General features: G+C 38.1%; 4 protein-coding genes across 12 annotated transcripts in view; 2 read left to right on the top strand and 2 right to left on the bottom strand.

The window, feature by feature from the left end:
- LOC104453441 (dnaJ homolog subfamily C member 17) overlaps positions 1-1936 on the bottom strand; it is a 3495-nt gene extending 1559 nt beyond the window's left edge. For all 3 annotated transcript variants that reach the window (XM_010067998.3, XM_010067997.3, XM_018859629.2), the window contains exons 1-3: positions 1783-1936; positions 472-1139; positions 206-388 (exon numbers count right to left, since the gene is read on the bottom strand). In XM_010067998.3, coding sequence (XP_010066300.2) covers positions 206-388; positions 472-1131 — 843 coding nt within the window. In that variant the 5' untranslated portion in view covers positions 1132-1139; positions 1783-1936. The remainder of the gene's footprint in view (positions 1-205; positions 389-471; positions 1140-1782) is intronic.
- A 40315-nt stretch (positions 1937-42251) lies between these two features.
- Positions 42252-50422, top strand: LOC104453440 (putative disease resistance protein RGA4). 7 transcript variants are annotated; one of them, XR_005553197.1, is made up of 5 exons: positions 42252-42386; positions 46142-46279; positions 46370-49618; positions 49738-49825; positions 50139-50422. XR_005553197.1 is itself a non-coding variant. In XM_010067995.3 (4 exons), the coding sequence occupies exon 3, from the start codon at positions 46383-46385 to the stop codon at positions 49602-49604; it is 3222 nt and encodes a 1073-aa protein (XP_010066297.2). In that variant the 5' UTR covers positions 42252-42386; positions 46142-46279; positions 46363-46382; the 3' UTR covers positions 49605-49618; positions 49738-50422. The 7 variants fall into 7 exon arrangements, 1 of the variants encoding a protein (XP_010066297.2); XR_005553193.1 differs by having other exon boundaries at positions 46363-49618; XR_005553196.1 differs by having other exon boundaries at positions 42290-42386; positions 46131-46279; positions 46363-49618.
- An 8409-nt stretch (positions 50423-58831) lies between these two features.
- On the top strand, positions 58832-64052 carry LOC104453439. Its single transcript, XM_010067993.3, has 8 exons — positions 58832-59210; positions 59298-59378; positions 59534-59713; positions 60819-60908; positions 60992-61191; positions 61435-61850; positions 62478-62662; positions 63153-64052. Coding segments are annotated over exons 1-8 (1527 nt in total). The 5' UTR covers positions 58832-59209; the 3' UTR covers positions 63527-64052.
- A 1433-nt stretch (positions 64053-65485) lies between these two features.
- On the bottom strand, positions 65486-71550 carry LOC104453437 (V-type proton ATPase subunit B 2). Its single transcript, XM_010067990.3, has 15 exons — positions 71396-71550; positions 70670-70734; positions 70308-70363; positions 70114-70212; positions 69723-69782; positions 69082-69193; positions 68709-68917; positions 68015-68143; positions 67753-67890; positions 67304-67454; positions 67132-67214; positions 66535-66582; positions 66387-66440; positions 66217-66300; positions 65486-66107 (listed from the first exon to the last, which is right to left on the bottom strand). Exons 2-15 carry the CDS (start codon positions 70725-70727, stop codon positions 65922-65924), a joined length of 1467 nt encoding a protein of 488 aa, XP_010066292.1. The 5' UTR covers positions 70728-70734; positions 71396-71550; the 3' UTR covers positions 65486-65921.
- Between the last annotated feature and the right edge of the window lie 539 nt (positions 71551-72089).

The following is a 72089-nucleotide window of genomic DNA, read 5'->3' as shown; positions in this document are numbered from 1 at the left end:
CTATGCCTGTAGACACAGCTAGACATTTTCAAAAAAGACGAAGAAAAAAAAAACTTTTGATGGCTTAGACACTAGAAGTGAATATGCTTTTCCACATACTCCTGCTAAGTTGACGCTATTCAAATTCGTCATATTAAAGTCGAGTCTACTTACATAGAAGATTATAAAGAATGCATTTCTCTTCAAAGCAAGAAAAGGTCCTTACCTTCTGAAGCTTCTTCATCACAGAGTCCTCAAAATCTTGATAGCCAGCCCCTACAAGGTCATTGCAGAGATCTTTCTCCACAGGCTTGTTAACACTTGGAAAATCTGGTGCTACAACTGGCTGAAGAGGGACGACCAGCAAAGGGTTAGAAAGATCTCCACACACTGTTCTTGTGGCAGCAACCTACAAAAAGAGACATTCATTGTAAGGTTATTGCCTAAATTGGCAAGTGATATAAAAAGAAGGTAAAGGGTAAAAAGACATACGGCAGCATCCTTAGATGCCATTACAATGAGGGCAGATCTTTTCTTCCTAGTGACGACATCTTCGACCTCACCAAACACTGAAAACAACTCCTTCAACCTCTCTACGGTATAGTCAGGGCCACCAATCTCCCAGGAAACTTTGAGAACCTTCTCCTTGTCCAGACCAACCCCACCACTCCTCTTCCTATCCTTTCCCTCACTAGCAGCCTGTCCCTTTGAGGAAGCTGGAGAAGTGCCTTTATTTGCATGCATAGCCCGAATCCTTTCTATCTCTTCTCTAAGCTTCCTAAGGATCCTCTCCTCTTCATTCTTTGCTTTTGCAGCAGGATCAGGCGCAAAAGCCGCTCGCTCTCTTTCTTCCAGGTCCGAGACCATTTTCCTACGCTTCGAATCTTGCTGCGACCGGCGAAGGACCTGCTCGCGCTTGACCCTCAGGAGATCATCAAAAAGCTTCCGGGCTTTCTTGTCCTTCAGAATCTCATAGGATGACTTAAGCTTCTGGAAATTCGCGTGTGCGTCCGGATCATCAGGCCTCTTGTCCGGATGCAGCTCCAGAGCTTTAGCCCTGTAAGCCTTCGAGATCTCCTTCTCGGAGAGCTGGGCGCCTTCCTCCCCAGAAGGCAACCCAAGAACACCGTAATGATCCATGTCGACGTCCATATTTCCGCCTGCCACGGAACAAACAGCCAACTAAGGAGCCAACACGAGAAAAAAAATTGAAACTTTCCAATACACAAACCCATGATGAGAAAAGAAACTGAATGCGCGAAACGAGAATGCTGTACTGGATCACTGAAACCAGCAATATGCAGAATAGATTGCGTCAGCCATAGCAATATCGACATACTCAAGTAAAACCACTTCCTGCCCACAAATTAGAAACAAGAACCCTAAATGCACCGGGGAAGGAATGAACAACGAATTCTTGAGAATACCGCGTCGACACACGAACTGAAGATCCGAAAACTGAGAGAAACTGAAGAGAAGAAACGAATTTTAAGCTCAATAGCGTCGGCCATAGCAATATCCAGAAACTCAAGAAAAACCGCTTCCTGCCCACAAATTAGAATCAAGAAACCCTAAAGCACCCCGGGAGGAATGAACAACGAATTCTAAAGAACAACCGCCTCAACGCACGAATGGAAGATCCGAAAACTGAGAGAAAATGAAAACAAGAATCGAATTTCAACCTCAATTGCGTACTCGATATCTAACGAGCCCTCGCTTAGGCGAACCGGGAGCCTCTACCTCATGCCCACACGCAAAGCCATACAGAGAGAGAGAGAGAGAGAGAGAGGCCTGACGTCGTACCTCGATGGCGCGAGACGGTGGCAGTGGAGTCGCAGCGAAGAAGGCAGGGCGCGAGACGGCGGCGGCGGAGTCGCAGTGAAGAAGACTGAGCGCGGACGCGGCGACGCAGCCGGTCTGATGCCCGGACGACGCTGAATTTATGCGACAAAATCGATTTTCACTTTATTGGGGGTCAAAATGTAAAAAAATAAAAGGTCAAACTTATACTAAGAAATAAAATAATATTTTATATAAAAAACATGTATCAAGTGTGACTTAATATCGAAATGCGAAATTTATATATACTCATGCTTCGATTTGATATTTGACATTGCATCTTTAGGAGTATAGTGATACGAATTTTTAAAGGGCTTTTGATTCGATTTTGGGCCCGTTTGATTCGGTTTTGAGGAAATAGCCCTTAAAAGAATGCAAATACCTTTAAAGTAAATGGATTTCCCTAAATGCTACACTGTTTGATAAATTATAGCATTGAAATGTTACTTTGCATAAATACCGTTCGACAAAAATCACATTTGTAATGGGCTTTTACTTCTTTTTATTTTTAATCTGAAAGTTAAATCTGGCGGCCGGCTGAACACCGGCCAACTGTCAGAGGTCAGATTTGGCCGTTCGGCCGACTGAGGTCGCAACCTTAGGCGGCGTACGTTGTTGTCTACGATTGCAGAGGCCAGATTTGGCCGTCGGACGGCCAGATCTGGCAGCCTGAGGCCTGATTTATGCGAGTCGAAGGAGTCGAAGCGCAGAAGCAAGGAGTCGACGCGGTGTTGCTCACGCTCGTCGAAGGGGATGGATCTGCCGCAGAAGAGGAAGGCGTCGACGGTGGAGGCGGAGGCGGCGGCAGGGCCGGTGGAGAACTCGAAGTCGGGGGCGTCCCATAACGGCAGGGCAGGAGGGCCATCGGGTTGGTCGAGGGGGGTGAAGGCCGAGATCTAGCGGCTTGAGGCTTGGTTCGCGCGAGCCGAAAGAGTCAACGCGGTGCTGCTCGTGCTTGTCGAAGGGGATGGATCTATCGTAGAAGAGGAAGGTGTCAACAGCAGAGGCGAAGGCGGCATCGATGACGGAGGCAGGGCGGCGAAGAGCTCGAAGAAGTCATGGGGAAGAAGATAAATGACGCGTGAACAGTAGAGCTTGCATTAAGAGAATGCCGAATGCTCAAAGTCCACTCAAAGCAGCCCTACCCCAGCATTGGGCTTTGAGCATTTGGAATGCCACATTTCGCAAAATAGCATTTAAAAGTTTTGCCAAACACAAAATTTTACCAAATGGGGCAAAGCCTGCCAATTTATCTAAGGCGTGAGGGTAAAAATGGGGTCAACCAAAAACTTCACACCATGCTCATTAACGAAGATAAATTGAGAAAATACAAAAGAAAATGTTTAAATTGGGAAATGGCAACACGAAACGACACCTTCATTCGAAACAAAATATGGAATATGAAATCAAAATTAATTTAACTTAATTGTATATTTATGAAATCGACAACTCAAACATGATACGTAAATTAATTTTCTATATGTGTTCAATTAAAATTTCAAAAACAACATTATACATTAAATCAAAATTTAGTGTCATTTGTGTTGTTTTCTATTTATTTAAAAAGAAGTCCAAGGTCTAGCACTATCACATTGAACATCTCACATTAAATTAAATGAAACTAATAATGCAATTGTATAGAATTATATATTGTAAAAACATTCATAAAAAAATTAAACTAAAACTTAGCATAACCATGTACAAAAGTTCACACAAAATATGATTGAAAAGAATACTAGTTTTTTTTTTTTAATTTTTAAAAAGCTTTATTTGGCCCAATTGAATTATAACCAAGCAATAGATAAACTCAAGTCTGATCGTGTGGTTATAATATGGAAGATCGTTTATTAACTCAAAAATAACAATCTCGAGCTTGACTTGACAAGATGCTCGAGCTTTATTGGAAATCAAATAAGTCGACCAGTTGTAATCTCTAAGTTTAGCACAAGTTGTTGGGATGAGTCCCCAAGATCTACCCACGGGATTAGATATCGCATCTAACATACATTTAAAATCCACATGCATTCGCAAGAATTAAACATGTAGGCAGGTCCTCAGGCTTATTTTTCAAACAATCAAACAATTTTAGTGAGCCAACGGTGGATCACTTATTCAATGGGCAAGGCACCAATTACAACCACAAGCATTTCTAACAAATGAAATGGTTTCATGCATGTAGGGTTCATGTGATGCTTTAAAGATTTGGATATATTTGAAATGTCAAAAAAGGAAAATGAAGCATTTGGACAAAGGAGCATCTTAGTTATGAAACGCATTTAATTGCCAAGACTAGTTTGGGGCTCGCAAATAATGTACTCACAGATATCACGGGTATTTTAAATACGGTCCAAACTTTGATAATTCCAAAGTCAAATAAAAAATTTGAAAGATTCTAAACAATTGACATTGGAAGCATCACACGTACCAAATTCACTTTGGTTCACAAAATTGATGTTTCAAATCAATTTTTGATAAAATGTCATCAAAAGATCATTTCCTTGATTGAAATTTTTTTACAATGAACATCAGGGAATTTGTAATGGATTTCATGAAGATGAAAAACCCTAATTCCACACGGAAGACGTCCTAAAAAATTCCAATCAGAAATCATAGCAAGAATTTACAATAGAACATCACAAACAAGACAAAAAATATTAACAAAATTGAAAGGTAACCCATTGTTAAATTGTCCTAAGAAAATTACATAATGTGTATGAAATCACAAGGAACAAACTTTATCGAGGAAATTTTTTGAAATGAATTGCGTAAGCATTTTTAAAAAATTCAATGAAAGTTGATGTTGCATTAGAAAATTCAGAGCACAGTAGAGTAAAATGCCATTGCAACTGAGATTTGACCTAGCAAACAGTGTCTAAAAAATGGGAAAATTACACCATAATGAAGATCAAAGAGTAACAATCAAAAGGTATTAAGGGTTTGACTCACAAATCTCTACCCAAAAACTCACACAAAAATAACAATAGCCTAACTAAACAGGGGGTAAAACTGGGTTCCGAATTTAACCTAAATCAAATTCCTAACCTAACTTGGAAAAATCGACAAAAGGGTCAAATGGTAACCAAATCAGACAAAATTAGCAACGTTTGAAAGATCTAGACGAGATTTCCTAGAAGGGTCCGAGTTCAATCGGAATCAATTTTTGATATTCAAAAATCAATGTTTGTGAAAGTGCGCATATCAACTATTTGCAAAATAGAACATGGTTTGTGCTCAACAGTTCAAAAGACCACTTAAGCAATCCATGAATGGGATGAAACTCACATATGGCGAAGGATTGTATGCAACAATAATATGGGTAAAACATCTAACTCTAGGTCGAGATGCCAAGAAATCATACAAGTTATCAACATCACACAATGATTTAGAACTAAGATGAAGAGTTCGATGATTTTCAAATGCAACTAGTTTAATTAATGTGTGATGTTCACATATCAAATGAAGATCAATCATGATGTGCCATATATGAATGTGAACCTTGTAACATGTATTTTAAATATCGAGAAGGTATTGATGCACGATTTGGTCTTTAAAAGACCCAAACAAACTTGTTATAGTATGCTCATGATAAACCTATGATCTAACCTTAACATCACAGAACATACTCGATTTTTATTATCTAATGATGTTCAAAAAATCCAATGAAAAATTCTATATATGGAATGTGAAATGACAAATATTTTTTGTTAGGACCTCAAAATCTAGTTGAGATCACATAAATCTTGGTGAAAATAGATAAAAAAACAGATGCATGTTATGGAATGTCCTAATTGCAGCAGTACTTAAATGCATTTGAGCATGCAATCGGCATACCAAATAATGATTGATTGCATGAGTCTTACTTTTCTAGAATCCTTATGACATATATTCCAAGCCTTAGGTCACGAAGTCAAATGGGCTCATCTATAAGCTCAATTTCACACAAATGCAATTCGGATTGGGTGTAGGGCTGAACAATATATGGTCGGCTTTAAGTGACTTTAATTGATCAAAACATCTCCGAAAAATCCAGAAAAAAATATATGACATACTGAAGACAATTTGTAACAAATCTCATGAAGGAAACTTTTCCAAAATTTGATCAAAGAAATCAACACGAAAATGGAAAAATAAAAAATCGTAATAAAAACAGAACTTCAAGTCAGCCTAAACTACCGCACAATTGACTGATTTCTAAGGCCTTTTTTGAGGACCAAACGGTCTCGGTTCGGGACGTACAACCTATCAAACGAAGGTCTTGAAGTCTATTTTCAAAGCCTAGAAGGAATCGAGACAAAAAAGTTCATCTAGGACCTCATTTCAGCCCAAACAGTAAGCATATCACAAAGGTACGAAAATTGCATATAAACACTGATCACATTCAAACAACCTCAAGTTAATCTTCAATGAACTTTAATCTCACCATATTTTTCAAACAATTTCATCATTATCAAGTCTAAGCATATTATATGGATCTAAACTTGAATCCTTGCTACAATCGGATACGCCAATCTCGCCTCATTGAATTCGAGTTTGAGGATGCCTATCTTTGTGTTTTTCTTCAAAATGAAGCACAATCGGATGAAATTGCCTTTGTTGGAAAGAGATCGGAACTCCGAGGACCACAATCGGATCTCCGTGAATCGCCAAGGAACCGGTTGGACCAACCGGTTCAATCACCTAGCTAAATTGGTCCAAAATTGAATCGGCATTGGAGCGTTGATCAAACGGAGAGTTGTCGGAGCTGCTCCAGTGATCGATCTACGAAACCCTGACCACAACTAGGTCAAGGATGAGCTTAGTGACAAATCGGAAAGGGTCGGCTCCTCAGTGGATTACTGTTGGCACTGATCAAGGGCAGAAAAGGAGCCGGTCTATCACTGGCGTAAGTGCCAATGCTTGAGGCCGTGGAGATGGATTGTCGGAGGGGGAGAATCGACGATCGCTAGGACTAAGGAGAGTTGTGATCATCTTTAGGGGAGGGAGGGAGAGAGAGAGAGAGAGAGAGAGAGAGAGGTTAGCAGTGGTAGAGCAACGCGACAAACCGTCGGCGGGAAAAGAGAGATGGAAGAGAGAGAATTTGAGAGAATTCTATTTTTTAGAGCGAGAATTAATTCCACAAGTGAGCCCCCTTTGAAAATTGGAGGGAAAATGGCTTTTATTCTAGGTCCTAATAAGCGAATCTTGGCCGTCAATTTAATATGATAGTCAAAAACTTGATTTAATAGCCAAATTACATTTTTAAAAGGCTAATCACACTTAAGATGTGTCCTATGACCAATCGGATGAGTTTAATTTGTGGAAATTGAGATTTAAAATGAGAAATACTCTTAAGGGCCTAATTAGGGGCTAAATTGCAAATTTACGAAATTCAAGGGCCATTTTGCAAAATCTTGAAATTGCAGGGGCATGGAAGCAAAATACGCATTTCTGGAACTAGTTGCCAAAGGTCCAAAACCAACTGACAAGAGGCCGAACTGACCTATCTTGTTGACGGCTGATTGGACCGATTAGATCGGTTCATGCAGGCTTGACCGGTTCTTGACCAGTTTTGGTAGATTCTTGGCTGGGCAATCCTTGTGGATCCAAAATCTATGAAATTTGGATGGACCAAATTTAAGATAAAACTTGTCCAATTTGAGGATAAATTATCCAATTTTGATCTAATTAAGCCAATTAAACCTCGTAAATGCAATCCATGGGTTTTCTATTGATTTAATTGAGTGATTATTGTGAAAAATAGCAGACTTAAGCCATGGGTATACGTAATCGAGCATGAAAGGGTAAAACGAGCAATCTTCCATTCTTCGCTCAAAATTATAATTTAATTGAAATTAAAATTAATTAATATTGTGATAAACCTATTACACTAGTTACTCATGTTTAGGATAGCCTATTGCATTCAAATTGACTTTGAATTGAAGTGACAAGATTTAGGCGAAAAATGAATCGAGGTTTAATATTAAAATTGGACCTTGATCATGAAATTAAACCTTAATCTTGAATGGGTCAATTTGGATTTCTTCAATTGAAGCTCAATTGCTTGATTTTATTATATCCGAGAGAACAAAATCTTTCAAATTGGGAATTTTTCAAATGAATTTCTTAAAATGGACCTTGAATTTAGATTTATCTCGAGAAAACGAGTGTAATACATTCATTCATTTGCAAGTTATGAATTATGGCTTAAAATGGCAATTCGCCTTTCAACACGAATTCCCAAAATTGAATGAATGAGTGGATTAAAAATAATTCATATACCAAATGTCATAATAGGAACTACATTTAATTATGACTAAAATAAAAGGAATTTTATTTTTGGTCTATTTTGAACCTAAAATCAAAAAAATTGGAAAACAAGGTTCTTAATTGAATTTTGTGAAATTTTTGACACAAAAGTGAAATTGACACTAAACCAAAATGTTTTGAGGATTTTTTTATTTTTTTGTCAAAGGTTCGACCATAATTGACTTTTCCTAAAATGTTAATTTTTGAATTAAAACTTTTAAATTTTTTGGAAATTGACTTGGCTAAAGTAAGATTAAGGTTATTTAACATCTTTTTTTGGTGAAAAGCTAATTTTTGACACGAGGTTGACTTTTGGTTAAATGGTTGACAAAAAAATCAACCTAAAAGTCAGTCGTTTGACTTCTTGGATTTTTCTTGGAAATGAATAGGAAATTGCTTAAAAGTGATAGTGGAAAAGAAAGAACCAAAAAATGAAACATTGTGGTCTAGAAATGAGATTCGTTGCGATCGAAAGCTTTTATTCTTGAGTTTTATCTTTTATAACGAGTTGACTAAAAATCAAGTGTTAACAACATCAATGGCAAGAGCTACCGACGCCTTGCAGCCCCTACATTAAGGGATTACTTTCCTGGACCGCCAAAGTTGCTTCAAGAAGAGGAAATCGTCGTCCATCACGTCACCAACCTCTTTGAAGATGGCCTTATTGGTGCCATTGGGGAAGATGAAGAACCTGCTAATCTCGATATGTAAGGGATGTTTCTGTTTTTACTTTCTTTTTAGTTGTATTCCATTCAATTCTCCCTTGCAAAAGAATTTCATTTGTTCATTTTGTTCATACGTTGTAATAATTTGGATTACGAATTTTAATGGTCCAAGACAATGTACTCTGTAATGCAATCTTTGTATATTGATAAAACTTTCAATTTTTTTTTTTTTTTTGTTAATAGATGTGTAAGGTATCTTAAATCGGTCATAGGATGATGTTTTGAGGCTTGGGCCTCCACACAATCTATGGTTTCAAAACAATTTAGTGGAATTGGATGTCCGATGACATGAGGATGAGTTCATGATCAATTTTTTGAAAACTTGGAATTCAAAAACAAATTTTTCATGACATATGCATGCATTACATTTATTATTCTTATGTACTAACCATTTTTTATTGCATCTCAAGCATGGCATTATCATCATCATGATAGTCATATACATTGCTCAGATTTGTATTCAAGAGATTCTTCAGAACTCGATTATTCTGATTTAGAGTATGAAGATGACCTTGGCGTCGTTGAAAGGGAATGGATCAGAAATGAGGAATCCAAACCTCCCACCATCTAACAACCGATCACTGTCAATTTATGAGATTCAAAAAACCCTAAAGAAATCAAAATTGGGGTAGGTCTTTCTCAAATAGACGTCAATAAACTGAACAAACCCCCTAAGGAGTATCAAGACGTCTTCGCTTGGTCTTGTGCTGATATGACGAGTTTACATCCTGAAATTGTAGAACACGCACTACCCCTCAATCCTGACATTCTATCCAAGAAGCAAAAGCTCAGGAGGACGAAGCCTAAGCTACCTAAAAAGATTGAGGAGGAAGTCATGAAATTACTAAAAGTGGATTTCATCAAAGTCACTCATTATGCTGATTGGATTGCCAATATTGTCCTAGTCATAAAAAAACAATAGACGAGTCTGGGTATGTGTCAACTACCACGACTTGAACAAAGTAAGTCATAAGGATGATTTTCCTTTGCCTCACATTGACGTCCTAGTTGATAGTATGGCTAGATTCAAGTTGTTATCGTTGATGGATAGATTCTTTAGTTATAACCAAATTCAGATGAAGGAAGAAGATAAGATTAAAACATCATTTATCACCCGATGATGGACATTTTGCTATAAAGTCATACCCTTTGGCTTGAAGAACAACTTATCAAAGAGTTATGGTGGCATTATTCCACGACATGATGCATAAGGAAATTAAGGTTTATGTTGATGACATGATTGCTAAATCAAGACAAGGTGAATATCGCGTCGAATTCTTGAAGAAGTTATTTGACCGATTGAGAAAGTTTAAATTAAGGCTTAAGCCCGCAAGATGCATATTTTGGGTAAAGTTTGGGAAGCTTCTTGGATTCATGGTTAGTAATAGGGTCATCGAGATTGATCTCCCCAAAGTGAAAGCCATTTGTTACTTAAAACTTCCTTCCACTGTCAAGGAAGTTTGAAACCTAGAGGGAAGATTGAACTATGTGGCAATGTTTATTTTGCAGTTGTAAGAAAAGACAATCCATTCTTCAAATTGTTGAAGAAAAATGCCAAAAGCAATTAGGATGAGGAATGCCAAAGGTCTTTTGAAGAGCTTAAGTGATATCTTTTGCAACCACCTATCTTGATGCCACCTACTCAAGGTGTACCTTTGATTTTGTATCTCACAATTCGTGACAAGTCGTTAGGAGCTATGTTGGCGCAAAAAAAGACCAAAGGATGGAATAAAGCATGCCATATATTACCTCAATAAGAAGTTCATTGCCTTTGAGGTTCAATATCTTGAAGTGGAAAAGACATGTGTAGCCCTGATTTGCGTATTGTGAGGCAATATACTTTTCACCATTGCATCTTGCTACTGATTGAGAATGACCCAATCAAGCATTTTTTGGAGAAGCCTGCACTAGTTGAAAGGCTTGCCAAATGGTAATTATTACTTTCTAAGTTCGATATTCAAAGTATGGCACAAAAAATCATCAAAGGTCGAGCCATAGCTGACATGTTAATTGAAAATCCCGAGAAGTTCGATGATTAGGATGAGGTCGATGAAAGAATCCATTTGTTTTCACACGACAAGTGGACCATGTATTTTAATAATGTCATTATCCTTTTCGATTCTAGCACTGGGGCAATTTAAATATCCCCAGCTAGTCAATATTATTCAGTAGCCACGAAGTTGGTGTTTCTTTGCACCCACAATATCTCTGAATATGAAACTTGCATCATTGGTTTATAGTTAGCCATCGATATGAAAGTCGGAAGACTTCAAGTCTATGGCGATTCTGCATTAATCATCCTTCAAACAAAAGACAAATGTTTCCAAATTGATTCCTTACCATGAATACCTTGAAAACCTGGTTAAGGAATTTGATGAAATCTCTTTTGATTACTTGTCAAGATCTCAAAATTAGTTCGATGATGCCTTGGCCACATTATCATCGATGTTACAAGTAGTTGATGGCTTGAGTATTAATCTTCTACGAATTGATGTTCTGAAGATTCCTGCTTACTGCATGGTGATTGAAGAAGAACCTGATGGTCAACCATGATATTATGATATTATGAATTACCTCTGAGATGATAAATTTCCCTAGGGAAGTCAAGCCAATGATTGAAAGTACCTAACGAAATTGGCTTCCAAATTCTTCCTCAGTGGAGGTGCCCTCTACAAAGGTCTTTTGAATTAGTCCTACTGAAGTGCATTGATGCATAAGAAGCCAACTTATTAATGAGAGAAATATGAAAGAGAGTGTGGTCTTCATAGGAATGGACATCTCCTAGTAAGGAAAATCATGAGGGTAGGTTACTACTGGTTAACCATGAAAACTAATTGTATTCAACATGTGAGATGCATCAATGTCAAAGGCATGATCTTTCTCAATGTGGGGCATCGACATCATCAGACTAATTAATCCCAAAGCGTTAAATGGACATTGCTTTATCCTGGTGGCCATCAATTACTTCACCAAGTGGATAGAAGCCATATTACCCGTGGAAGTGGAAATTCATTCACTGAGAATACTTTCTCAAGTCAAGCTTTCTGAAACTGAATGGATTCAACAGAGATTTGAGCAATTGAATATGATTGATCAAAAAAGGATGAAAACCCTATACCATGGACAAAGCTATGAAAGACGAATAGCCAAGCCATTCAACTGCAAGGTCTGATCAAGACACTTTGAGATTAATGATCTTGTCCTGAGGAAGGTCTTGGCCATCATTCCAGATTCTCGTGGGAAGTTCTTCCTAAATTATGAAGGTCCATAAGTTGTAAAGAAGGTGCCACTTGGTGGAGCACCAATTCTTATAGAGATGGATGACTGAGAGTTGCCAAAGCCTGTAAATACTGATGTTACTATCCATAAATAAAGTGAAAGGCCCTTGAGCCACTTTTAGATTGCATTTGAGCCACTTTGGGACACATGCATCATGCATTTCATGCATACATAGCATAGCATAGCATATTCACATGTTTGTTTATCTTGCACGTATAGAATGATTCCCAAAGAATACTTCACTTATCCTTGAGAGATCAACATCAAGAAAGCAACTCCCAAAGTTCAACCACCTACTTTAGAATTTAAGAAAGGCCCAATCAATCAGAACACTCAAGTAGTGAATCTTTTTGCAAACAAAATTAGTTTTGTTCAAAAAGCTTTTCAATTTTTGTTTCCAAAATCTTCCCCAAAGGAGTTAAGAGAACATATCTTTTGAAAAACATTCTTCATATTGTAATTTCCCGAGGAGAGGAATTTAACCGATTGATATCTTGAAAATCCATAAAAGCATTGTTTAATATGCCAAATGATAATATTTAAGATGACAAGAGGCAAGCCTTTGATTAAACACATCCATATACACACTTTAAGACAATTGAATGAAGAGAACCTTGTCCTAGGGTATAGGATTCATTCATAGTGGATACATGAATTTAAATGACAAAGGCATTTCCTTCTCAATCCCAAACATTACTGATATCCCTTGCAAGCCATTTTAAGCCAAATATGGAGCATTTTCAAAATAACCCTAGCAAGAATAACCCCACATTGGATCTTGATTGAAATCTATGGAGCAAACTATCAAGAAAGATTTTATTACCTTCACTTGCATCAATCTTCTTGTGATAGCTCCAGATGAATTCTTATGAAAGCTCGAAGTATCCCGAAGTGATGAAGAGCATTTAGATCGCTACCCAAAAAAAATTATCTATTGCTTAGCCAATTTGAGCCCTATACAATCCTTTTCGAAACCTAAGTGGTGATTATCATCCCACACTAGGGCAAAACACCTAATTTACTAACAAAAATTGGGAACGTTGGTCATATTTGTGAAACCACTCGAGAGTCCTAGATACTCAAAAATAAAAATTAGGAGGTATGAAAAAGCAGTTTGCTTGGTAACTATAAGGCCAATGCTCATGAAAAATTCATTGAAAACAATAAAGTCAATGGTCATGCAAAAGACCATTCATCAGAAAAACAAAAGAAATGTTTTGTAAAATCTGTTTTGCAAGCAATGTCATTTGAAAAGAGAGCTTAAAAAAAGAAAGCAAAGTTCTCATATTTCAAAACAAAACATTCGAAAAGACTCTTGAGATAGATTAGATTTCAAGAGTCATGACCTTCTAAAAGTTGTATGATGGTAATAATGCCAAGATAATCACTCACCCTTTATATTCGAAAATTTCTAGAGCCTTTCAAGCCTCACTTGAACTAACCCTTATCCGAAGTCTCTTTCGATTGGGATGCTTCGAATTAAAGTAGGAATTTTACATATGAGCTATCTCTAGAAGGAGTAGAAGTAATTATATCTCATCTTATCTTATTTTCAAGGTTCTTGACTTGTAAACCCAATGAGGATATCAATTGAATATTCTTTTTTTAGCCTCAAAGTGAGTACCCTTTGTGTAAGCTCATGACCAAATACCCTTTGTGTAAGCCCATGACCAAGCTTACATTACAGTCATTCTCAAAGACCTTTCGATTAATGAATTTGTATTGACTGTGGACTTTTTGAAAATCTTTGACATAGGTTATGTGATACCTCTCTAGTAAGAATTGAATAGCTTTCCCACATCAAAGGATGGGGATTAAAAATCTTTTTTGAGAGCTAGTGTGAAAGACCTCTTTAATTAGGCTATTTCTAGTTTGGCATATTTGATCTAACCCTTAGATGGTTGATCAAACTTCATTTAGTTAAAATCCTTTCCTAAAGAACACATGTTTGAATGATTTCGCAAGATTAGCTTGAAATTGTTTTTCAAAATATATGTTCCCTAGTGGATTGGTTTTTTGTCATCCTAAACCATAATACTTATTTTAAATTTTTGGTCATCCTAAACTATAACCTTATTTTCGGTTTTTTGTCATCTTAAATCATACCCTTATTTTAGGTTTTTAACACCCTAAACCATACCTCTTTCCTTTAGGTTCTCGGTAAACCTCAAACCTCGTCCCTTAGGTTTCTAGTAAACCCTAAACCTTGTCCATTAAGTTCTTGATAAACCTTAAACCTTGTCTCTCAGGTTCCTAGTAAACTTTAAACCTTGTCTTTAGTTTCTAGGTTATTTTTAAAAACCTTGTTTTTAGGTTATAGGTTATCCTCAAAAACCTTATCTTTAGGTTCTAGGTTATCCAAAAATTTTCCCTTTAGATTAGTGATCATCATTAAACCATTCTTTTTTTTGTAATGAATTTATTTCCTTCATCCCATTTGGCAAGAGAGATGAAGAGAAAGATCTCAAGCATGAGCCAAACACCTTAATGAACAATGGTAAGTATCCAAGTTTGTCCCTGATCAAATGTTAATTTTTCATTTTATTTTCTTCGAATGGAGTCAACTAAAAATTGTAGGTATCAATTTGTCTTAGAGTGGAACCTCCTCGAACTCCCACTCAAAGAGAGGTAGCTATTGACCCATGAATTTTAGTCGACGCATTATAAAAAAAAGTAAAACTTAAGATTAGGGTTTCTAATCGCGACGGAGCCCGTTTCTCGCCCAAAAAGTGTCATTTTTAATTTCTTTCTTTTGCATTGTCACTTTTAAGCGATTTCCTATGCATTTTCAATGAAAACTTGAACAATTCAAATGATTGACTTTTCGGTTAACTTTTTGGTTAACTCTTTGACCAAAAATAAACCCCGAATCAAAAGTTAGCTTTTGCCCAAAAAGATGTTAAATATTTTTAATTTTACTTTAGCCAAGTTAATTTTTAAAAATTTCAAAGATTTGACTCAAAAATCAACATTTTAAGAAAAATCAATTAAATGGTTGACTATTGGTCAAACTTTTGATCAAAAATTTTAAAAAACTAAAAATCCTCAAAACATTTTGCTTTAGTGTCAATTTGACTTTTGTGTAAAAAAATTTATAAAATTCGTTAAGAACACTGTTTTCCGAATTTTTCCGTTTTAGGTTTGAAATCAACCAAAAATTAAATTACTTTCATTTTAGTTACAATTAGATTTAATTCCTTTTACGTCATTTGGTCTAGGGATTATTTTTAATCTACTTGTTCATTCACTTTCAGGAGTTGTCATGTCAAGGGGCAAATTATGATTTTAAGCCCTAATTAGGGCCGAATCGATCCTTCATGAGTTGTAAATAAGCATTTGTATTCCACTTGTTTTCTTGAGATAAGTTCAAATCTGAGGTTTGTTTCAAGAAATTCACTTGAGAACTTTCCAATTTGAGAAAATTTGCTCTCTTGAATATAAGAAAGTCGAGCTATTAAGCTTCAATTGAAGAAATTCAAGTTGACCCATTCAAGATCAATTTGGATGTAACAGCTTGTCTTAAGCATGAGCAATTAGTTGAATAGGTATTTTGCAATATTAATTGAATTCCATTTTAATTAATTTGCGATTTCGAGCGAGGAATTGCAAAATTGCCCATTTTAGCCTTTAATGCTCAATTACATGTAGCCTTGGCTTAGGTCCCACTATTTTTCACAATAATCATTCAATTAAGTCAATTGAAAGCCTAAAAATTAAATTTACAGGGTTTAATTGGCTTAATTTGATTAAAATCGGTCAATTTCTCCTCAAATTGGATAAGTTTTTCTCTCCCAAGAACCAAATTGCACAAATTGTAAGCCCATAAGGACTGCCTACTCAGGAACCAATCAAAATTGGTGAAGAATCGGTTAAACCGATGTGAATGGATTCGACCGATTCGACTAACCGCTGGTGAAATAGGTTGGTTCGGCCCCTTGCCGACAATTGGTTCTTAGTCCCTTGTCGTGCATATTTTGCCTCCATATCTTTACATTTTCCAGATTTTGCAAAACAACCCTTGAATTCTGTGAATTTATGATTTTACCCCTAAATAGGCCCTAATCATGATTCTCGTTCTTGACCCCTATTTTTTTAGAATTGAAGCCATCAGATCGATCATAAGACAAATTCTAAGTGTGATTAGCCTTTAATGGACTTCATTTGGCCATTAAATCAAAATTTTGATTGTCGAATTTAACCAACGGTCAAGATTTGATGATTCAACCATAGTATAATAGCATTTTTCGTCCAAAATGTCTAGAGGGCTCATTTGCAGATCTACTTTCTCTAACAAAAAAAGAAATCTCTCAATCTCTCTCTCTCTCTCTCTTCCCCCCTCTTCTCGTACTTTTTTTCTCTCCCAAACTAGCCCCTCGTTGTCTGTCAATCATTGGTCAACCGGCCTTACGTCGGCAGCTTGCTGACTGCAACCTAGCCCTTCGACGTTCCTCTCCTTCTTCTCGATCCCTTGGTGATCGGCGCCTCCTTCGGCAACCTCTTGATCAACTTGAATCGGCTGCCTCTCCTGTCACGCCTCGATCCTCGAGCGCGTGCGCATCCCTCAGTGGTTGATAATAAAAATGCAACTTCCTAGAATGAGTCACCGACCCCTTTCATTTTATTGCACATGTGGAAGCGAATAATAAATCCCCTGACAGTAACCATTTGGGGATAGAAAAGTAAGATAACAGATTTACAAACAAAACATGCTTTTATAAGCACACCGAGTCATGTACAAAAGTCTACAACCAAAATACTTCAAAAGACTGACTCTAAAAAAGAAGCTTATTTGACCTACACCTCAAGTCCCCTCAGCTCGACTCTAGATCCACCACTCTACGGCCCTAAAAAGAAATGAGCCAATGCCAGGGTGAGATATAAATCTCAGTGAGTTCATGCTCTAAATCCCAATTAAGAGGGTAATACACCTAGAGGCGTCCTAACCACATATCCACAAAGACTTACCTAGTCTCAAATCCACTCTGCAAGTCATTATAGTTCATATCACAGACAGCACGAAAGCATGAGCAGTAATCAAGCTCAATTAATTGGAACACCATAGTCAAAATTCACACAAGCATAGAGATCTTGATTATAGGGCCAAATCGTTATGACACGTCCCATATCCTGCCACACAATTTTGTCCCATAATTCGACACATTCAACTTAATTAATCATGCGTTCCTAGTTTTTGATCTCACATATAACACAACCTACTCTCTGTTCGACAGTCTTTTGGCATTGCTAGGCATCGTCTGACCCCATTGAGCACGGCTATGTCTCTATCAAATGGCTTTCCCAAAGGAGCAAGGGTCCATAATCTATTGTGACCAGCTTCTCGTTGACTAAAGGCATCCCATGTAAGGGTAACGTCCAGCTTAACAGCCTCGGACGGTTTCTCTTAACCAACACACGACCATTCAATCTTGGCCCATAACACCGTGCATTGTGCTCAAATGTTTCAATTAAAATGGTGAGCCTGGCCTATTTTTTTCGTATTAGAAATACACGATAAAATAGTCGTGTGTGGGTACACGGTCAACTCGACCCAAAAAAATGATATCTTTCAATTTAAAATCCCATTGTTTTATATAGTATATAAAACCATTTTCGGTGTTAAAATTCGATACTCGGGATTTTTTGAATAAATATTGGAAATTTACAAATTTTGGAATAAATGACGAAAAATCCAATCAACACTCAATTTACACAATTTAACACTCAATTGTAGAAATTAACCACATCATTGCAATCGGCATGAAATTCCGGTCACCGGCTATCCCGGTCTAATTTCTGGAAAATATTTAATAATTAAATAATTACCAAAATTAATTAAATAATTCAATTTAAATACCAAAAATGCTAACTTAGACCGGAAATGCCTAATTAAATACCGAAATGGGCCCGAAAAATTCCCGAACATGTCTAGATAAATAATACAATCTATCTAGTCTCTAATTTAGCCATTCTAACCACCTAACATGCAATAATGAATAATTAAATCACTAATCTAATCTAACTACCCGCCTAATCCCTAATTAACCTAAACTAAACACATCTTAAACGTCATTAGCATACTAAGTAGAGTTTAGTGCATAAACTCACCGGTTTAGTGCGAAAACCGGTTCACCATGACGGCGGCGCGACAGTGGCCGAAACTCGAGCCTACGGCAGCATCAACGGAGCTCGAACGGAGCCAGAAAACAGCCTAACAAATCTCTTAAGTTGAGATGAACCGAAGTTGGACTGAGTTCAGAGGAGGTTACAGGCTGAAATGCACGACTACGGACTTCATGGATTGAAACGTGTGGGCCGCAAGCGTGGTTGCTAGAACATTGGAGCAGAGATGGACCGAATGAGCTTGCGACTGAGCAGGGTCGTGGACGTCGTGGTCTTCTATTGGTGAGCTGCTTTGGTGGACGCTGCAGCATGAAAATTGGTGGAGATGGGCTTCGATTCGGTGGGTTGAAGTCAACATGGGGAGATTCGCTGGTTGACTCGGACGTGGCAGTTGCAAGGGTGAAGACCGAAGGAGATGGCAGCAAGAGAGAGAGGGAGAAGTTATTGGGGTGATGCAATGGATGGTGGGTCGGTGTGCTGATAGTTGATCGAGCAGGATGAAGACTTCGCTGGAGGAATGAATGAGTGGCAGATGGATTGAAGATCAGTGAAAGGTGATGGCAGAAACGGATGAAGGAGGAAGCTGCAAATTCGGAGGGGGAGAGCTGCTTCGATCCAAGTGGAAGAAATGAAAGCAAAATTGTAGAGAGGAGAAGATGCAGCTGAGGTGTGCGAAGAAGAGACCGAAGGAGAGGGGCGGCGGCCTTGGCGTGCTGGAGAAGCTGCTGAAGGGGGGAAAAGTCAACAAACTTATCCCTTTAATTAACAACTTGTCCCCAACCTATTACTTTCTTGAAATTAAATCCACAAATAACTCAATTTGGTGCCAAAATTCCAGCCCTAAGCCTAGCTCCGAATTTACTCAATTTGGAAAAATCTTCGAAAGATGAGTCGATGTTCCTAAAATAAATCATGACATGACATAATTTTCAATTTCTGAAATCAGATTCAAATTCGCGGTTAATTTTAATCTGGCGCGATTTTAGCATGACCCAACCTATTTGGTAGCTTTTAATAAATTTTAGTGCAATTGACCCGTGGTTGATTATTTTGAAGCCACAATGTGCATCTTCAACACATTGGCGACTTAGTTGTCGTGAAAATCTCAAGGTTTCAAATATAGGCACAAGGTACAGAAATGATAGAAAAATCGGTTTAGTGCCGTTCGACAGAAATTTTGTAATTAGATGGAATCACCCACATACTAATCACATATCTCAGTTGAATCGACCTATCTCTGATCTCTAATCGATTTTGACAGTGCTGTAAAGATTCTTACAGATGAGCATGGTCAAGTAGTCAATTCTTGGTCGAATTCTCAAGTCTATTGCGTTAAAATCCATTAATGGCTTTTCCAGATAGTCTAGTTATCTCATGAGTGATCAGCTCAGAGAATAGCACTATAAGCGTGTCAATGAAAGACCCCATTTATTTAATTGAAAACAGAACTAAAATTTCAAGATGTCACAACTCTTTCTCTTTTAAAAAATTTCACCCTCAAAATTTAAACCATACAATCTTTGAACAAACAGGTGGAGGTACAGTCGTATCATCAAATCTTCATTTTCCCAAGTTGCTATTTCTATGCCGTAGTGTTACCAAACCACCTTGACCAACGGAATGGTCTTGGTGCACAGAATTTGTTCCTTGCGATCCACAATTTGAACCGGGCTTTTTACGTAAAACACTCTGTCGTCCATGTCCAATTCTTCCAAATTAAGCACGTGGGTCGGGTCAGGTTCATACTTCCTCAACATCAACACGTGAAAGACGTCATGCACTTACGCCAACCTCGACGGCAATGCAAGATGATATGCTAGAGTCTCGATTCTTTCGAAAATCTCAAAGGGACCTACGTACCTTGGACTCAGTTTTCCCTTCTTGCCAAAACGCAAAGTACCCTTCATTGGTAACACCTTTAGAAAAACATGATCACCAACTTGGAATTCCAATGGTCTCCAACGCTTATCTGCGTAGCTTTTCTGGCGGCTCTGAGCAGTTTTTAATTTGTCTTTGATGACGGCAACTGCATCCACTAATTGATGGACCAACTTTAGGCCTGTGATCTTTCTTTCCCCGACTTCATCCCAACACACTTGCGTTCTTCACTCTCTGCCATACAACGCTTCAAAATGAGCCATCTAAATGCTCTGCTAATAGTTGTTGTTGTAGGCAAACTCGACAAGGTGAAGTTGTTCCTCCCAGCTTCCCTTGAAATCCAATACGCAAGCTCGCAGCATGTCTTCAAGGGTTTGAATCGTCCTCTCAAACTAGCCATCCGTTTGAGGATGATATGCCGTATTGTACTGCAGTTTCGTTCCTAAAGCGGTCTGCAAACTTTTCCAGAAGGCGACAGTGAACCTCGGGTCTCTATTTGAAGTAATCATCATCGGCACTCCATGCAAATGAACAATCTGATGTACATACAACTCTGCGTGCCTGTCCAAATGAAGGTCTTTTCGTACTGCAATGAAGTGAGTCGACTTCATCAGTTTGTCAACCACTCCCCAAATGGAATCATTACCTCTCTGACTCCTCAGTAAGCCTGTAACAAAATCCATTGTGATATGTTCCCTCTTCCATTCGAGAATCTTGAGAGGTTGCAGAAGTTCTCCCGGCTTACAGTGCTGTGCCTTCACTTGCTGACACACCAGACACTTGGCAACATGCTTGGCGATGTCCGCCTTCATACCGAACCGCCAATAGTGTTGACGTAGGTTCTGATACATCTTCGTACTACCATGATGAATGTTGTAACTGCTACGATGAGCTTCTAACAAGATCTCTTCCTTAAGCTCTGCGTCATCAGGTACACACAATCATTCTCGAAACCTCAATGTTCCATCTTTGGAAATCTGAAAGTTAGTCTTCCTCTTCTCGGTATCCTCTTGTAGGATTTTCTGAATATATAAATCTGTCGGCTGAAGCGTCTTGATCCTAATCTATATTTCCGAGTCAATTTTGAGGGTGGCCATACGATTTGAAAGGTGGCCTACCTCAAACTTGAAAATCAAATCTCGAGCTTTCTCGAGTAAATTCCACTCCTTAACCAGCATATGCGCAATTGAAGACTTCCGACTCAGCGCATCTACGACTTTATTTGCCTTTCCAATGTGATACAGAGTATCACAATCATAGTCCTTCAAAAGTTCCATCTAGTGACGTTGTCTCATATTCAACTCTTTCTGAGAGAATAGATACTTGAGACTTTGATGGTCAGTGAAGATCTGGAATCTTTCTCCGCACAAATAATGTCTCAAAATCTTCAGAGCAAAAATAATCGTGGCGAGTTCTAAATCATGCGTTGGGTAATTCTGCTCATGAGGTCTCAACTGACGAGACGCATATGCAACAACCCTACCATGTTGCATTAGCATGCAACCCAGTCCTCTAAACGACGCATCACTGTAGATCTCGTATCCTCCAAGACCGGATGAAATGGTCAGCACTGGTGCGGTAGTCAGCTTTTGCTTAAGCTCTTAAAAACTATGCTTGCACTTGTCTGTCCACACGAATTTCTCTTCCTTCTCCAATAATCGAGTCAAAGGCGACGCTAAAACTGAAAACCTTTCTACGAACCTTTTGTAATAACTTGTTAAACCCAGAAAACTTCTGATCTCTGTCACAGTAGTCGGTCTTGGCCAATTGGTCACTGCTTCAATTTTGAACGGGTTCACGGAGATTCCTTCACCTGAAAGCAACACGAGTTAACCAAAACTCTCACTTACTAAACTTGGCATACAGCTCATGAATCCTTAAAGTTTGGAGTACCATCCTCAAATGTGTTTCATGCTCCTCAGCACTTCTCGAGTACACCAGAATATCATTGATGAACACGATCATAAATTGATCAATGTATTCTTTGAACACTCAGTTCATCAAATCCATAAAAACAGTTGTGGCGTTCGTTAAACCAAACTGCATTACAGTGAACTCATAATGGCCGTATCAAGTACGAAACGTTGACTTTGGAATGTCCTTCTTCCTGATCCTCAGCTGATGATTTCTTGTCCTCAAGTTGATTTTAGAGAATATCGACGCTCCTTGTAACTGCTCAAACAAGTCATCGATCCTCGGCGGTTGATACTTGTTCTTGATTGTCACCTAATTGAGTTGGCGATAGTCAATGCACAAGCGTAACAAACCATCTTTCTTTTTTACGAATAGATTGGTGCTCCCCAAGGTGATGCACTAGGACGTATGAATCCCTTATCCAACAATTCCTACATCTACACCTTCAGTTCTTTCAACTCAGACAACACCATCCAGTAAGGAGCCTTAGAGATTCGCTCTGTCCCGGGGGCTAACTCAATCACGAACTTTATCTCTCTTTCTAGCGTCCGACCTGGCAATTCTTTCGGGAATACGTTTGGAAATTCTTGAATCACTGCAATATCTTCCATCTTCAGCTCCTCAACTGTCATATACACGACAGTTGCCAAGTAACCTTGACAACCCCCGTCTAACAACCGGGTTACCTTTAGAAACGAGATTACGGTAATCGAGGGTCCTCCTTCAGTCCCAATAAACTCAAAACTTTCACCCTCTAACGGGTTAAACTGAATCGCTTTACGATAGTAATCCACTTAGCTCGTTGCTTAATGAGCCAGTCCATGCCAATTATCACATCAAAATCATATATGGCTAAGACTATCAAGTCTATCTTCCCCTCTCACTCATCAATCATTAACGTGCAACCAGGACAACCCATTGTAGCTAACACCAGCTTAACATACTGCTTAGCTATAAACGAATTAGTAGCTCTAGGATCAAATAAAGCATAAGTAGTGTGGTCATTTAGCGAAACAGTACCTGTAATCACATCAGGCACATCCTCAGCCTGTCCTCTGGAGATGGCGTATGTCCATCCTTAAGTTGGAAGCCTGATCAATCCACCCTGATGTGCATTTGGTGGGGCATATCCTCGATTCTGACCCATTGGTGGCGGTGGCGGCAACTACGGCGGTCCCATTTGTCTCCTGGGATAATTCTTGGCCATGTGACCCTGCTGGCCACACTGAAAATAAGCACCTGGCCTTGAATGACACGGGGCTGATCTATGTTATCTTCCACAGAAACGACACGCACCATTCTGTCTTTGCGTTGATTTTCCTATCCCACCTTTCCTGTAAGGCATAATAAGGTACCTTCCTCCAATTATAGGTCTTTTTCCAAACCTATTTCAATCTCTGTTCGAACTAAATTGCGACTCAGATGCGGCGGCTTGTTTGTTCTGGTCTCTCTTTATCATCTGGACCCATTCATACAGGTCATTGTAATTCCTCAAGTTGAGTAGTATTAGCAGACTCCTCAGTTCCGATCTGAGTCCATCTTTGAATATCCTAGCTCGGTCTACTGAATCCTTGACCAATCTAGGGACATACTGTGACAGTTCAGCGAACTTCGCTTCATACTAATCCACTGTCATCGTACCTTGGCGAAGGTGCTAGAATTCTGCCATCTTCAGTTCTTTGGCAGTCTCAAAAAAGTATTTGCTGTTGAAGACCTCGATAAAGGCGTTCCACTCCAGAACCACACTTTCAGGGAATACCATTCCTCTAGTGGTCATCCACCAAGTGTTTGCAATTCCCTACAGCTGATAGGCTGCAAGGACAACCTTCTCTATCTCGGTGCACATCAATAGTGTAAAGGTCTTCTTCAACCCTAAATCCATAGGGCTGTAGCTTCAGGATCTCCTGCACCAGTGAACCTTGGTGGGTTCAACTTCAGAAACTACTCCACTAGTTTATGCATAGTCTCACGGCGACCACGTTCCTAGGTGGAACTTCAGTAGGTACGGCAGCAAGTGCGGCAGTGGCTGCAACATCAATGGCGGTAGCAACAGCAGCATTGGTGGCGACAGTGGCGACGCCAGTGGCAGCAACTGTAGTGATGGCGGTAATGGTGATGACTTGATTTTGGGCCTGTTGCCCCATCAGATCTCTCATCGCCTCTAGTGCCTACATGATCCCGACAGTTCCTGGATCACCAGGGGCTGCTACACCAGCATCAACTGGAGGCGGTGCTACTCTACTCGCGCTAGCCTAAGCCGACGCTCTACCTCAGGCACCGACCCTAGTCGGCGTCTTATCCCGAGTCACAGAGGCTATTGACCTCTTCTTAGGAGTCCTCTGCTCCTGGTCACTCATCCTACAGGCTCTTTATAGATACCTGTTTTCCAATTCTAATACCATATTAGAATTTGAATGACCACCAAATAAACTACCAATCATCTATCAACCACATACATCGGCATATTAAAATGGCATTTCCTACTAACTGTCATATGATTTATCGCATCTTATCACTCAAACTATTAACCCGCTTTGATACCACTTAAACGGTGATGTCACGCCTTGATCCTCGAGTGCGTGCCCATCCCTCGGTGGTCGATAATAAAAATGCGACTTCCCAAGATGAGTCGCCGACCCCTTTCATTTTATTGCACATGTGAAAGCGAATAATAAATCCCCTGATAATAACCATCTCGGGATAGAAAAGCAAGATAACAGATTCACAAACAAAACATGCTTTTATAAACATATTGAGTCATGTACAAAAGTTTACAACCAAAAGACTTCAAAAGACTGACTCTAAAAAAGAAGCTGTCTTATTTGACTTACACCTCAAGTCCCCTTAGCTTGGCTTCAAATCCACCACTCTACGGCCTTGGAAAGAAATGAGCCCACGACGGGGTGAGATATAAATCTCAGCGAGTTCATGCTTTAAACCCCAATTAGGAGGGTAATACGCCTAGAGGCGTCCTAACCACACATCCATAGAGACTTACCTCATCTTAGATCCACCCTACAGGTTGGTACAGTTCATATCACAGACAGCACGAAAGCATGAGCAATAATCAAGCTCAATTAACTGGAACGACACACTCGAAATTCAAACAAGCACAGAGGTCGTGATTATAGGGCCAAATCATTATGACACGTCCCATACCGTGCCACACAATTTTATCCCATAATTCGACACATTCAACTCAATTAATCATGTGTTCCTAGTTTTTGATCTTGATATATAGCACGGCTTACTCTCTGTTCGGTGGTCTTCTGGCATTGCCATGCGTCGTCTCACTCCATTGAGCACGGCTACGTCTCTATCAGATGGCTTTCTAGAAGGAGCAAGAGTCCAAAATCTATTACGACCGGTTTCCCATTATCTAGGAGTGTCCCATGTAGGGGTAACATCCAGCTTAATAGCCTGGGACGGTTTCTCTTAACGAACACACGAACATTCAATCTTGGCCCAGGATACCGTACATTGCACTCTAATGTCTCGATTAAAATGGTGAGCCTGACATATTTTCTTCGTATTAGAAATACACGGTAAAATAGTTGTGTGTGGATACACGGTCAACTCGACTTAGAAAAAGTGATATCTTCCAATTTAAAATCTCACTGTTTTATATAGTGTATAAAATCATTTTCGGTGTTAAAATCCGACACCCTGGATTTTCTGAATAAATATTGGTAATTCACAAATTTTGGAATAATAACCAAAAATCCAATCAACACTCAATTGCAGAAATTAATCACACCATTGCAATTAGCACGAAATTCAGGTCACCGGCTATCCCGGTCTAATTTTCGGAAAATATTTAATAATTAAAAATTACCAAAATAAATTAAATAATTCAATTTAAATACCAAAAATGCTAACTTAGGCCGAAAAATGCCTAATTAAATACCAAAACGGGTCTGGAAAATTCTCGAACCTATCTAGATAAATAATACGATATATCTAACCTCTAATTTAGCCATTCTAACCACCTAACATGCAATAAAAAATAATTAAATCACTAATATAATCTAACTACCCCGCTAATTAACCTAAACTAAAGATCTCTTAAACATCATTAGCCTACTAAGTAGAGTTTAGTGCATAAACTCACCGATTTAGTGTGAAAACTGGTTCACTGCGATGGCAGCCAAAGCTCGAGCCTATGGCTGCATCAATGGAGCTTGGCTCGGGCCAGAAAATAGCCTAAAGCTGAGATTTGCTTTTGAGTTGAGCTAAACCAAAGTTGGATTGAGTTCGGAGGAGGTTACAGGCTGAAATGCATGGCTGAGGACTTCGTGGACTGAAACGTGCAGGTTGTGAGCATGGTTGTTGGAACGCTGGAGCAGAGATGGGCCGAATGAGTGTGCGGCTGAGTAGAGTCACGGACGTCGTGGCCTTTTGTCGATGAGCTACTTCGGTGGATGCTTCAACATGAAAATCGGTGGAGATGGGCTTCGATTCGGTGGGTTGAAGTCAGCGTGGGGAGCTTCGCTGGTTGACTCGAACGTGGCAGCTGCAAGGGTGAAGACCAAAGGAGATGGCAGCAAGAGAGAGGGAGAAGTTAGTGGGGTGATGCGGTGGATGGTGGGTCGGTGTGCTGGTGGTTGACCGATCAGGATGAAGACTTCGCTGGAGGAATGAACGAGTGGCAACTGGATTGAAGATTGGTGAAAGGCACTGGCAGAAATAGATGAATGAAGGAGCTGTAGATTCGGAGGGGGAGAGCTGCTTCGATCCAAGTGGAAGAAATGAAAGCAGAATCGTGGAGGGGAAGAAAACGTGGCTAAGGCGTGCAAAGGAGAGACTAAAGGAGAGGAGCGGCGACCTTGGCGTGCTCGAGAAGCTACTGAAGGGGGGAAAAGTCAACAAACATATCCCCTTAATTAACTGCTTGTCTCCTCCCTATTACTTTCTTGAAATTAAATCCACAAATAGCTCAATTTGGTGCCAAAAATTCCAGCCCCACGCCTAGCTCCGAATTTACTCAATTTGGACGTCAATTTCTTCTCTAAATTCCCCAATTTGAGGTCCGATTTTGTCAAAGAAAAAGTCCACACAATTTCCAAACTTTCCTTTCACCAAGTAGCTCGGTTTGGAAGTAAAAAATCCATTCGATTTGGCCCATTCGAATTTCTGTTATTTTCCAAATCGTCCGAATCTATTTTTCGAAAAAAAATTCCGAACTCGCGGAAAAATCTTTGAGGGATGAGTTGACGTTTTTAAATTAAATTGTAATATGACAAAATTTTCAATTTCTGAAATCATGTTCAAATTCGCAGTTAATTTCAATCTTGCGCGATTTTAGCGTCACCTAACATATTAGGTAGTTTTTAGAAAATTTTAGTGCAATTGACCCGTGGTTGATTATTTTCAAGCCACAATGTGCATTTTCGACACATTGGCAACTCTCAGTTGTCGTGAAAATCTCAAGATTTCAAATACGGGCACAGGGTACAGAAATGACAGAAAAAACGGTCTAGTGCTATTCGATAGAAATTTTGTAATTAGGTGGAATCACCCACATACTAATCACATATCTCAATTGAATCGACCTATTTATGATTTTTAATCGACTTTGATGGTGCCAGAATGACCCTTGCAGATTAGCACGGTCGAGCAATCGATTCTTGGTCAAATTCTTAAGTCTATTGCGTTAAAATCTCTTAATGGCTTCCCCAGATAATCTAGTTATCTCATGAGTTATCAGCTCAAAGGATAACACTATAGGCGCGTCGACGAAATGCTCGATTTATTTAATTGAAAACAGAACTGAAATTTCAGGATGTCACATCTCTCGTGGGTTAAAGAAACTAGCGACTGAGTTGGTTTTTGCATCAATTGGCTTGATTGTCGGTTTGGCGACCTAAATCGGCGGTGTAACTCCCGTTGATCTCTCCTAGCTCATCCTTGACCTTGCTATGGTTGGGGATTGACGGATTAGCCGTCAGACTAGCTCCTGTGGCCTAATTTACTCCGGCGGTTTAAGGCTGGTCTTAATCAAACTGGCTCAGCTTGGTGATTAAATCAGTGGTCATTCGTCCCCAATCCGAACCCTTGGTGATCCACAGAGGTACAATTGCCATCCTTTAGAGTTTCGATTGTGTTTCGATGAAGTTCATTTCATCTAATCGTGTCTAAACTCGAAGAAAACGCAAGAGATAAACATTTTAACCTCGAATCTGATGAGGCGAGATCGGCTTAACCGATCGAGGCTAGGATTCAAGTTTAGATTTACATAATAAGCTCAAATCTGAGATTGATGATATTATTGAGTGGCTTGCTATGGTTTGATGTTCACTGATCATGAACTTGAGGTTGATTGAACTTAATCTTCATTGATCTGCAATTTCATGTCTCTGTGACTTTCCGTTTTGGCTTGAACGAGGTAGTAAATGAGCTTTTCTGACCACGAGTCCTCCGAAATATAGAAAATAGACTTCAATAGCTTTGATTTGATAGATGCATGCCTTGAGTGGAAGTCATATGATCATCGAGAAGCACCTCCGAAATCGGTCGATTCTGCGGTTGCGGAGGTGCTTCTCGATGACCGTATGACTTCCACTCAAGGCATGCATCTATCAAATCAAAGCTATTGAAGTCTATCCTGCGGAGGACTCGTGGTCAGAAAATCGGTCGATTCTGCGGTTGTTTTTATGTTGATTGTAATATTGACTTGTTCCGAATTTCTATTTTGCCATTTTCGTACTGATTTTTGTACATAAATTTTAGAAAAACTTTCTTCACAAGGTTTATAGGAAATTTTCTCATTTAAGACATATCGTTTTTCCGGATGTTTTTGAAGATATTTTGTTTAGGTAAAATCATCAAAAGCCAACCCTTGGTTTGTCTATCCTGCACTTGGTTCGAATTACATTTGTGTGAAATTGAGGTTGTAGATGAGTTCATTTGACCCCACACCCTTCATGAGTATTGTAATACATGTCATGTGTGTCTTAAAGAGGTATGATTCGCATGATTTGATCATCGTACGAATGCATTTAGATACTATTGCAATTAGTGCATTTCATAATATACCTCTATTTTACCATTTTCATATAGGATTGTGTGATTCAAATTAAGTTTCGAAAAATGTTCGTCATGTTGCATTTTGCATATAGATTTATCATAAGATTTTTACATGTCATTAGATCATCTAGATTAAGCACGTTCAATGATGGTTATCTTGGATTAGGGTCTTATCATGAGCCTACATAAACACATATGTTTGGATCTCTTAAAGACCAAATCATGCATCAATGTCTTCTCAACATTTGAAGTACGTATTATAAGCTTTGCATTCATATATGGCATGTCATACTTAAACCTCATTTGGTATGCAAAATTCATGCATCAATTAGGGCAATTGCAATTGAAATTCGCTGAACATGTCATCCTTAGCCCTAAGTCATTTTGCAATGTTAATGACTTGTATGACTTCTTTGCATTTCAATTTAAGGCTAAATGTTTTTCCCAAATCATTGTTGCATCCAACGTTACGTTGTGTACAAGTTTCATGCTTTTCATGCATTGTTCTAGTGGTCTTATAGGTTACTAATCACGCATTATGTTCTGTTTCACAAATGGCTGACATGCGCGACTTCATGAACATCAATTTGACCTCGTTTAATTCGAGCCCTCTTAGGAAGTCTTAGGACTCGTCTAGATCTTTCATATGCCACCTATTTTATGATTTGCTTACCATTTGACCCCTTTTTAATTTTTACCAAATTAGGTTAGAAATTCGACTTAGGTAAAATTCTGAACTGCGTTTAGTCAGACTTTTGTTATTTTTGTGTGATTCTTTTCGTTAGAGATTCTTAAGTCAAACCCTCAATGAACTTTGTTTATCACTCTTTTGTCTACGTGAAATTTCACATTTTTTAGAACTTGTTTACTAGGTTAAATCTCTTTTATTCATCATGTTACCTTGTTGTTTTGCTAATTTCCTGATGTAATGTTGCAAGTTGTTGAATTTTTATAAATTCTTACATCGCTCTTTTTAGGAAACTTTCTTTACGAAAGTTTTTCCTTGTGGTGTTCTCTATGCTATGTAATTTTCTTGGGACAATTTGTCCATGGATTCCTCTCCAATTTTGTTGGTTATTTTTTTTTTATTTGCCCCGTTCTGTGATGTTGTGTTACAACTTTCTGCTGTGCTTTTCTTCTAGAATTTTTTAGGTCAATTTTCATGCTGAATTTGTTTCATGTGTCTTCATGAACTTTGTTCCTCACTTTTTGACCTATTCAAAAGAAAATTTTCATAAAATAAAAAGCACTTTTGTATGCTTTTCAGTCTTTTCAAATACCATGAATTTGTTCGAATTTTCCTATTTTGTTGAATTGAACTTGATGCTAATGCACACACTTTTAACGTCATCCTCGAATTCCAAAATTTCAAATTATGCTCTTAGTTTAGTATTGATGTTGTCCGAAGTTTGGACTATATTTAGGGCGCCTGCGAAACTTGATCAGAGTGCCCATCGTTGCACATGAGTTAGCCTTGGTGGCTAAATGCCTTCCATTGCTGTGACACATTATTGCTATGCCATTAGCATGTTGTCTCACAATTCACTAATAATTGCTTTTCATATGACTTTTGAGTATCATTTGAATTTCAATAATCCTTCACTTGTTTACTTTCTCGAATGGCTATGATTGTGATTGGCGCTTGTTGAATGAATAAGTGATCCAATGTTTGCTCACTAAGATTGATTGTTTGAGAAATAAGGCTTAAGGGCCTGCCTTCATGTTTAATTCTAGCAATGCATGTGGATTTTAGATGTATGCCTAGGTTCGATGCATGATTCTATGGATAAACCTCGGGATTCACTTAGAAGATGTCTTTGGGACTTATAAGTGTTAGTGGCCATACAAGAACACAAATGGTCACTAATGGCTGTAAGTCATGAAAATGAGTTGGGATAGGTGTCTAAAGGGATTGAAGCATGAATTGCAAAGGCCAAACTCAAGGCCCAAATTGGCTAATTTTGGATCTTGTTTCAAGTGCTTGTTTCTTTTTGTTTGTTTCATGATTGTGTTTGTTTTTTTGCCGTGAATGATTTTTTCTTTCCTATTGTATATACCTAGTCTTAGTTTTAGATTAGGATTAGATATAGGTCCTTCAAGACTGGAAGACGATGGAAGGTTAATGTCCCATCCAACCATATTGTTATACCATTCATCCTTGATATATGTTTCGGGTTTTCTTGTGCTGTATAAACACTTGACAAGGTGTGGGTTTTGTTTCTTTTGCTTTATTTTTGTTCATCAATTAGGATTGCATGTTAGATTTATTGATTTCCTTAAACTACTTACTTGATTGTTTACTTTCCTTCTAGTCTTTAAATTGTGTGCTTTCTTTTCTTTTTCTTAGAAATAGAATTGCATGCAATCAACTATCCATGCGCGATCGCTTAATTAGAATAATCCACCTTAAAAAGTTAAAAGAAATGCATGAACACCTTAGGAAACATGACGAACCATGAGGTACCGAAGAACGCTAATAAAAATATTAGCGTAACCCAAGTCCCAAAATCTAGAATCTCTAGTTGCGTAGAAATGACATCGGGACACTTGGAGTGCCAAAAGTTGGCACAAAATGACACTTAAGTGCCAAAAGTTACAAAAGTGACACTTAAGTACCAAAATCGGAGCAAAATTGATCACTTAAGTGCCACTGGCGAGAAAATTCGGCTAAAATGCTGACGTGTCAATTTTCCAGCGAGCTGTGTGTAAAACGACGTCGTTTTGCATACCGATGTGGCTAAACAGTGTCAAAACGATGTCGTTTTGGTACTTGACGTGGTAAAGAATTAATACAATAATTAATTAAATTAAATTTTAAAAAATAATTAATTAATTTTTTTTTTTAAATGGGAGGAGGAGGAGGGAGGTAGCCGTGGCCGAGGGCTCGGCCTTTGCCGCCGCCGCCTCCTTCTTTGTCGCCGAAAAGGTGGGGGAGGGTCAGCCGGGGCTGCCGAGCCCTAATCGAGGGCCGGCAACCCCAGTCTACCAGCAACGAGGGCATGCGTGCCCTCGCCCGGATCTAAGGCGAGGGTCACAGCCCTCCTCTTGATTCGGTGAGGGTCGTCGGCCCTTGCCCGGCCCGAGCCAAGAGCCGCCATCTACCGGGGATTGCCCCGACACTCCCCTACCTTTCCGACGATGGAGGGGAGGCGGCAATGGCGAGGGCTAAGCCCTTAAATGCCGGTTATCTCCCTCCTCCTCCTCCCCCTAATTTTTTTAATTAATTAATTATTTATTTTTTAAATTTTAATTTTATTTAATTTTATATTAAAATTCGAATTATACTAAAACGACGTCATTTTTATACTAAGTCAGCCTTCCGGCGAGCCACGTAAACGAGAAAATTAATAAAAAATTGCTACATAGGATTTCCAGCGGGGTTCATCGGATGTGGCACTCAAGAGTGTCATTTTTAATAAAAAGTGGCACTTAAGTCTTCCTTTCGTAAGTTTTGGCACTTAAGTATCCCTTTGTGCCAAATTTTGGTATTTTGGATGTTCTTTTGCCCATAGAAATCGAGAAATTACTTCCAACCCTCCGTTGGGTTTTCTAGCTGATCCCCAAAAATAAGACTAGTGGCGACTTTTGTCCTCATTAGGTTATTCTAAACAATTAGATAATAGAATAAACCCGTTGTGAGGGGGTATGGTCTCAATGAGACTTACTAAGGTTTAGCATACCCACTGATAATTGACTATTAACCAAATAGAATCGTGGCATCTTTGACTCCTAAGAACCCATGATGAAATCCATTGTGATGTGTTCCCATTTCCATCTTGGTATTTCTAATGATTGAAGTAATCCATTAGGCTTGCAATGTTGTGCCTTTACTTGCTGACATATCAAACATTTGGTGATGTGTTTGACGATATCAACTTTCACGACATTCCACCAATAATATTTTCGGAGATTCTAGTACATCTTCATACTACCTGGATGTATGCTATAGTTACTTTGATGAGCTTCTGACAAGATTTTCTCCTTTAGTTTTGCATCATTGGTTATGCACAATTGTCCACAGAATTTCAATATTCTGTCTTCGGTTACTTGAAAATCTAGCTTTTTCCTTTCTAAAACTCCTCCTAGAATTTTCTAGAGTTCGAGGTCGTCTTGTTGCAATGCTTTAATATTTGACCACACCTCTGGTTCATTTCTAAGGATAGCCAAAAGACCATAAAGCTGATTTACCTCAATACATCAAATCTTGAATTTCTTCAAGAAGACTTCATTCTCGAACCATCACTTGTGCAATAGTTGATTTTTGACTAAGAGCGTTTGCTACTTTGTTGGCTTTCTTGAGGTGGTAAATAATATTGCAATCATAGTTCTTGAGAAATTCCATCCAACGTCATTGCCTCATATTTAATTCATTCTGAAAGAACAAATACTTCAGGTTTTGGTGGTTCATGTAAATCGTTAACTTTTCTTTATACAAATAATGTCTCCAAATCTTTAGAGCAAAGATGATTGCATCCAATTCTAAATCATGGGTTGGATAATTCAACTTGTATGGCATTAGTTGCCTAGAAGCATAGGCCACCACTCTTTCGTGTTGCATCAGTACACAGCCAAGTCCTTTATGAGATGCATCACTGTAGATTTTATAACCTCCTAAGCCAGACGGTATTGTTAGAATTGGGGTTGTAGTCAACTTTCGCTTAAGTTCTTGGAAGCTTCTCTCACACTTGTCTGTCCACTCGAACTTTAAATCTTTCTTCAGTAGTCTTGTCAAAAGAGTGGCTATGCTAGAAAATCTTTCCACGGATCGTCAATAATATCTAGCCAAACCTAGGAAACTTCAAAATTCTATCATTGTCGTCTGTCTTGGCCAGCTCATAACTGTCTCGATTTTTGTTGGGTCCACTGCTATTCCTTCTTCTAATATTACATGTCTAAGAAAGACTACTTGGTTGAGCCATAACTCACACTTGCTGAATTTAGTGTATACTACATGTTCTCGGAGAGTCTGCAATACCATACTCAAGTGTTGTTCATGCTCACTCAGATCCTTTGAGTATACCGATATGTCATAAATGAATACTATAATGAAACTATCCAAGTTCGTCCTAAACACTCGGTTTATCATATCCATAAAAGCAGTTGGGGCATTGGTCAGTCTAAACGGCATCATTGTAAACTCATAGTGAGCGTATCAAGTTTGGAACGCTATCTTTGGAATATCTTCCTTCTTGATCCTTAATTGGTGATAACTTGATCTCAATTCTATCTTGGAAAACATTGAAGCTCCTTAAAGTTGTCAAACAAATCATCGATCATTGGCAATGGGTACTTATTCTTGATAATAGCTTGGTTAAATTGCCCGTAATCAATGCAAACATGCAACGATTCGTCCTTCTTCCTAAACAAGACTATTACACCCCATAGGGATGCACTAGGGCGGATGAACCCTTTATCAAGCAATTCTTGCAATTGCACCTTCAGTTCCTTTAATTTTGATAACACCATTCAGTAAGGGGTCTTAGAAATCGCTCTGTTCCAAGAGCTAACTTGATAACAAACTCTATCTCTCGTTCTGGGGGCAACCCAAGTAATTCCTTTGGAAAGATATCGGGAAAATCCTGTACCACGATGATGTCTTCTATCATTAATTCCTCAACGGACATATTCATCATTGTCGTTAAATAACCTTGGCAACCTTCCTTCAGAAGTAGAGCTACTTCAAGTGCTGAGACTAGGGGTATGGAGGGTCCTCCTCCGTTTCCTATGAACTTGTAATTAGGATGGTCGGGTGGGCAAAATTGAATCACTTTACAAGGGCAATCTACAACAAGTCATTGCCTAGCGAGCCAATCCATCCCTATGATGACGTCAAAGTCATACATGGCCAAAATAGCTAAGTCTATGATTTCCTCATGAGCACTTATATTGATTTTAAGCCTTTGACATCCTATGGTGAACAACAACTCACCTCTCAATGGGGTAGAAATATTAAGAATCATTTCTAACAGTTTAGGTTCTAATTTAGCTCATTTTGCAAACAATTCAGCCATAAATGAATGTGTGGCCCTCATATCGAATAATGTGAAAGCAGCATATTCTTGTAAGGAGATCATATTTGTGATCACGGTCTGGGAGTTCTAAGCTTCTTCCTAGGTAAGGGCATAAACTCTTCCTTGGCTGGGGGTCCGATGGGGTTGTTTTGCAGTGTAGCTCCAAATTGTAGCCTCACTTGCTGTTGCTATATCTACATCCCTAGCCGACGCTTGGGACAGTTTCTTATATGATAGCCTTTCTAGCCATACCTATAGCAGGCTCTTGTCTAGGCTGGACATGACACATTCCTGTGCCATCTTCCACAAATGTGGCATATATCACTTGGGACAAGCGAACGGGCAAGCGACGGGCAAGTTGAGGGAGAGAAGAGGAAGAGAAAAAGAGAGGGGAGAGGAGAGGGCGGTTGACCAAGCGAGAAGGAGAGGGATAGAAAAGAAAGAAAGAAAGGAAGCCTAAGGAAGAAGGAGAAATGAGAGAAGAGATGGGTGTCCATTACATTTAATATAAGGTGCATTATTGTCTCTTATTCATGATGACCCCAAACTTGATTGGCAAGAAGAAATCTCAACCCTTCATCATGCCAAGCTTGTCATTCAATATCAATGGCCAATAATGCTCTTAGTTCATGAGTGACTAGCCTAGTTGCTCAAACTAAATTGGTCTTCCTATTTGTTCCTCTCAAAGTGGCGCCTATTCATTAAATTTCAAAAAGCTAAATTGGTCTCATCTCTAGGTCTACGAAAATCTATTTCCTTGAATTAGCGTATTTCTCAATTAATGTACTAACGGGCTCGCTAATATCATTTCAATTAGATAGAAATGTCTTGATAATATCTACGATCGACACCCATAATCAAACTAGGGTTCGTGGCTAAGTTTCGATTTGAAATAGCTTTAACATGACCTATACGAATTTGGGTGGCATTGGCAAAGCTTGCACAGCTAGACTTGAATTGAGTTCGACGCTTGTCCAAGGCTTCAAGTGTGACTTTTATTGGAGCTTGGTCGATCCATGAATAGTCCTCAATGGTAATGTAATCAAGTAGGATCGATCAACTTGCCCTGAACTAATGGTCGTTCGGAATCGGATTAGGGTTGTTCAAGAATGGTACATTGACCGTGCGACGTCACCCGCGACTAGTATATACTCAAGATGAATTGATCTATACATGTCCATTGAATGACTCATGACAGCACGTGATCGCCCATAACGATCCTTTCATGGTCAAACACTCAGGTCTATTTCAACTTTGATCACGAGTCGCCTTACCCCTTATTAGCTAGTTAACTCGTGAACAATCCCTAGGATTGAGTCATAGCCTATCCTTGTTATTGGCGGCTGGTCCTTAGTCCATTCCTCGCGATCTAGATAAGGGTATGAATTGAGGATGTCATAGTTCGCCCCCAAGCCACACACTTCTAATTGGGCTATTGGCTTTGGTACCATAATATTAAGCCGTAGCCTGCTCGTGATGATATTGTCCACTTTGGACTGAAGCCCGTGTGGCTTTGTTCTTCTGGGCTCCAACTAGAAAAGACCTCGTTACAAGTTTAGACAAGTTTCATCCCATATATGGCAATTGACCTCACCACACCTAGGTGATGTGAGATTCGGTTCATTCTTGTCCCCTTCGCGATCCTCGAGTCAAAGCCACACTTTATCTGAGCTCCAAAGCCTTGACAATCACTCCCACTCTCAATGGACTAGGTCGTTACATTATCTATTAAAGGACCAAAGTATTTGGTCTTTTGAACCTAAGAGTGACTCCACTTACATTTGGTGGAAGATTTTGAATGTGAGTAGCATACTAAAACCACGTGTCAAACATATCGCTGACAACTGCAAATCTACTTCTTTTGGTTTGACAATGGGCACTTTGGACTGCTTGGAGTTCATTCTTCAAGAGTTGTGTAACAATGCTGCCTTGAAATGAATGTTAAAGTTTCATACGTTATTTATGGTGATAAATGGCAACAGCCTCTTGCTAGATCTGATTTTCTTGTTGAAATCTAAGCAAGTTTATGTGATCCAATCTTGCCATGCTCTAATGCCATTTGCTGATGCTTGGAGTCATGTTGACACCTAAATTTTGGCGACCCATTTAGACATTTAAAAATTAGGGGTTAATTTTATCCCTGAAAAAATAAAATCACACGGCATATAGTTTAGGAACATTTTTGTTTATTTTATTGGACCGACGGCGAGTGCAAAATTTTTCACATATTCCGTTCAGATTCTTCACACATTTATGCATTTTCGAACAAAAAGGAAAATTTTGGATAGAATATGTGAAAAATACAAAAGGGGAATATTGCACAAGGTGGATATATTTCAATGATATATTTAGGGGTATCATGCGCGAACAAAAAAAGGAAAAAATATATACCGTAGAGATACATTTTTTAGACCTATATAATACCTCGCGTGCAATTTGTTTGGGGAGGCACACATATCAATCCACACGGCTACATTGAGGGGGAGCAATTCTGAATAACACAGACACACACGTGAGATAAGAGAGGGATAGAGTGCTCCACCAAGCTTGGTCGAGATTCCCTTGCCATGTGAGTCCCGCCGGCCACATCGCCGCGCTCTCATGCTCGCAACGCTGCCCCACACTGCGAGACCACCACCGGGACGAGCTGCTGCACTAGCATCCTCAGCTGCATCGTGATCCCCTCTGATGAAGCATCCGCGAGCCACGAGTCCCAGCAGTTCAATCCTACAATTTGCTCCACCTTGACGCTCATCCAAGCAACATGTGGCGGTGGGTACATTAAAAAAATTTATAAAGATGTGTGCTGATCAAAGAAGCAGAGAACACATCTACACGTCTGAAGAAAGGATTCCACCGCACATGAATTGACTCCGCTCTCGATGATCCCGAGTGTGATTTGCAAGCCACGGTGACCATCCCCACTCTTGCCGTCCGACAAGTCCAAATTTGGAAACACGTGACATCGAAAGCTAGCTAAGAATTTTGGTTAATTTGGTTCTCATATATTCTGTTGCCATTCTTTGAAATATTCTAATGTTGGTTGAATTCCTTGATATAAAAAAAAATGATGGCCACAATTGGTAGGGGATGCAAAAAAGAACAAAATTCTTTCTTCTTTTTCTCTTTGTAGGTCAACAGAAGATCAATACAAAGAGAACTGGATACCCTGAGAGACGAAGCAGAGCGGTGATTTTTGGCTTGGTTTGTCAGTCCTTGCAGTGAAACCGAAATCTCCAGCAATTCCAGGCCGGTGAGCAGCTTCCAGCAAAGTCCGCACTGCTCAGCGAGACCCAGATTTCCCATTGAATTGCATCCGAATCCAGCGAGCGAAGCCAGTCAAAATTTCTCCACCGTCTGGACCTTGAGGAGGGTACACATAGCAAGGGAATCTCCACTTAGTCATCATCCTCCACCATAGATCTTGGTGCATATATATAAAAAGAAAACAAAGAAAGGTTTACACTTGCTCCTAATTGTCTTTGCAAGTTCCTAGTGTTGCAGGCATTCCGAGAAGTCTCTACTGGGAGTTAGCCGTGCACCTCCCCACCGCCTCGTGAGCCATCACTTGTCACAAATCATCGAGGCATCACCGTGAGTCCACCATCTTGGCTGCTGTCCAAGCCGAACCACCGTCTGCAGTACGATCGCCACCACGATCCACTACCAGTTGTCATCCACTACCTTGTTGCCCGCCGATTGCGATCCCGGTCCGATTATACTTGGTCCAAACTTGGGAAGAATATCATCAAATTAGGTAAGATGCACATCTCTAGTATATTTGGATATTTTATTGCCTAACATATGTCCATTTATATCTAGTTTCATATCCATAAGTGATAGACATAACTTTCAATTAGGATATATTTCCTGATTCGCAACCGCGCCAGGATTTTTTATTTCATCCATAAGGCTTTAGATGAAATAATTAATCAAGTGGGAATAAAATTGATATTTTGATCTTTAAGGCTTAAGATCAATTTATCGATTTTACTAGCGAAATATTATCCTTTGATCTGAACGATGTGTGATTTTCTTTGGTCTTGATTGCTTTATTTATCTTGAAATATGTTTGAGTTAGAATATTGCATGTTTTAGGGTTATTTGAATATTTAGGTTAAGCATTCTATTTATCATGAATTTTTTTAAAAAAATCAAAATAAAAAAAATAAAATCAATCCATTTAGTTTGCTAGATTTTAATTTGAATTGCATGTTTAATTATTTGGCAATTAATTAAAAAAAAATCATCATGCACTTGTCATATAGAATCAGGTTCATACAATGCACGTCATTTAGTGATTTTTGTTAGGTTCATTTAATTTGAAATTGCATGTCATTAGAATTAGATCATTTAGTTAATACTGCATTGCATATTGCATGATTTTCATTAATTAAGTGAAAAAAAGAAGAAGAGAAATTGCATGTTAATTAGAAATCATATTTAGGGTTGTTGATGTGAATTCTGATCTAACAACGCAGATGCTTTCGTTGCTATGAGGTAAGTCCTGCAATTTATTCATTTGCTTTCTTGAGTGTTAAATTGGTGGTTGCAACTTTTTCAAAATAAAAGATAAAGGTACCGAAAGGGCATTAGAGAAATCTAGTGTAACCAAGTCCCCGTACCCATAATCTCTGGTTCGTAGGAGTAAAGTAAATCTCCCATTACTTTACTTGGGTTTCTAATCGACCCACCAAAAATAGATTAGTGGCGACTCCTAATTGAAAATCATTTGCATGTTAAGAACTTGAATCTAAGTCGCGAATTGGTATGGGCTTGGGAGAGCCCGAGTTAAGTTTAGGCTTAACAATCCATTAGCCAAACCCTAGGTGGTTCAAACCCGAAAAAATTGGTCGCGACAAGTCACAATTAGGAGGTCCATGTTGCTATGCCATAGACTTATTTGGTTTAATCCTAATGTTCCTAAGTTTGGGTTAATACCCTGAACAAGCTGCTTAGTATTGATAGACGGCCAATGTTGTCGTACAAGCTATGTGTGATGCTTAATTTTTAATATTGATGCCATATTTCCTTTGAGCGCTCTTTCTACAAGACGACAATTTCGGGTCACAATCTTTCATTGCAATGCTGACAGCTATTGGATGTGGGAACATTGAATTTCAGTGGGCTTTTTTTTTTTTTTTTTTTCGAAAACTCCGCTAGTTCTTTGCTTGAAATAGGGCTATCTACTGTATTTAGACCAAAAGGAACTCTCTGCTTTATGATGGTCCTTCCTCTTCCGCTAATCGAGTCATTAGTTATTTGATGTTTGCTGTTGGAACCCAAATGTAACATTTTATGATTGAGCATAAGCTGATACTGTCCACTAAACACTAGAGATTGTGCAGCCGTTGGGGGCATTCCCTTTGCTATTGCTGTCGTCTAAGCTGCAACGAGATGGTTGGGGGGCTAGAGCGATTGTGCTGGATGGAGTGTAGCCTTTGTAAGTGGACGATGAGTCTAATCTGTCTGTTAACTAGATTGAAAAGTTGCGGCTCTGCTTCACCAATATATTATCTCACAGTTTTTCTGGTAGTCTTTTGGAAAAGGGAAAGTAAGATAAAAAAGAAAAGGAAAAAAGATGACACATCAAATCGAAGAGCAATGGTATGATCCACCTGTGGTGGATTTCAAGCTAGGCTTTCGCAGACATCTACAAAACCTTATTTGTTTAATTAGATTAATCTTATTTCAAAATCACTTTTACAATATATCAGCCTGAAACATGTAAAATTTTCACAAACATTATCTATATATTATTTTTGCAAAATTTTTAAATTTAAATAATATTTTAAATTTTAACAAAAAAGTAAACAATTTTGTTTTTGCATTTTCAAAAAACACAAAAAACAAATGAGTGCTAAGAAAATTCAGCTATTATGTGTCATTCATGAAACCAAAACTATATCAATGATGGGGAAGTTAAGTAGAGTGCAGTTTAATGGTTAAGTGGCATTATCACAAAAATTTCTTGCCTTTCAATTAATTTATGAAAAAGCCACAAAAAAACTTCAAACTTGTTGTGACAACAAAAATCCTAAACTCATATATATGTGACACATCTACCCTCCATTAAAGTTTTGTCAGTGAGCATCATAAAAAGATCTACCTACATGGATGATGGAAATAAAAAAATGGCGTTGACATGGCCTCAACATGGAACAACGTCATTTTGGTTAGAAAATCATCTAATGAAGCCTAAACGGAGGGTAAATATGTCGCAGAGGTACAAATTCAGAATTTTTTATGTTGGGTAAACCATACAAAATGAAAGATCTAGTTGTTTTTAATCCTTCTAAAATGAACTTAAACATTGCGAGATTCCTTAGAAGATCAAACTATTGCCGATATTTTGGCTTGTAAATTTGAATATTTCACTATAGGAGGGGTAGATAGATAGATTCAAGATTCACATTCTGTCCTAGGGCTAATTTAGGTCCAATCCCAATTCATTAACTGAAGTTTCCTTAAAAATTCTGCAAATTTTGGTTTAATCTTACGTTTGTCCTGAACTTTTTTTCATCTGAAAATAATCTCAGTAGTCACTCTAGTCCTAGATCTGCCCATATCAAAAATCACCACTTATTTCTTCAAGATTATACAATTGTTCCATACAAAGACGAAGGGGTTGAAAACGGAAATCTGACAATGAAGCTTAGATTGGCCCTGAGGTTGATAGTTTTGGAGGAACCAGTGGCAATTTTTGGACTTGTGGACAAATTTGGGATTCAAACAAAAGTTTGAAATTCATTTTAAACAAAAAAATTTGGGCCACAATTGAGATTGGATCTAAGGTTTGGAATTTTTTAAAGGACCTTCTATCCTGTGAGTGAAAAATGTTGTCGGGAAAATTGTTCTAAAATCAACGAATCTTGTAAGCCAGTCGCAAGATTGATGGGAAGCAGCCATTTTACAGGTGGCACGAATCTTATTCTATGCAAAATAACGCTCAGTAGCATCTAATTCCCACTCACCTGCCTAGGGTTATACATGTGGCCTATATGGCGAGATCCAAAGATGGATGGGAACAAGCTGTTTTACAAATGTCATGAAACTTGTTCTTGACAAATTAACGCTAAGTAGCATCTAATTCCCACTCACCTGCCTAGTGGGGGATCATATTCCACGTTTCCTTGTTGTGTCCACGTAAGAAAGGAATGTTCATCTGTTCTTTCTCCATTTGATGTGCAACAAGGATAAATACAGGCATTGAGAATAAATGCAAGCAGCACTCAAGAAACACTTCTTCGTCGTTTCTTATCTTGGTGTCTGCATTTCATTCAGGCTCGCTGCTGTCAAATTCGGTCCTTCAGCATCACCAGTACTTCTGGTAATTTCGCTCTCAAGTTATTTTAACCATTCATCGATTTATTGTTTTATGAGCCATAAGATCAGTGATTTATTTTCACCGGCATTTTCATTGCCTTTGCAAGCATGTTAGACGAGATACTAGAAGCACGAAAAATCTTAGACAAACCAATTACGGACGTCGGACCCAACCTCGGTGGGGTCCCATATGCATATTGATCTAGGCCTCATCTTATAATATTGATGAGAATTCCTATCCTCAGCAATTCAAGTTTGTCTACCTCCTGTGGTGGATTTCAAGTTCTATGTTTTCACAAGCATCGGCAAAACAGCTAAAGGCTTGCTTTTTTATTTTTAATCCGATCTCATTTCAAACGCATGTTAACATGTTTTTTTTGTTCGGAAAAATATGAAATTTTCACATAAATAACATATAATCTTTTCATAACCTTTTTAATACTCAAATAATAATTTAAATATTAACGGAAAGAAAAACATACCTTTTCTTTTAAGAAACACGAACAAACAAATCCTAAGAAACCTCATATAACTCCCATGAGCGTTTTCTTTCATTCTATTTTATTATGTGTCATTTGTGAAATCAGACAAGTATATATATATGTATACCTCTATCAATATTAAAAACTTCGGTAAAATGGAGTTAAATGGTTGACCTACATCATCACAAAGCTCCATCCCTTCCCACCGTCCTTAACATCAATTAGACATATTATCATACAATAAAGTAGAGAATCATCTAATTTAATCTAAATATAACTTTTCTAGAACAATATATCAACTTGAACTTGCCTTACTTATTTAATTGGATTATATAAGAATACCATAGTTATAGATCTTTGAAAATATTTAAATGACAAACATTGATTGCAAAACTCCAATGTATACATACATACTTTACTATAAAGTGGGAAAGAACTTAATCATCCAATTTAATCTTTTACATGCAAGAACAACAACATCGACTTGCCTTACTTATTAGACCGGGTGTGATCTTTTACATATCCAGTGAATTGGCGTCACTTTCCTGCCAATTTAATTGTGGTTGAAACTCCAACCTCAGCTCTCACAATCCACCGGATATGTAAAAGATTACATCCTAACTTAATGAGTGAATTGACGGGGGCATTTATAGTGAGAGGATCAAAATGATTGCTTGATAGGATTATGTCATAAGTATAGGCTGTTACGTGCCAAGGGGGACTCAAGCCAATTATTTATAACCACATTTCAAGAGGAAATAGGCCGGGCATCTCTAATGAGTCTTGCTCTGTGCTCACTACGTTAAAACTCTCCAAAACATACTAAACAAATAAGAATAACCTAGGATCGTGCCATCTGTCTCAGGCAAATAACCTAGGATCGTGCCATCTGTCTCAAGTAATTCTTGCATGGAGCAATGCTCGTGTGAAATAACCTATAATAAATCCCTAATAAAGGCATTTGTTAGTAAATTTAGGTTATAGTACAAGGAAAGAACATATTTATTAAATATGAAACAAACCCTACATGAAAGTTCATTGACGTATGCGAAAAGAATGTTCATGAATAGATAAAATGCATAAAAAAGAATGACGGAGAAAGATACTAGAAGTATCAAAAGTTGTGTATGGCACTCATTTAGAGCTATTCGAATCACTTAAGTGTCACTCAAGTGTCAACTCTTATTTGGGTCACCAGAAATCAGATCCGACGTGGCCATATTTTATTAATTTCTTAGTCTTTCATGGCTCGCCGGCGTGCCCGGTTAGCATATAACCCCTAATCGACCTCATATAGAGAAGTTGACGGTGATTATTTGAGTGCCAAAAATCGTAAATATGGATCCTTTGAGTGCTAATTATTGTTGCCACTTGTTAGAAAAATAATCACTTTAGTGTCGGTCATTGTAATAAAGTGATAACTTAAGTGCCAATCTCAATTAAAAAGTAATCATTGTGCAATGTCATTTTTTTTTCCATGGACTGTATCTTTTTTTTAAAAAAAATGTGTCAAGTCATATTAAAATTTTAATCATAAATGCCACGTAATTAATTTGGCCAGAATTTCTCGTTGGATGTACTTAAGTGATCGTTTTTTTCTTCGATTTGTCACTTAAGTAAGCCGGCAAAAACTTTTGACATTAAATTGAGCATCATACATGATTTTTGACACTTCTAACGTTCTTCTCCCAAAGAATGATTAAGATTATACTATTATTGGTGGGACGATAAGAGCGTTGCAATTTAACAAAAGTAGATGTGCGACATGCACAACACATTTTTATGAGGAAGACTAGTCATACTTCGTATAGAAAAAAACAACTATTATCATATAATAATATAACAATCGTTGCATTTTTCTTATTTGTGTAAAGAATATAAGAGTCGTTACGGCGTCTCAAAATTCAAATAAAGTAAAGCATTAATACTATGAAAAAACCAAAATTGGTACACCTTAGACAAATATATTCCAAACTAATTTTTGGGTCACCGAAAACCTCAACTATTATACCTGTGACGTATGTACCCTCATTTAGCTTCTATTGAATTTTACTGTGAAACTGTTGAGCTGAATGACACATGACAATAACTCAATTGACATTAGTAAGTCCATGTGAAAAAACATATTAGTTTCGGATAAAGTTATTACAGGTGTACCATGCCATTGACCTTAACTTTCATAGTTTCAGTGAAGCCTTAATTTTGGTAAATTTATTATAGACATTTGGAGATTTTTGATGATTCAAAAATTAGTTTAGAATAGCACTGGTGTACCAATTGGAGTTTTTTGTAGTATTAAACATATCGTGAATAAGAAAAGCTTGTCTATTAGTCATTAATAGAAAACGCAATAATTTAGAGTAAAAGATAGAGGCAAGCTGATAATATGATCAAATAGGAAATTCAGCGAAGATTTGATCGTGTATATTGAATAGAGATAAATTAGAAGAAGAATATGTTGGGGGATAGAAATAAGAGCTAGACTTGAGGACGAGAGATGACTTGTCTTTTAGTAGCTGTTAAAGAAAAGCTCCAAATTTCTTTTTCTTTTTTTTCTTTTTTTTAAACGATTCCAAACTAATCGATATGATTACAGTAGAAAACTAAAATAGTAAAAGATTGTGTACAGATATGGGATTTCACTTTACATAAATGTTCTAGCTTTGGAATTGTCTAGTATGGGAAGAGCCTTAAGGAATTTTTTAAATTTATTTGGATAATAGGAAAACATAAAGTAGGAAAAAAAATGTAGAAGCGTTGACCATGGGAAGCAAATATCTTTTGAGAGGTTAGCAAGGAGAGTGAACTTCCTTAATCAAACTGTAACATTTTAGTAAAATAATAGCAATAATATCACATGACGATATGAAGGAGAGTTTTGAATTGAGAGGTGCAGTGTTGGCATCAGAATGTTAACAAATCCATTATGTTACTTACGCATATAGAGCTTTCTGTATTCCCAAAAAGAATCCGCATCCTAATGTGTATTGCATATGTACCTATATATTACCATATGTATTAGTCACCAACTTTGTCATCCATTAAATCCATCCCAAGAATATAAAAAATGATTGGTCATCTTTTGACAAGAAAGTAAAAAATGAAGCCTTTGAAAAAGCGAGAGTGCTCTTTCGGGCGTCGGATGCGACCTGAGTGTGTCCGCATTACCAACTTTGTCATCCATTTAATCCATCCCAATAATATAAAAAATGATTGGTCATCTTTTGACAAGAAAGTAAAAAATGAAGCCTTTGAAAAAACAAAAGTGTTTTTGCAGGCATCAGATGCGACCTGAGTGTGTCCACATTTTTGGTTGAGGCTTGCGAGAATGATCAGAATTCCTATCTATATCAGCTCAAGTCGGTCATAGAAGTCGATAATTAAATTTGTCAGGCTTTTGATTTGCCAGTCTCAGGTGAGCATCAGCATTAACTTGTTTATTATACATGTTGTGAGAAGTCTCTATCCTTGGACCGACTGGACTAATATCTTCTTCAGTTAACAGAGAGAGAACAAAAATGGCAGACGCTTTCATCGTCGGTATCGCTGGAAAAATTGTTGCTAATCTAGTTTCTCAAGCGCTAGAAAATGTTGGAAAGTTATGGGGCGTCAAGCATGAACTCGAGGTGCTCAGGGATACTGTCTCCACAATTCAGGCTGTACTGGAACATGCAGAAGAGCAATACTATCAAAGTCACCAAATCCAAGTTTGGCTTGAGAAACTAAAAGACGCTTTCTATGACGCGCAAGACGTGCTTGAAGAATTCAAAATAGAAGCTTTGCGACGAGATCTGAGAGGCCACAATGAAATAAGTAAGGGGGTAAGGACATTTTTCTCAAGTTCAAACCAACTTGCTTTTAAACTGAGGATGAGTTACAAAGTAAGAACAGTGAGGGAGAAAATAGAAGCCATTAAGGATGATAGGAAATTTCACTTGGATGAGCGCCCTGTGGATTTGCCAGTAAAGAGAAAATTGAGGAAGAGAGAGGAGACACATTCATTTATACGTGAGGGAGATATTACGGGCAGAGATGATGACAAGAAGAACGTTATGAAATTTTTACTGGATTCAGACATGAAAGAGCATGTTTCCATCCTTCCAATAGTTGGAATTGGTGGGCTTGGAAAAACAGCTCTTGCTCAATGTGTGTATAATGATGAGATGGTCAGTAAACAATTTAATTTGAAAATGTGGGTTTGTGTCTCTAATGACTTTGATATGAAACGAGTAGTGAAAAATATCATAACTTGTGCAAAGAAGAAAAAACCAACAGAGGATGCAATGGAACGATTGCAAAGTGAGCTGAGGGCAGCAATTGATGGGAAGAGATATCTCTTAGTTTTAGATGACTTGTGGAATGCAGAACGAGAAACGTGGTTGAGCTTGAAAAATTTATTGATGGGAGGTGCTAGAGGAAGCAAGATCCTTGTAACTACACGCCTTCCTTTAGTTGCGGAGATCACCCACACTGTTCCACCTCATGTTCTTAAGGGCTTATCTGAGAGTGCATCTATTGATTTATTAATGAAAATGGCTTTTCGAAAAGAAGAGGAGATACAAGATCCTGACATGCTAACAATCGGCAAAGAGATGGTTAGAAAGTGCTCTGGGGTTCCATTAGTCGTTCGAGCTGTTGGGAGTTTATTATTCTTTAAGAAAACTAAACCCGAATGGTTACATTTCAAAGATCATGAGCTCCCAGATGTGTCTCAAAGCGAAGACAACATAAAATCAGTGCTTAGGCTAAGTTATGACCGTCTCCCTTCACATTTAAAACAATGTTTCACATTGTGCTCATTGTTTCCCAAAGATTATGAGATAAAGAAGCAGACTTTGGTCAATCTTTGGGTGGCAGAAGGTTTTATCCAGCCATCAAATAAAACTCCACATCTAGAAGACATTGCTCATGGATATTTCATGGAGCTACTTAGGAGTAACTTCTTCCAAGATTTTCAAAAACATCCTTTCACGAGGGAGGAGACCTGCAAAATGCATGATTTGATGCATGATCTAGCCTGCTTAGTTGCAAGGACCGAGTATGGGGTGGCACAGGATGACACAAAAACCATATATGAGAGTACTCGTCATTTATCATATGGTTCAATTTTCAATTTGATGGGTGGACTTCCAATCTCATGCTTAAAAGCAAGGGCAGTGAGAACAATTCTTTCTACTTGTTGGGGAGTGGGACAGCAAGAACCAACAAGTGAAGCAGATCTACGCCAACTTATTCAAAATTTCAAGAGCTTGCGCATCTTGGATCTACATGCCACAAATGTCAAAAAGATGCCGAGGTCCATTTGTAAGTTGAAGTATCTCACATATCTCGACCTCTCTTATAATGATGCACTCAAAAGGCTTCCTAACTCTATCACGAGATTACAGAATTTGCAAACACTTAATCTCTCAGGTTGTATTTCCCTTGAAGAATTGCCAAGGGGTGTAAAGAAGTTAGTTAGCCTTCGAAATCTAGACTTGGATTTTTGTCATAAACTTAGTTTTGTGCCTTGTGGACTAGGGCAATTGAGTTCTCTACATAGGCTAACACGCTTCATTTTGCCCGAGAAAAAATCTCTTACTAAGAATTATTGCAGACTTAGGGAGCTAAATGAGATTAATAATATCCGAGGTAGCCTTTGCATTGAAAACTTGGGAAGCGTGACAGATGCAGCAGCAGAATCCAAGGCTGCGAACTTGATAGCAAAACATTCTCTAGAATCTTTGGCATTTAAATGGGGCAATTTCGATACTAATGATGCAATAATTGTGGATAGAGATGAGGCGCTATTAGATGGACTGAGGCCACACCCAAATCTTCAAGAGTTGACAATCAATGGATATAAAGGTGAGAGCCTTCCAAATTGGATGATGGATAATCTCGTCTCTTCCTTGCCAAATTTAGTTATGGTATGCTTTTATAAATGTGGAAGATGTAAACATCTCCCTCCACTGGGCCAACTACCTCACCTTAAGACTTTAGAGATTCGAGAGCTAACTGAATTGGAATACATAGAGTCAGACCATTCATCCACTTTAATAGCATCATTTCCCAGTCTATTGAAGTTGGTGGTCTTTTATTGTGGGAACTTGAAAGCCATGCCACGAACTCCACATCTTGAGGAGTTAATGCTGATTAAGGCCAACCAAGCATTGATAAATCATTTATTTGGCCTTAATAAGTTGAAGAGTTTAGATATCTCGGATATGGAATATTTGCCTAAGGAGGGTTTGAAAAGTCTCACCTCACTTGAATATCTTAGCATATGGGAATGTCCTTGGTTAACTTCTCTCTCACTTGGTATGCGACATCTATCGAGTCTCGTGGATCTCTCGATTCGGTTTTGTGTGGAGCTTGACTTATCCAAAGATGAAAGCGGCAACATCTTGGATTTCCAAGGACTTCAAAGTCTCCACTCCATAAATATCACTCTCCTTCCCAAATTAGCGTCACTCCCACTGTGGCTTTGGCAGGTTAGCAATCTCGAGTGTCTCAGAATATGTGATTGCTCAAATTTGAAGGCTATACCAGAGCAGATTGAGGCTCTTCAATCACTTCAACGGTTTGAAATCATCGATTGCCCCTCACTGATGTCATTCCCTGAAGGAATGCGAAGGCTTACATCCCTTACTCACCTAAGAATCGTAGGTTGCCCAGAATTGGAGAATAGGTGCAAAAAAGATGCAGGCAATGACTGGTACAAGATCTCTCATGTCCTGCACTTAACCATCGAGCCTTAATCATCTTTTTGAAGGTAGGTGAACCTTTTTCCCAGATTTTACATGAATAATTTTCTAAATTGTGTTTCAATACTTGATTCAATTGGGGCACATGGACAGATTGCTAAAAGGTTTGGACATATCCTTGTTGTAGGAATTTACAGCGTGTGGGAACATGGCTTCATTCCCAAACGTGCATGAAAATTGAAGAAAATTCATACTCCTCATCATCCAACTCCGAGGTCATTGAATCCCCGACTCATTCTATAGATTTAGAGTGCAATCTGCTTATTTGATTTCACTAGTAAATACCTACATAGTCCAATGATTCTGGGAACCTCTCATTGATGAAGTAATGAAATGTTTCTTTTTGGAGAATGGCTTTTTGTTTGCTTCCCTTAGAAATTAACTTTTATCTCAATGCGTTCTTATAGAATTAGAGATCCTGGCATAGATCTGCACAGCAAATCAAGGGTTTGAATGGCAACAATAAAATATGTAGCGTTTTTCTTTTCACATGCTACATGCTAATGATCTATTAATTCCTGAAATTAGGCGATCCTTAGACCTGTTGAGCACCCATCTGAGCTTCCAAAGTGGAATTACTATGGATCAAGTACTGGTCAAGCTGCAAGGGAGGATAGAGAAGTGATATTATTTGTTAGCATTTGCCAGCAACATTTTGTAAATTGTTTTGTATTATAGTAGAGTTTTTAAAGTCTCTCTGTGAACAGTTTGAAGGAAAATGTAATGGCGGGGAGAGAGAGAGAAGGGAAATGCACATTCTTCATTTGCTGTTCACCCACTCTGCAAAGGTTCTCAAGTAAATTCTTTTCCAATTTTGAGCACCATCTTAAGCAATTGAGTGAATGTTTGACATTAAAAGAGGTCTTATGACAGTCGGATTGGGAGTATAATCCATGACTTCTCCATTTTGATCACTGCAAGGTTGTCCTGCTCATTTTGTGTGGATGATAATTGACACGTTCTTCATATCTTTGTGACAATAATTTCTGCAAAAAAAAAAAAAAATGCGTTTGTGTGAGCCAGCATTAATGAATGAATTAGTAGTCTTTGTTCTCCTTTCTTTTGATAATTAAATCACTCATTACTAATTTTTAGGTCTACGTTGTGGACCTCGTGTAGACTCGATTTCTCTTAACCCCACTCTTGCCTCAGATTTTTCTTTTCTATGACTTCAATTGGCCTTGTTGATTATTGCTATGTTCGGTAGTCTTGCTCTGCCATGGCAATATTTGATGGATATATTCACCAAAGCTTTTGGCAAGAGTAATTCGCAATTATGCCAAGTTTGTAAAAGAAGAAAGTACTTCAATGTGATTACCTTTTGATTTCGAGAGGAAAAATTAGGTGCACTGTCAAGATCATTTATTATATCTAATAAAATATCAAAATAACAAGTTTGTCAATTAATCCTTGGTAAGGTGGTTAATCTCTTAAACTATTGGACACTACAGTCTGCTTCCTTGAACTACGTAACTACCCTCTTTTTACTTGTTCACAAGCTCTCCTTTGGATTGAAGCCTGAGAATAACCTTGAAATCGTTCTAAAAGGAGAAGTATAGTAATGACATTATTTTTAGTTTATTCTTCAAGGAGAATGTGGTAGCATCCTTAGGGCACTCGATAAGTCTAGCTATATATGATTCAAAAGTGTCAGTTTTTCCTACTTGAAAATAGCCTGGAAAAGCAGTCTGGCACTTGCTAAAGAGATCCTTTCTTCGAAGTACCCGATCCATTCTTTTATCTTTTAAAAAACTAAATCTCATGCATTCAAGAAGGCCAAGTCATACAAATAGAGCTCGTCATTTGAACTATCTTCCATGCTATTAAGCTCCCACATTTTTTGTTTCAGTAGAAATGTCTATTACTCACATTGCTTTATTTTTCAGACTAGGCAGAAATAGCATAGATTTTGGCACGACGTTCCCAGTTCTGATTCCCATGAAAAATCTTTCACCAAACACTGCGTTTTGATTTTATTATAGGCGATCAAGTTCTATATTGAGCTTGGACAGAAAATGTCAAATGCAAGGGTAGATTTGATTCTCAACTTGTATATACAACCTTGATAATTGATACTGGGATGACCCAAAGACTAATAGCTCTTGAGCACAAATTACACCAAAATCTAATCAATGATGCAACCTGGATGCAGGTAGCTAGATATCCTATACTTTGAAATCAATCTATGTCATAATTTAATCTATGATGCAGCTTATTTTAGGTGTATTGTTGGAATTTAATCAATATCAATACTCCTGGATAGAAAACACAATGCTAGAATTTAATCAATGACGCTAAGCTTGTGGAACAACATCGGAATTTAATCAACGATACTGAACCGGATAAAGATGCACGCTAGAATTTAATTTACGACGAGAATTTTGAAGACTATAGCTAAAATGAGATAAACTAAAGATAAAACAAAGATAGTTTTTGTGTTGTGGAGGGGTTGCTCCTCAATGGATAAGCTATGGTATTTATAGGGCGAACCAGTAGTCATCAATCGGTTATTTCTCCTTGGGCGCTACTCTTCGTATTCTCCACGTTTTTTCATTTTTTTTCTTGGCAAACTTATCCATAAACAATTGTTTTGACTTGTTGACAATGCATGTGCAGCTTGTCCATCAAGCAAATAACGACTTCCTATTTTTATGTGCATTTCACGCAGCAATTATTCTCACTTTAGCTGTAATGCTGACTTCGCTTAAAATCCAAATATGATGCACTATTTCCATAGCCTGACACATGGCAATTAATTACTTAACCGTCGACTCTGAATTTTTTCCATCGACACTCAGCTTAAGTATCCTTTCCGAATGCTAATTGTCCTTTTCTTTGGCAAACAAAATGGGGTGTTTCGCTCTTATTATCCTCTCATGGGCAACACGTGATATCAGAGATAATTTTGGGTGTCAACATATTGACAACATAATGCCCAATGAGGATCACAAAGAACTCATTGACCGCCAATCCCATGACAACAAACATATGGATTTCTCTCTTGCTAAATTAGAAGATCAGTGGAAACACGAAGAGCTATTCAGGGTGAATGCTTTGAAGTCTGAGAACAATACTGTTATAGGCTCTCAAGTCTTCTCAACTTGGATGTCACGCCCTACACTAATACGATAATTGCATAATACAATTAGATGCCTAAAACCTTTAATTGCACAATACTGTTATAGGCATGTTTCAATGCCTAAAACCTTTAAGTGCAATGCACAAATAGATGAACAATACTACTCAGTACAAAATAGTTCTAATGCCTAAAGTCTTTTAGTACGGTGCACAAATAGATGAGCTGAGATTGTAAGTTTGCATTTCTTTTGTCAATCTACCATCAGAATAAATATGTCATATGCATTATGCACATTCAACAAGTAACATCTTTTTCTGTTTTTCTTTTTTTAAATTACTACATTAGCAAATCTTGTTTAACTTTTGATGTTAGTCTAACTATGAGACGGGATCGGAGGTTCTGGCATAGGTCTGGGCAGCAAATCAAGGGTATGAATGGTGACAATAACATTTTCCTTTTTACATGCTACATGCTACATATCTAGTGATTCCTAAATAATCAGACGATCTTTAGACATGTTGAGCACCCAATTGAATTCCCCTAGTGGAACTAGGATGGATTAAGTATTCTACAGTGAAGGATAGTGAAGTGATCTTTCAATAAACTGACATAAACCCAAATCTATCATGATGTATTTCCCTTCACGTCATTCCATCAAGTTCTTGATTTTTTAACAGCCCTCAAGCAATTTTCAAGGATCATTTCGAAGGTGGCAACAATATCTTGACAATCATCCATGAAACAAGTATTATGTTATCAAATGTTGTTCATTTATCAGTTCATCTGAACAGATTGATCAAGCGAGAAAGGACATTTCAATTAGTTTACAGAAAATGCTTGTTCACCTGCAGGTAATTTGCGATTCATACGCACCAGCTAGCGAGCCAACCTTAATGGCCAAATGTGCCAGCATTGCTGAAATTTTCAAAAACCCAAGGAATATCAATGAAGTTTCAAGGTAGAAGATCCAAAACATGAGTTTTTTTTATATAGTGAATTATAAATTTTTGATAAGGACAAGCTCATGACTTTTGGCTAAATGTTCCATTAGGTATGGCAAACAAATGTTCAATGGCCATTGGGTTGGCCTATTGGAGGATATCCAGGTTTCCAGGTGAGAAATTGTTTCACAATGAATATCCCTATATATTGATGGATTATAGGCTAAGTTGTTTTAATTGTGGTGTGAGGTTTTATGTTCATTTGGGAGCCTTATTATTGTGAAATTGGGGCGGATAAGTCATTCAGCTGAGACATATACAATGCTCACTACAAGGCTTGCTTATGTGCCGGTATCAACATTAGTGGCACCAATGGAGAGTTGATGTCAGGCCAGGTAATATCTTATGGTGACCAATCCAATCATATATGCAATATAAATATTAGGAGTGAGCAAAGAATTGGGAACTACTCGGAGCTAGACCCAACCGGATTGGAACTGGCGGTTCCCAAGGAAACTAATCTGATTCTCAATTCAAATTTATTAGAATTAATGATGGTTCCCATTTTTAGATGTGGAACTGCTCACCCATCCATCCAGACTGATCTGGTAATATATAAATATATATTTAATTTCTAAAAAAAAGTTCCAACCAAAAAAAAAATCTTATGAAAATTCTTAAATCCCTAATCTAAAGCTTAATACTCATTAATTGAGTGATCATCTTATCTTACTCTCACTTCATCTGAATTGTCTCTCTATCTTTCATCCGTGACCTCAACTTTCAAGCTTAATGCTCATCGACTTACGACCTCAACTCTCAACATTTAATTCGAGTCAAATCTTTTCACCGATCTTGCAATTAAGAACAAAGAGAGCGTCAATTTTGATTAGACCAACGATTTGATTTCTAGGTGGATTCATGGAACTAGTAGACGATCTCCAATTCCAATTTATTGAAACTGATTTTTAGTTGGCAGTTCTTGGTTATGCTCACCCCTGCTAAATATTTGGGACTTTGGGCGCAATTTTTTGTAAAATTCTTTTCCCAAATAGTACAACTAATAGGACAAAGTAATGAAGAAATTCGAGCTTTTATTTAACGAAAAATTTCAGAAGCCTAACATCCCTGTCGATCAAGATGATGGTCATTACGCGGACTCTCATGCAGTCACTGAAGATTAGAGCCTTTTTAGGCGATGATGAGGATGACTTCTTTGTTCTTTTTCGAAGCTGTTATCAAGATGGACAGCGAAAAGAATCGAAATAATGATGCTGATGGAGGAGACTAATGGTGTCCATTCATAGACGAGAGCATCAAGATGACTACTGTAATAGTAAAATCGTATCTTTCTTAATTTTTTATTATAAGATCATGAGTTTGATTCATATCAATAACTATATTCCTAAAATGGATTTTGTTGTCGGTGGGTATAATACTCAAACCGGCCCAAATATGTTTGGTACTTGGCGTTTGTAATCCAAACCGTATAGTAACCAACCCGAAGACACTATTCGGTTCAGTTCGGTTTGGGTCTAGATGCAAAAGACAATGATGAAGGAGACCATTTTGGAGGGTGTTCTCTGGGAGGAAGACAATATATGATTTATAGTGTTTTGATTCAGTCCAACGGAATAGTTTACGTGCTCGCTTTTTTACTCTATTACTCAAATCGGAATGAACCCGACCGACAATTTTGATTTAGTTTAGATTGGGTATTTTTTGCACCCTACTTGCCCTGTCACCTATAAACTAATGAAGTCAAAACTTCAAATGATCGGGTGAATAAGGACTCATGTATATAAAGATCATCATAATCATATATTTAAGCGAAGTAAGATATACACTTTATAATAGTTGCATAGCTCATGTGGAGAGGTTTTCCAATTGCTAATATTGTGGTGAGGTGATAGTCACATGCTTGTCATGCTCGCCAATCTTTGACTTTGGTGTCACGGACAATGCGGAGTAGTTATGCTCGATTTGGACCCTCCATAGAGACGACGAGATCCTCAAAATAAAAATCAGGGAGAGTTGCCAATGTTGATCGGGTCCTCTCTTCGTCCTTTTTACAAATAAAATAAAAAAACTACTCATGGATGTGAGCGACAGACTGTAAGAAGCATGAGGTATTTAAATTTTAAAATGATCATGTTAACGAATTTCGGGTATGTCCAACTTTTTTTTTTTTTTTTTTAAAGTTGATTTACTTGTCCATTGAACTGGTTCTGTTTCTGTATTGCTGGCTTTCGATCGTGTTGCACGTGAACTTTCCAGGACAAAAGAAAGCGAAATTTTTCCTGAGAAAAAGTGGTGGGAAAGGTGCTGTTGGGTAAATTGGGCTCCTCTTTGATGGGATAATTTGAAAGTGAAACACTCAAACACAAATAATAATAATAATAATAATAATAATAATAATAATAATAATAATAATAATAATAATAATAAATAAATAAATAAATAAATAAATAAAATGGAGATGGATTGGTTTTTTGTTTATTTCACCTTAATGGAAAATATTACAAGACTTTACTATTTATAGACTTGTTACATGACTTTTACTCTTCTTAATAAATGATGCACTAGTGTTTCGAGAAGATAAAATCCAAGGAACAGACACGCCATAGAAATACAAACATACTTCTCAAAAGTAATGCTATAATGATAACTCTTCTTTAATGGGTGCACCCATCTTGGGAGTTGAACGGACATATTAATGAATCGATAACTTCTTTGATTGATCGACACCTTACATTGAATTTGGTTTAATTACTACAACTTTCCCTTAAACCAAATTCTCTTCCATCGATCATTCCAAGCAAACTCTTGAACTTCCAAAAAACATTGACCTTAAGAGGTTTAGTAAAAATGTTTGCCACTTGATCTACTGTCTTCACATGCAACACTTTAATTTCATTCTCTCTCACCTATTCTCGAATGAAGGAATATCGAACATCAGCATGTTTGCTTCATTCATGAAAGATGGGGTTTTTTGCCAAAGCAATAGCAGAAGCATTATCAACAAAAATCTTTGTTGCTTTCTTTTGCTCCATATGAATGTGTTTGAGTAGTCTTCTTGACCATATTGTATGACAAACATGTGGAGATGCAACTAAATATTCAGCTTCACATGTCAACGAAGTAATGCTGTGTTTTTTCTTTGATGACCACGTAAAAGCAATGTCACACAAGAAAAGTACAAAGCCTATAGTGCTTTTTTGATCATCGACTTCTCCACCATGATCACTATCTGAATAAACTCTAAGCTGAAAAGATTTAGACTGATAATAGTGCAACCTATGAGCAACAATATCTTTGACATAGCAAAGTATCATCTTTGCATCTTTAAGATGAGATGACTTCAATTTCTTTATGTCTATATTAGTTGCTGATTTCAAATTTTATCAACAATATATCAATGAGAGGCTATTCTGGGCAACTTTTCTCGAATATTTGATGATATCTTGAGATGGTTATTTTTTGGTCAAGCTTGGTGGTCGAATTTTGAAGATAAGGCACCAGGTTGAAGAGTCAAGAATACTAGTTCCCATGTTGTTAATTGCATCTCTAAGAACCTAGTAGTCTTTATTATTCTGTAAGTTTCAAGAGTTAAAAGTCTAAGTTTCTAGGTCTTTATTATACTTCTAATTTTTTTTTTGTCCTATCATATTCCTATTCTAACTCTCACACTCAGACTTTTACCCTATTATACTTCTAGTTCTCGAGTCCTTTAATGTTTCGGTAATTCCCTAGATGTCATATCTCCTATAAATAGAGGAAGACTTTCCATTGTAACGAAGACTAGATGATTTTGATAAATGAAAATACATGAGAATTTTCTCTGTGCAAGCAAATATCTTTGGAGATTGGATAACACTCTTATTTCGGTCCATTTATCCTTGGAGTGTGGATTACTCCTTAGTGGTAAGTCAAGAAAAGCTTTATTCTCCTTACCAAAAAAAAAAAAAAAAAAAAAGCTTTATTCTCAACTAGTGGTTTTCCTTTAAGCCTTGGCTATGAGCTTCTCTATCTCGAAGTGCTTTATCTTTCGCCGGCGGTTCATTCTTTGAGCCTTGGTGGTGAATTTTGTTTATCTTGATCTTTGCCCTTGATTAGTGGTGCATCCTTTATATTTTGGTGGCAATTGTATTCTATCCTATACTTATATTTATCCATCAAAACCCATCCATCTCCTTACACACCATTCTCATACACTTAACCCCCAAATTTCTTTATTCCAAAATCACTCGTCCACGCACGCATCATTAATATAAAAATATCCGTTGATTAAAGCATGGATTAAAAATAAAACCAATAGGCAGAAAAAGCTAAAAAAAAAACTAAAAAATACACAATAAAATTAATCATTCTTAGCTAGTTAATTGATTTTAAAGAATCCAATCGAATTTTAGCATTTTTCTTCTTCCCCTAATCTTTTTAGAAATGTACCTTAATAAGTCCTTAGATGGGTATATTTGAACTCTAAGACGTAAAACTTCAGGGGTATTCCCTCGAATGAGAGACAAAAAACTATCTCCTAATTTAGCGATAGAGTGTACAAGTACCGACTTATTAAAATAAGGAACGCATCTAAGCAGCCAGCCACCAACGTGTTGGCAAATAGGCAATAGAAGCCCCCATCGAAAGCGTTGGGTACCCTCAATTACCACCACCAATGATCCAAGGTAGACCCCTAATTATCGAGGTAGTCTGATCGAATTTCAGCATTTCTCTTCTTCCCCTAATTCATCTAGAATCGAGTCTAAATTAAATTTAGTTGTGGAATTGCCTAATAAACTTGACAGCCAGTTTGATTATTTCAACTCATGAGTAGAACTGATTGTTTTTTCAGTGCCAAATGATAAACTAAACCGAACAAAAAAACCCATCTTGATCGGTTATGACTTCCAAGTTCATTGCCTAATAAACTTGACAGCCAGTTTTGATTATTTCAACTCATGAGTAGAACCGATTGTTTTTTCAGTGCCAAATGATAAACTAAACCGAACAAAAAAAACCCATCTCGATCAGTTATGACTTCCAAGTTCTCATTTGCTCGACTTGAAACCGGACCGAACCGAACAAGCCGGTTTCTCTCCCTAACCCGGACCATTGCTCACCCGAGCCGAGCACCGCTTCGGGTCCCCAAAATCTCCTTACATCACGCCACCCATCCTTTTCCAACAGGAAACGATGCCGCTTAAGGAAAGTTCTCTCCCTTCTTCTCCCCCCAACTGAGTTCGGACTCGCCATAGCCGAGTTACCGAGTGGGGAGCGAGCGAGTCGATTCGTTCTCGATTTCATTCGCAAGTTCGCTTCTCCTCCTCCGAATTCCACATTGAACTTCTCTCTCTTCTCTCTCTCTTCGCCTTCTTCAGCAGATCCGGAACCTCACCGGACCGCCCGCCGCCGCCTCGCCTCGCCTCGCCGCGCCGCCGCGCCGCGCCCGCCGATCGATCCGCGCGTCCGCAGCTGCAGATCGGAGCTCGGGCGCGGACCGGGAGGTTCGGAGCCGTCCCCGGTTGCCTCTCGCTCGTGAAATGGCGGCGATCTCTCGGAACGTCTGAGTTCGCAAAACGAGTAAGCGTGGTTCCTCGTGATTCCGTTCCGTTTTTTTATTTTCGTGCGACGTTCGGGCTAATGAGGAGTTCGGGTTTGTGGAATCAGTGGAGGCGGAGGGCCTGCGATCCGTCTCCTTGCGAGCGAATCGGCGCGGCGACCGCGGGAATCAGAGCTCCTCGGCGAAAGGTGAGAGCGCGAATTGCCTCGGCCACGGTTTATGTCGGTTTCGAAGTGGGGGAAGTTTCCGGCAGTTTGGAGTGATTTCGTGCTTGTGGCTTGATAATGGGGGCGTGTTTGGTGGGGAGAATTTCGAGCAAGTTGTGATTTTGCTTGAATTGCAGATGCCGAAGGAGGGTTTTTTTCTCCGGGGAGATTGGCGCACGAGTATCCGATGAAGGTCATGTTCAGGATGGGCTTTGTTCGGCTGGTTCTGGTCGCGGGCATCGTCTGGATGTTGCTCATTCTCAGTGTGTTGCTGTTTCACGTATGGTCTTGTCAATCTTCGGTTGCTTTCGTATCAGGTGCTTCTGCAACACCTATCGTTTCTGTTCTTGGATGCTTTTAGTATTCTTTTGTATGCTATATACTTGAATATATGACAGCGTATGCAGTGCATGGAATTTGGAGATATCTGTCTCCTTCTTTCGTTATCCAAAATTGCATATTGAAAATACACATAGCTTGTGGAAATTATTGGATTTCAGAACTGAAGCTTTTTTATAGTTCTCCCATATTGGTTTTGGAGCAATTGAACTAGCAGTTCGATGTTTCCTTTGGTCTCTAATTAGCTGTTGTGCTATGGAGACCACTCATGCACTGACGCGAATAAACCATAAATGTTTATGCGTCACACCCAAAGCTTTGTAATCATCACACCAAGGGTTTTTAAAGCATTGTCTAAGAGAAGGATTGCATCACACAAACCTGAAGCAAAAGAACTGCCAAATTTAAATAATCATCAACTCTATTGAAAAGAAAGAATGATAATGACATTTATAGACTCTCTGCATTATAATCCTAGCTGAAATAGGAATCCTCTAAATGGGAAAAATAATTAGAATCATCCTACTTAACCTTAAAGGTGAACTTAATAAATCCTAGTAAGAATCAAATTATAAAGACATAAGACTACTAATTTATCTATGAGAGGAATCCTAATCCCCTAGGGCTCTTATTTGATTTGTGAAGTCCATCTTCACCAAAACTTGGTAGAAATATCAATATATGAACAAATATCATCTGCAAGATTTTGTTGGCTGCATGACATCACCACTAAGATTTTGGGCTGTTTCCTCATAAGTTGTTGTCACTTGATCACAAATTGATTTTTCAAGCACCTGTTACTTCTTTTTTGGTTTTAAGAAATAGGTAGATCATTGATTTATCTGATTTGGATAGTTAGACATATTTAAAGTTAAAGTGAATAGGTTTGGCTGTCTGATTGGTATTGGTGATGGCAACATCAGGCTGCCCGGTGTAATTTGCATGAGTTCTGGTTGGATAAACTTGACATTTTAGAGTTGTAATCAGATAACCACGCAGTTGGTGTATATACATTGCTGTTCACCAGCTAAACACTTTCTTCATTTGAGATATCTAATGACAAGTGAGCTATTTGACTTGCAGCTATTTGCAATCGAGAGAGCAGGGTAATTAAAATACTAGACACGATGGGAATAGTACCGCAACCACAGCAACCACAGCAAACACAGCATCGTAAGATAGCAGAAATACTTTCAAATTGAAGTGTTTGTCTCTACTTAGGCTCCAAATTTAAAATCATTATGCTTATTAATCAGGATGTCCAATACCCCTTGCCAACAATCCCGATGGAGTTGCTATACCAAGTGGAAGAACGCCAGACAAAATCGTTGCAAATTTGCACTATGTTATGGATGATGAAGAAATTAACAATTCATCGAAGTCACCTCCACTTTTTGGAGGACGTGAAACTTGGTCACAGAGAGAAGAAAGCTTTAAGCTCAATTCAACAATGAAGGTAAAATTTCTAAATCTGCTAATTGATTTTAAATGGCGGGAAGTGTTTATTCTTTGCATGTTAGTGTTGAGAATGACAAATTTGGTTGGGTCATAATTTTTTATGGTGTAGTCTCTTTTATTTGCATATTTCTTTATAAATTAGATGCTGTTTGGCCCTTCTCCTCTTTCCACAGACTGTTGTTGCCTTTTATGCAGTTTACACCATGACCTTATTGTGGTCTCAACATTGTGTTCCCTCTAGGTGCATTGTGGATTTATCCGTAATGGTGGTGCTGAGATGGATCCTATTGACATCAAATATGTAAAGAAGTGCAGATTTGTGGTTGCATCTGGCATTTTTGATGGATATGATACACCACACCAGCCATCAAACATTAGTCAGCAGTCAAAGAAGCTCTTTTGTTTTCTAATGGTGGTGGATGAGAAATCTCTTGCTTTCATCAAGAGCAATGTTACTGTAAGGAAGGATGATGATGGGGGACAATGGGTGGGAATTTGGCGTCTTGTGCTTTTGAAAAATTCACCATATGATGAACCCAGAAGAAATGGAAAGGTTCCGAAGATTTTGACCCACAGGTTGTTCCCTCAAACACAGTATAGCATCTGGATTGATGGTAAAATGGAGCTGATAGTTGATCCGTTTCTAATGCTTGAAAGGTATTATTCTTATCTATTTGACTTGATTTAAGTTGAGGAGCAAAAGATGACTGGATATACATTGGGATCATGTTAATGAGGAAATCATGTTGTCGAATGCCCTGTTAAGCATACTTGATATGGAATAGTTCAATTTCTGAAGCATTGATTACAAAGTCAATGCATTAAATATTGTAAAGTTTCCTGTCTAACAAGTGCTTCTGGAGTACTCATTGACAAAATCTTTTACATGTTTACGTGTAAGTTCTCATTCCATGGCTTTAATCAAGTACTCACAAACCCTCAGTTTATTTCCTTTCCATTTTGTCTTTGGCAAGTGTATATTCTTCCTATTTTTCCATCTTCAAATCTACCTTATTAAAGTACTGATAGTACGCCTCTAATGAATTGTTTGATCGAGAGAAAGAATTAAAAAACGTGCTTCTCTAATGGGAAGTCTGTGACTCCATTTTTTTAGTTTAGGAAGACCAGGAGCACATTTAGGAGCATCAGCGTGATGGACCTTATTAGCCATTACCCGAGTTAGAAAAATGCCTTCCTGTATTAGTTTTTGGAAACAGATGGACTTTTTTGGCCAATCTATGGGATGCTGTTCTTGATCGTGTTGCATCTTTGTTTTATTGGCAGATATTTATGGAGGGGGAAGCATACCTTTGCAATTGCCCAGCATAAGCATCATCGCAGCATATATGAGGAGGCTGATGCAAATAAGCGCAGGAAGCGATATGCTCGGCCTCTTATTGATCTTCATATGAGAATCTACAAATATGAGGGGATGCAACCGTGGACTCCTGAAAAGGGAAACCCAAGTGGTAAGAAGTAAACTAGAGTTGTTATTTTACTACATGATTGTCTCTCTTGTTTCTGCAGTTAATTTAACATCCTAGATTTTGTGTTTCTGCAATAAAATGATTCCTGAAATAAAACTGATTTAGACTCAATCTTTGGGCAAGCTAAGATTGATGAACAGCAGTAGTGGCAAAGTCTTTATTTTTATTTGACAGATTATCATGTGTCAATACATAAACTTGGCTTTTACTTTGCTGCAAAAAGGAGATGTATATGGTAATCCCTTTATTTTGAAAGAGTTTAGGAAGTGAAGAAGTTTCTGTTGAAATGGTAATACATTTGCCTTTGAAGAGGCTCCTAAAATGGGTACAGGTTATTGAGGAAACTGCCAAGAGTCAAAGGACAGATAGTACTTAATGTCACTTTGTAGAAGTCTTTGTTCTTTTAATGGACAACGCTCCACTTTGTTCTCTCTTCTGCAATTTCATCTTCATACTTGGCATTTTAATGCAGATGTTCCGGAGGGAGCCATTATTGTCCGCGAGCATACTGCAATCAACAACTTGTTTTCCTGCTTGTGGTTCAATGAAGTCGATCTATTCACACCTAGAGACCAACTCAGTTTTGGGTATGTCGTCTACAGATTGGGAGGTGCTTTCAAGTTCTTCATGTTTCCAAATTGTGAATACAACTCGATATTTGTGCTACATCCACACACTCGGGAACATTCTTCTAAGATTGAATGGGTGAAAAACATGAGCGAGTTTGAGGGAAAAGGTAGCATTTTGAAAGAAAGTCGGGGAGGCTTAGGCCTGTGGACTCCTTATCCAGGGAACTTGAATGAAGTTGTACTGCCACCTGTTGCAAGAACTTCAAAAGCAGGCTGATACTCTAGCGCATCCATTTGGCTTGTTTGCGTATCTTTGTTCCAAGTGAACCCTCTACGAATTATGCTTTGGGTACACCACATCCTGATTTGGAGAAGACTTAGGGCCACGGAAAGGAACTGTAAATCCATTGAAGGAGATACAGGAGAATTGCTAGGCATGCTGAGAGCAGAGCATTTTAAGGATGACTGGATACTGGTATATATTCTTTGCCCAACTAAATTGCGGAGATTAACAAATTAACCTTGCTGCTAGTTTGCATGCGGGAATCGGTTTTAGTCGAAGAGGCTATATGAACATCTTATTTGAAATGCTCCTTTTTGGCTGGTGTTGCTGATATTTTTATTAGCCAAGGCTGAAATCAATGGTATAGTTTTGCTATTGCAAATGCGACGATGTCCAAAGTGTTACTGATGCTTAGATTTGTTGATGTAACCTTTCCATACATTGGAGAGGAATTGGGACATTTTACACCCATTATGCTTCTAAATGCATCTCCTTTCACGGACACTTTACTTCTTGGGAATTATCTTGCACTGTTCTGCAACTTCATTTTGAGCTTCTGTTACTTTGTCAAGGTGGTATCCTCGACTTCACCGAGCCCAAAGCTCCCTTAAGTAACCAAAACCAGACAACAAAAGACGCCTCATGAATCCGAAGCTGTGGATAGTCCTGGGATAATGAAAATCTCCACATTTATATAATTGCAATAAATTTATCATGAATTTATTTTTTTACCATGAAAAATTTTAAATTAGTATATTCATGATAAATCTACCTCAAACTAATTTTTTAACTATCAAAAATTTCAAATTGGTATATTTGTAATATATTTACTCCAAATTTGTTTCTATTAAATTAGATTAATATAATGAAAAATCACATATTGGTACACATAATAAATGGATGGTAAAATTCTAAGTGATACAATCATCAATTGTTACGTGTCATCTAACTTAATAATTTAATGATAAAATTTATGAAAACTAATAAATGATAAATTTATTGCAAATATATCAAATTGTGAATTTTTGTGATAAAAAAATTAGCTTGAGATAATTTTGTTATAAACATATCAATTTAGATATTTTTAAATCAATAAATTCATTGGGACAAATATATCATAAATATCGATTTGGAGTTTTTTGTGATATTAACCTGATATTTTTGTGTCATACTCATTCCACTCCATTTGGTTTCCTGTCGGCCTAAAGATACTACGTTTTGCTACTACTAGTAAAGATTTGAAGGCCTCTGGGAACGTGGAAAAGCAAGGTGATGCAGCGTGCATCACTGTACAGGATCATGATAAGGAGAGGACTACTGCATCTCCAGTATTTCCTCTCCGTTTTCTTGGATGCTATTTTAATTCATTCTCGAGGTTGAAGTTGATATACGAAAACGAGAGAAAAATTGTAGTACCCTCTACTTTTGAAAACGCAAGTTTCCTTCCCGTTGAAATGCTTAAAATACCTTCCCCATGAAAAAGCTCCAAAAAACGTAACCTTGAATCATCCACACACTTCGACCCAAAAAGAGAAGACATCCACACGCGACTCACCTAAAACCAGTGCATCCTATTCAATAGGTTATCAATGTCAACCTGACTCCTGATCCAATTCGATCAGGGGTGGAGGGAGAAAACGGATAGGGATACTTTTGGAACGAATTGACTATGAACGCTTAAGCTGAAGCGAAGGTGGTGCAAACTTGTAAATTTGAAAGTATAGATTAGATATATCCAAGTGACCATGAACTGCAAACTCGCATATGTTACTTGGTGCCCTGAGTGTTCTGCGACAATATCACAAACACACTCACGACAACATCATGACACCGTCACTCAGGTATTGAAGTTGAAGAAACACGCACTTCAAATCTTGCAAACCCATTTGATGCCCTCAATAATACTCATCATGAAAACACCGATCTGGTGATACCCGTACGGCTCTACTCAAATACATAACAAGAGCTTTTCCATAAATGTAGACAAGGGACTTCCCAGTTGGATAATCAACTTAAATAGACCAAAAGAACACTCCAAAAAAGTTCTGAATACAAAAGATAAATGGCATGAGAAAAAGAACGTTACATGCAGAAAGCAATCCGATGTTCCAGAAGCCCTCATTGTTCCTATGAATTCTTGGTTCGAACCAGGAGCCGAACCCAAACCCCGGGAGTGACATAAATTACCAGAAGCATTACGTCATCTATGCAGCTATTGCGGAAAATTACAGGTCTGATTTACTGATAAACTATTTTGAATAGAAAAAGCTTTTATTCTATCATAAAACACAGAAGCAACCTGGGAAGTAAGGCTCATTAATAAACAAATTGCCAAGCTCCAATACATATAATAATACTGGATATCTTCAACATGAGCTGCTTTCCATTATCAGTGGGCCGCATCTCGGCTATAGTACTGATCAAGAGTCTTTGCTGGTATGCGGTGAAGTAGTTCACGAGGAAATATGCGAAGCAGCGTCCACGCCAGATCTAAGGACTGGAAGATTGTACGGGTGTCATATGCTCCTTGAGCAACAAATTTCCTCTCAAATTTGTCTAGAAACTCCAAATATAACTGTTTCATTCAAAATAAAACCCAGTTAATCTTTCCAGCTACTAAAGCCTGTAATAATGAATTCATCAAAGAATCTAGTATAATCGGAATAGATGAGTGAAATAGAGACCAAGTCCTCCGAAGAAAGTGCTTCCTCTCCCACAACAGCTTTCATTGCCTGGACATCTTTTCCAATAGCATAATTTGCATATAGCTGAAAAGGTCAAAGTCAAGAGGCTAAGACAGCCTTATATTGAATAAAGGAACAGGATGAACCAATTATAACCACGTAACCGGTACCTGGTTGGACACATCAGAATGATCCCTCCGTGTCATCCCTTCACCTATGGCACTCTACAGCATCATCAAGCAGCAATGAGCAACCTTCTGGGGATCTATCAAGAAATATATGTAATGGACATTTCTGCAAATTAGATCTATATTTTACCTTCATCAATCGTGATAGAGATGGAAGGACATTGATTGGTGGGTAAATCTGTTAATTGAAACAAAATGAGACAATTTAGTCTCAGAAAAAAATAGAAAATTTCTGCAAAGCAGAGTTGCAAGAAAGATCACATAGTTGACCAAAAGTATCTCTATCATGGGTGAAACCCTCATGCTGCATGACAATCTACCTTGGAGATTATTACCAAGAGATGATGCATCTTTACATTCATTGTGGCAACACAATCAAAATTCACTAAGGGTGGAACTAACTCAATTACCAAAATGCTTTGAAGATGATGCTAAACCAGATATTTAACCTCAAAAACACTAAAATACTCCATGATATTGAAGTATCATTGGGTCAATCATTTTGGTGCAGAAGTATTCATCAATAAGAAGCATAGTGATCCTTCAGGGAAATCGGTCCTCTTTCTTTTGAATCCCTAGTATCAAACATAGCATGGCTTCACCCTCTAGAGATCAACTATCAGATGTTAATTTAAATGGGTTGCGTAATAGGCTAACTAAATTTAGTCTAATCCACAGAAAATAAAATCCTTATGGAGTCTCTTGATGAACCCAGAGTTCCTTTTACCTGCCGATTTTGCAGCTGCCTGTCAATGTATATCTGCCCCTCAGTAATATAACCCGTTAGATCTGGAGTAGGATGCGTAATATCTGTTCACAAAAATTCAAGCTCAGGCATACTTTTTCTGTATGAGCAGAAGGGATTTGTAGAGGTGGACAGAGTCCCCAAAATGCATTACCATCATTAGGCATGGTCAAAATGGGAATCTGTGTAATTGAGCCTTTCCGTCCTTCAATTCGTCCAGCTCTCTCATAGATGGTTGCCAGATCTGTATACATGTACCCTGGATAACCACGCCTTCCGGGCACTTCTTCACGGGCAGCAGATACCTGCAGAAACAACAAGAGGTTTACTTAAATATTTTCTCTAGTACTAATGAAAAAAATTCAAGGTCCAAAACAATCAAGATTGAGCATTCAAGAAAGAAAAAGAACTGAGTGATGGTGAAAGATGTATCACAGATTTTATTGTTCCAAGTATTTTCTCTAGTACTAATAAAAAAAAGTCAAGGTCCAAAAACAATCAAGATTGAGCATTCAAGAAAGAAAAAGAACTGAGTGATGGTGAAAGATGTATCACACATTTTATTATTCCAAATTAACACTGGGCAAGGAGGTTTTGTATCACCTCACGAAGAGCATCAGCATACGAACTCATATCCGTAAGAATGACAAGAACATGTTTCCCACATTCGTATGCCAGATATTCTGCTGTTGTGAGGGCAATCCGAGGAGTAATGATTCTTTCTATTGTTGGGTCATTGGCCTGAAAAAGTACAAAGAAAAGTAGAGCAACGACGATTACGCCACGTAAACCTGTCTAGATGACATTATGTAATAGCGACATAAAGCAGATCCTTCATGTGTGCTTCTGTGACTGGATATTTTACCAGATTGAGAAACAAAATGACTCTCTCCATTGATCCATTTTCCTCAAAATCCCGTTTGAAGAATTGAGCTGTCTCCATGTTCACTCCCATTGCTGCAAAGACAATAGCAAAGTTGTCTTCTTCCACATCCTGTAATACCAGGAACATGTTGTCAGAAGAACCACTTCAAACACACTTGACTCCCCCCCACCAAAAAAAAAAAAAAAAAGTAGTGCCATTGTGAATAGCGTCTCTTTATTTTTCATGTGTGCATGCTTGTAATGCCCCTATGTACCAAGGGAAAAAAAATTGAGAAAAAACACAATTTTTAAAATGCGAATTCAATTAATGTACAAAGGGAAATGAGTCCTGAACCAAGACATGATATATCTCGCATTCAAAATTCAGTCCAACTCCACAACACCACAACAAAATTTTTCTGATAATTTAACCATGCTAAAACTTTTTAACTTCTATATAACCAACCATGCGGTCCTCTTCCTCCTGTATCGAAGAACTAAAGTGACTGAACACTAAATCAATTTCACTTTTTTGCCTAGTTAAACCATCAAACTGAGTGTTTTTGTAAAAAATATATATATATATATTTTTATAATAAAAACACAACTTCAGTTTTGGCTACTAAACCTACTAACCCTCCTGGGGAATACTCATTCCAATTGCAAGTGCATAAAGATCAAAAAGCCTACCATACCTCCATGAGATTATTAGACTTCTCCAGCCGCTTTACCAAACCAGCTTGACGGCAAATCTGAGCAGCTATTTCATTATGGGGAAGACCAGCAGCAGAAAAAAGAGGAATCTTTTGTCCTCTGGCAATTGAATTCATGACATCTATAGTAGAAATTCCTGTCTGTATCATCTCTTCAGGATAAGTTCTTTCACTAGGATTGATAGAACTCCCTGAAGTAACATACAAACAACTAATGAACAATATGATGGTTGGAAAATGTAGGTTAATATGATTTTCCTACTGTATGCTAAGTAAATGGGATTATAATTTCCGTATATTAAAATTAATCAAGAAACAGAACCCATCTTTCACTGCGCCCCTTCAACTCACTTACCAGAGATGTCCAAGTAAGCTTCAGGCAAAATAGGAGGACCATTGTCTATGGGCTTCCCAGAGCCATTAAATATGCGCCCAAGCATATCCAGCGAAACAGGTGTTTTCAAGACCTATAAGATCAGCAGGTCAGACACTGAGCTCAATGATGAAAACAGTGAATTCCATTGATAAGTAAAGAAAAACTCGAACATACTCCGCCTGCTGAGCACCAGCAGCTATACAATCAAGCACAGAAAATCATACCGAAGAGGATGCAACTATCTTATTTCTTTGGCTAAAGAGGATGCAACTATTTTCAAGAGAAATTTTCACCAAAAAAAAATAAACTATTTTCGAGAGAAATGTAGAATGAATAACAGCTGCTTTTAGTGCTAGTAATTCCCCATGTTTGAATAGGTTCTCTTCTATTTAAAATCACGTACTTTATAACACAATGCTCTGCCTTAGCATCAGTGTGGCATTTCAGCCCAGGAAAAATGCTCTCATCAATACAATAACCATATTTATACTCCTAATCAAGTCCTAATCCTGTTGTATTGCATAAACCTTTGGAAATAATGTTATCACAGAAAACAATCAACACAGGCTTGTCATATATTAAACTTAACTATCAACAAAATAACATCATATGGCCATCACCTCTCCTGTAAATTGCACGGTTGTAAATTTGTTGTCAATGCCGGATGTACCTTCAAATACCTGGTCATGCACACAGGAAACACAGCAGCAAAGACATTAAGTTTTTCCGCCCCAGAAATTTGATTAACAAAGATACAGAATTTGCCAGTTGCTTTATCATTTTCTCATATGCAAAATATGCAAATATGTAGTCAAAACTTGCAAAGTATTAGAAAATTAAACATTAAAGTATAACCAGAAATGTAATTCTATCGCAACTGTAACTGACCGGACATGACTAACAAGAATGTAAAGTTAACAATTGTTTCAACCATATATGAAAAAAAGCAAGGTCTTGCAATGTAAACCAAGTATCCAAACAAATATTGAAGCAGTCGAGAACAACAATTACCTGAACAACAGCTCTTTCACCATCAACTTCTAAGACTTGTCCTCGTCGCATTGTTCCATTACCTAGCCGAATATTAACAATTTCTTGGTACTTGGGGCCCTACACAGTTAATAAGCAGGGCCAAATATAATGAATGCAATGAGAGAGAGAGAGAGAGGGAGAGAAAAGAGAACAAAGAGGGAGCTATAACAAACCTTGACTTTTTCTAGGATAACAAGGGGCCCAGCTACTCCAGAAACTGTCCTATACTCTGCAATACATCAGAACAGATGCCAAACCATTCAAAAAAGAACTCTCAATAGAGAAGTACTCAACATTATTTAACTGAGCTCACTTCTCTTGATTTTTTAGTCCTCAAACCAATTAACCATTCCTTTGCAATTCAACTAGCATATATCAATCAAGAAAGCAGAGATCTCCCAAAATTCCACATTTATAAAGGGAAAAAAAAGAACACTCCAATTTTACTTAACTGAGAATTCTTATGTCAAATTGAAGGCATTACTTTTTGTGCTTATAAACATTTATTTTAGAATGAGCATTCTCAAGAACTTACCCATGCCAACCTCCAGGGTTCCCTCTTCCATTTCGTGGCTGTTTTCTGCAATTCCCATCTTGAAGCTTCAAATACACGACATGTCATACGTGTCAGAATAGATAGACGGTAGTACCAATGGCCAGCCACCAAAGAAAAAAAAGAAAGACGAAATGAAAGCAATCGCATCAAACAGAAAACATCAAGCTATTGCCATTCAAATGCTGCAAAAACCATTCTTTCCTCGAAATCAATGCTCCTCTGATACAAAGATGAATAAAGTAAATCCCGAATTGAGCGCCACCAACACCAAATCAACGGACCTCTACAATGGCATTGGATACAAGGGAACCACAGAATTCCCCATATAAACGCAACCCTCGATAAATCACTATCCTCGATCCATCTCTACGCTCCGATCAACACGCCGCAACAAAACAAACCGAAAAGGAGCACCAAAAATCAGAATTCCATCGACGCAGAACCGAACAAAATCGGACGGGAGCATCCACATCACGCCGGGGGCAACCGAACCCTCCTCGACCGATCAATCTCAAATCTCGAAACCGAGGCGACAGACCCAGAAACACGAATCGCGAATCAGGTGAAGATCGCGCGTCACCATCGCCCTCAATCGCGGCGATCCGTCCCCTCGCCCGCTCAGCCAGACCCAGGACGAAACGGAGATAGGAGCAGACACCCAATTGGCAATAAAATCGAGGGCAGATCTCGGACGGCACCGTTTACCTTGATTAATCTTGGGAGCACGGAGCAGGGCGTCACAGAGGAGGAGGAAGAGGAGGAAGAAGATGGGAGGGGGACAACAGCAAACAGAGAGAAAGGAACCAGACTGAGATCTGCTGTAAATTTGAGAAATAATTAATTGTATGAGGATTGATAGATATATAAAATAAAATATCGTGGTTTTTATTTTTATTTTTAATTTTTTCGAATTTTCTCAATTTTGGGATGTAAATAATAAGTGGTAATAATTGCAATAGTCCAAAAATCTTGGGGGGCGTTTATGGCATCTTGTGAACCACATGATTCGACAGCTCGACAGGGTGGATGGAGGTTTCGAGCAGGGTGGTCCTCTCACATGGCTGGGGTATAACTCCATTTTCGTTTGCCGTCGATGACGTTCTAAACCAACTTTCGAATTATGGCGAAAAATATTAAGAATGATGGATTAAGTGATGCGAAAGTATTTAGTGAGTACTGAGTACGATGCATGAATTTTATAGACCAACTCGTCACTTGTTACATCACTTATTAAAAAATAATAATGTATTAAAGATATACTTATAAAATTGCACGTGTGAATTGTGTTTAGAAAATTTTACATCGAATAAGTGGTGTGGTGTATATATTAATTGGCCTATAATTCATAAGTTTAAGGTGGGTTCAATTATATATGTTAATGGACTCGGGCTTGAACTTC

Source organism: Eucalyptus grandis, chromosome 7 (assembly GCF_016545825.1).
Source record: "Eucalyptus grandis isolate ANBG69807.140 chromosome 7, ASM1654582v1, whole genome shotgun sequence".
NCBI classification, from domain to species: domain Eukaryota; kingdom Viridiplantae; phylum Streptophyta; class Magnoliopsida; order Myrtales; family Myrtaceae; genus Eucalyptus; species Eucalyptus grandis.
Note: the sequence above shows the minus strand (reverse complement) of the source record. Positions and strands in the feature narration are given on the sequence as shown.

Coding starts and splice junctions, on each gene's coding strand:
- LOC104453439 (XM_010067993.3), top strand. Junction 61,851..62,477: donor CCGTTTCTAATGCTTGAAAG/GTATTATTCTTA, acceptor TTTTATTGGCAG/ATATTTATGGAGGGGGAAGC. Junction 62,663..63,152: donor TGAAAAGGGAAACCCAAGTG/GTAAGAAGTAAA, acceptor ATTTTAATGCAG/ATGTTCCGGAGGGAGCCATT.
- LOC104453440 (XM_010067995.3), top strand. CDS start 46,383: ATGGCAGACGCTTTCATCGTCGGTATCGCTGGAAAAATTGTTGCTAAT.
- LOC104453437 (XM_010067990.3), bottom strand. CDS start 70,727: ATGGGAATTGCAGAAAACAGCCACGAAATGGAAGAGGGAACCCTGGAG. Junction 68,144..68,708: donor AGTCTAATAATCTCATGGAG/GTATGGTAGGCT, acceptor CTGGTATTACAG/GATGTGGAAGAAGACAACTT. Junction 67,891..68,014: donor TCATTTTGTTTCTCAATCTG/GTAAAATATCCA, acceptor GTACTTTTTCAG/GCCAATGACCCAACAATAGA.